General features: G+C 37.1%; 1 long non-coding RNA gene across 1 annotated transcript; it reads left to right on the top strand.

Annotated features, from left to right (window-relative positions):
• The first annotated feature begins 20,567 nt into the window (after positions 1-20,567).
• On the top strand, positions 20,568-51,232 carry LOC135968732 (uncharacterized). The gene is made up of 3 exons (XR_010583690.1): positions 20,568-20,697; positions 22,429-22,585; positions 50,969-51,232. It is a non-coding gene; the product is annotated as an uncharacterized lncRNA (long non-coding RNA).
• Positions 51,233-60,948: the final 9,716 nt, after the last annotated feature.

Genomic DNA, 60,948 nt, shown 5'->3' on the forward strand with positions numbered 1-60,948 from the left:
TAAAGATTGATAATTTATTATTTCCTATCACTATTATTTAGCCTAATTTTCCAGGAAACTTAGGGACAAGTGACAGAGGAAGCAGAGTTCAGAGTGGATGATAATGTCACTGTGAATGAACTGTAGCGAGATTATAGTAAAAGAAAGGTCTAGCCTACCCTTGATAGAGAAGAGTAGTATTATCTCTAAAGATAATTATCATTCTGGGCCTAAAGCAGTTCTAGAGATCTTTTTGGTGCTTAGTTCTGGGTTTATGGAAAAGGATTAAGAGAGGTTTTAGTTTTGGCCCAGCTGTTCCAGCTGTGTGATCATGGATAAACATATTACTAACACTCTCTGGATTTGATTTTCTCACTCATAAAATTTAGATTGGAATCTCTATGGCCCTTTCCAACTTTAAAATTCTAGGATTCTAGAAGAGAATAAAGAGGGGGAAAGTACTTGGGAAAATAATCAAATTTTTAGCAACATTCCCCCCCCCCCCCCCGACCCCCAACCCGTCCACCTGTTCCTAAAATAACCTTTTGGAAATAGTGTTCTTTAGACTTTCAAGGTCCTGTCTATACATATGTGTGGGAGGAGGAGGGAACATCTACTAAGCACTTATGTTAGATGTCACTTTCTCCAATAAGTTTTCTCTTATTGCCTACCTGCTGCATACCTTTTAAAATAGTTATTTATGGGAAGGCCAGTAGTACCTATGTAAAGTCAGAATTTGGTTCTTGGCTGGTATTTATGGAGGAAAATTCGGCCAAATTGAATGATATTGAACAATGTACATATTTTATTTCTTTAGCCATGGCTGATAGACCTATTTTCCTTAGGAAAACAAAGTAGGTTTGGATGTTTATTTTGCATATTTAATGTTTGATTACTATTGATCTTTGCTCTTTCTTTTCCTAACTTTTATTTTAGTTTCTTTTCCCAACTTTTATTTTAGTTTCAGGGTTATATGTGCAGGATGTGCAGATTTGTTACACGGGTAAACATGTGCCATGGTGGTTTGCTGCACAGATCATCCCATCATCTAGGTATTAAGCCTAGCATCAGTTAGTTATTCTTCCTGATATTCTCCCTCCTCCCATCCCAGACCTGTCAGAGGACAGGTCCCAGTGTGTTTAGTTCCCCCTCATGTGTCCATGTGTTTTCATCATTCAGCTCCCACTTAGAATGTGTGGTGCTTAGTTTTCTGTTCCTGTGTTTGCTGTGGATAATGGCTTCTAACTCTATCTATGTCCCAGCAAAGAACATTATCTCATTCCTTTTTATGGCTGCATAGTATTCCATGGTATATATGTATCACATTTTCTTTATCCAGTCTATCATTGATGGACATTTACATTGGTCCCATGCCTTTGCTATTGTGAATAGTACTGCAGTGAACATATGTGTGCATGTATCTTTATAATAGAGTGATTTATATACCTTTGGGTATATATGCAGTAATGAAATTGCTGGTTCAAATGGTATTTCTGCCTGTAGGTCTTTGAGTAATCACCACACTGTCTTCCACACTGGTTGAACTACTTTACACTCTCACTAACAGTGTAAAAGCATTCTTTTTTCTCTGCAACTTCTCCAGCATCTGTTGTTTTTTGATGTTTAATAATAGCCATTCTGACTGGTATGAGATGGTATCTCATTGTGGTTTTGATTTGCATTTCTCTAATGATCAATGATGTCGAGCTTTTTTCATATGTTTGTTGGCTGCATAAATGTCTTCTTTTGAGAGATGTCTTTTCATGTCCTTTGCCCACTTTTTAATGGAGTTGTTCATTTCTTTTCTTGTAAATTTGTTTTTTAAGTTCCTTGTAGATGCTAAATGTCAGACTTTTATCAGATGGATAGATTGCAAATATTTTCTCCCATTATCCAGGTTGTCTGTTCACTCTTATGATAGTTTCTTTTGCTGTGCAGAAGTTCTTTAGTTTAATTCAATCCCATTTGTCAATTTTTTCTTTTGTTACAATTGCTTTTAGCATCTTCATCATGAAATCTTTTCCTGTGCCTATGTCCTAAATAGTATTGCCTAGATTTTCTTCTAGGGTTTTTATAGTTTGGGGTTTTACATTTAAGTTTTTAATCTATCTGGAGTTGATTTTTGTATATATATGGTATAGGGAAGGGGTCCAGTTTCAGTTCTCTGTATATGGCTAGCCAGTTTCCCCCAACATCATTTATTAAATAGGGAATCCATTCCTCATTGCTTGTTTTTGTCAGGTTTGTCAAAGATCAGATGGTTGCAGATGTGTGGTCTTATTTCTGGTTCTCTGTTCTGTTCCATTGTTCTATGTGTTTGTTTTTGTGCCAGTACCATGCTGTTTTGGCTACTGAATTCTTGTAGTATAGTTTGAAGTCAGGTAGCATGATGCCTCCAGCTTTGTTCTTTTTGCTCAGGATTGTATTTTTTGGTTCCATATGAATTTAAAAATATATTTTTTTCTAATTCTATGAAGAATATAAATGGTAGCTTAATGAGAATAGCATTAACTCTATAAATTGATTTGGGTAGTATGGCCATTTTTATGATATTGATTCTTCATATCCATGAACATGGAATGTTTTTCTAATTGTTTGTGTTATCTCTGATTTCTTTGATCAGTGGTCTGTAGCTCTCCTTGAAGAGATCCTTCACTTCCTTTGTTAGCTGTATTCCTAGGTAGTTTATTCTTTTTTTGGCAATTGTAAATGGTAGTTCATTCATGATTTGACTCTTGGCCTGCCTATTGTTGGCATATAGGAATGTTTGTGATTTTTGCACATTGATTTTGTATCCTGAGACTTTGCTGAAGTTGCTTATCAGCTTCAGAAGCTTTCTCAGTCAATACAAAAGAACTGAAATCATAACAAATGGCCTCTCAAACCACAGCACAATCAAATTAGAACTCAAGAACAAGAAATTCAATCAAAATCACACAACTATTAATACATGGAAATTGAACAACCTGCTCTTGAATTATTCTTGAGTAAATAATGAAATTAAGGGAGAAAACAAGAAGTTCTTTGAAACTAAAGAGAACAAAAATACAATGTAACAGAGTCTCTGGGACACAGCTAACACAGTGTTCAGAGGGAAATTTATAGCACTGAAAGAGGGAAATTTATAGCACTAAATGTCCACATCAAAAAGCTAGAAAGATCTCAGGTTAACAATCTAACATCACAACTAAAAGAACTAGAAAACTAAAAGCAAACAAACTTCAAACCTAGCAGAAGACAAGAAATAGCCAACATCAGAGACCAACTGAAAGAGATAGAGACACAAAAAACCCTTCAGAAAATCAATGAATCCAGGAGTTGTTGTGTTTTGTGTTTTTGGGTTTTTTTGGGAAAAAATTAATAAAATATATAGACCACTAGCTAAACTAATAAAGAAAAGAGAGAAGAATCAAATAAACACAATCAGAAATGATAAGGGGTATATCACTACTGACCACACAGAAATAATAATAATAAAAAATATCAGAGAATACTTTGTAAACACCTATATGCACAGAAACTAGAAAACCCAGAAAAGATGGATAAATTGCTGGACATGTACACCCTCCAAAAACTGAATCAGGAAGAAATTGAATCCCTGAAGAGACCAATAATGAGTTCTGAAATTGAGGCAGTAATAAATAACCTACCTACCAATCAAAGAAAGCTCAGGACCAGACAGATTCATAGCTGAATTCTACCGGAGGTACAAAGAGGAGCTGGTACCATTCCTTCTGAAACTATTCTAAAAAATTGAAAAGGAGGGACTCCTCCCTAACTCATTCTATGAGGCCAGCGTCATCCTGATACCAAAACCTAGCAGAGATACAACAAAATAAGAAACTTCAGGCTAATATCCTTGATAAACATTGATGCAAAAATCCTCAATAAAATACTGGCAAACAGAATTCAGCAACACATCAAAAGCTTATCTACCACAATCAAGTAGGCTTCGTCCTGGGGATGCAAGTTTAGTTCAACAGATGCAAAGCAACAAATATGATTCATCAGAATAAACAGAACTAAAGACAAAATGTGATTCAGCAGAATAAACAGAACTAAAGACAAAAACCAAATGATTTTCTCTACAGATGCAGAAAAGGCTTTTGGTAAAACTCAACATCCTTCATGTTAAAAACTCTCAATAAACTAGTTATTGAAGGAACATATTTAAAAATAAAAATAATAAAAGCCATATATGACAAACCCATAGCCAATATACTGAATGGGCAAAATCTGGAAGCATGCCCCATGAAAACTGGTGCAAGACAAGAATGCCCTCTCTGCATTCAATACTATTCAACATAGTATTGGAAGTTCTGGCCAGGGCAATCAGGCAAGAGAAAGAAATAAAGGGTATTTGCATAGGAATAGAGAAAGTCAAACTATCTTTGTTTGCAGATGACATAATCCTATATCTATATCTTTGCTTTTTTAAAACAATCAATTCAGCAACACTAAGGATTACCAGAGACAATGGGAAAAGCAGAATCCACTTGCCCCTCTTCTCAGTCTGGACTCCATGACGGATTCAACAACTCTGTATTTTCTTTTTCCCTTGACTACTTGTTTTCACTTCCTGTTTTTCTTACGTTCATAGGCTATCGGTATTTCTGGAGAAAGTCACTATTCCTCTCTCTCCCTTCACCACAAATCCTTGCTTTAATGTCAGCTGGACTTCATTACTGCTTTGGAGCAGCATTCCCCACATAGTTTTGTGCTTTTCTCAAGGGTTCTGTTTTACTCTCATCTTCCGTCATTCTCTTCATCTTCCTCTTCAATTTGTATATAAATTTGAGATATTATACAATGGAAATTTGAACTTTGCTATTCTTTATGTCAGTATTTCTTTCATTCTTCTATTTTCTCCTGCTTTTCAAGGTTGTGTCTTCCACTGTCGTCTCTTGATTTGCTCTCTGCAATCTTGTATTTCCCATGACTTAACATATCACCTCTGTGGATATGACTTCCAAATTCACATCTAGCTGTGACTTCTTTTACCAATTCCATTCTTACTTTTAAAATTACTATTTGGAAATCTCCACTTTGCTGTATTTTACTCACTTAAAATGTAGCATCTCGTTATCCTGATCTTAAATCATCTTTTCCTCACTTCCTTGTTTCTGATAATAAATGAGAGTTCTTGCTACATGGTTACTAGACACGTCTCCTGGACCACAATTCTAATGATGTTATACTCTTACCGATTTTGTATTTAATCTTCCTAAGCCTCAGTTTCCTCATTTTAGAGTGTTGTAGGTATTTGGATTGTGGGAATTAAAGTATAAACTCATATGTAACAGGACAATCTTCGTGCCTTATATATGGTAGGCATTCATTAGACTTGTGCCTATTTAAGCACTTCCAGTGGCTCTGTATTGTTTATAAAATAAGAGTTAGTTGCTTCCCAGCCTGACATGTAAGCGCTCATCAAATTTTCCCCTAGAAATGCTTCACTTCTTCTTACTTTTGCTTTTTTTCTCTTTATCTCAAAGTCAGTCCTTTATCATTTCCACCAGTTGCAATCCTACCAGTTGAAATCCTAACTACCTTTCATAGCCCAGTTTAAGCATGGTTCTCTCCTGTGAAAGGCTCCCTAAAGATCACAATTAGATGCGAATTCTCCCTTTCACTTCTCAATGCTTTCTCCACAATTTACCAGATTCTGTCTTGAATTACAGGTGACATATTTCTGTTAGACCTTTACATTCATTTTGAGGGCTAGCCTTATTCTTAATTATTTTTTATAAATGTCACAGTGCTAATAATGTGCTTCTCCATAATAGACTCTTAAAAATATATGTTGAATAACTTAATAGATAATCAGTGACTTTTTATACATTCAGATCTTCACACACTTCAGAGGGAAAAACTGATTGTGAAATATGATAGAGTTATGGGTCATGACATTGTACAAGTATGTTAAAACTACATTGATTAAATAATATAATTGTCTGCTAGAGAAAGCATATATGGTTTGTTCACTTTATGTGGCCTCAGAAGAATGGGAGCGGGCCTAGACTAAACATTTTATAATCTTTCATTGACCTTCCTGGAGATAAACTGCTGAGTCTTTGCCATCTCTAATTATTGTAATTTTGTACTTAGAACACATGTGTTATATGGAAATCTCCCTTGCCTGCATTACTTCCTCATGCCCTGCCGGCAAGCACTGTAGGTAGTTGTTGAGGTTCCATTTTGTAAGGCTGTAGTTAAACTCAAAGCCATTTTGAAAAGAATTCTTGGGTTTCTAGGTTATGGATGGGCTTATCCAATTAAAATGGAGGGGCAATTAAAGCAATTAAAATATCTTATTCATGAAAACAAATTTTAAAAATAGCCAGTATAATCCATAACACCATCATTACAATGGACAAAAAGAGGAGAGTATAGGAGTATGGAGATGAAGCATATGAAGAAGTGAAAAGGTGAGCTGTCCAGAAGACCTCAGTACCCTGATTATAATTTCTCAACTCTTAATCTCACTTTCCCTGTAAAGATATGGCCATAAGATTCCTTGTGATATAAGGTTTAATTTAATGACATAATATTTTCCTTATGAAATTCTCATGATAACATAAGACTCCTATAGCCCTTTATGAAACATTGGAATGTTCTTGGTTAGGCGGAAAATTTGGTATAATTAAAAGAATGTTGGCTTTAGTATCAGGGGAACTAGATGCAAGTTCTGGCTCTTGTGTTACTGTGTGATCTTAGACTAGTCACTTAAGATCTCTGATGCCTTTGTTCCTATCTGTAAAATGAAGGTATTAATACCCCCTCATGTGGCTGTTATAATTGAGAATAATCCTGTAAAATACTTTCCAAATTGTAAAGTGTTTTGTCAGTAATTATTCAGTGAAGGGGCTATGATGACTCCTGAAACCTTTAATTCTCACCTCAAGGGCTCTGCTCTTGCTTTTCTCTCTGCCTGGATCTCTCTTCTACTCTTTTTATTCTGTAAGTCCTACCATTAAATGTCCTCACTTTAGAGAGAGGCCTCCTTTGACTCTTGTGTTAGTTTGCTAGGACTGCTATGACAAAGTACCTCAGACTGGGTGACTTAAACAACAGAAATTTATTTTCTTACAGCTGTAGGGCCTAGAAGTCTGAGATCAAGGTGTTGGTAGGCTTGGTTTCTTTTGAAGTCCTCTCTCCTTGGCCTGTAGATAGTCATCTTCTTCAGGTACTTAATATGGTTCTTCCTATGTCTGTATTCTATTCTCCTCTTCTTATAAGGATGTCAGTTTTTAGATAAGGACCCTACTAATATGACCTCAGTTTAGATAGCTCTTTAAAGGCCCTTTTGGCAATACAGTCACATTCTGAGGTACTGGGGATACAATGTAAGGATTTTGGGGGGACACTGTTTAGCTCATAACAACTACCTTACTAAAAGTAGTTTCTCCAGAATTCTTCATCTCATTTTATATGCCTTTTATAGAACTTATTTGAAATTACTTTATTAGTTTACTCTTTTCGCCTGACTTTTCACTTGAGTTTAATCTTCCTGAAGGTGAAGACTAGATCTTGCTGTTTTTATATCCTCACTCTCTGGCAAAGTGCCTTGTACATGGAAAGTACCTGGTTTTGTCATGTAGTAGGCATGTGATTTTGGGTAAATTATTTAATCTGTCTGCATCTCAGTTTACTTAGTGAACTAGAGACATTAAGAGCATTCTCTTCCTGTGAGTTATTTTTTAGTGCTTAGAATTATGTCTGACACATAGAAAATTTCAATAAACATTAGCCATTCTTCTTACTTCTCCACACACTTGCAGAAAAAAATGAATTAGTGAATCAAGTACTTTTATTTTTAGGACTTAAATATTTCTGCATTGCTCTCATACACCAATCTATCACAAAGTGGTTATTTTATTTTTATTTTATTTTATTTTATTTTTTTGCTTTCAGAATGCCGTATTCTTCAGTGTACATGTGAACAACCAGAAACCCTTTTGGTGCTCAAACTTTTGTGATTCTAACTGCATCTTCACAGTAGCTTCTTTCCAACTTCATTGACTGCATGCATCAGATCTTTTGGGTGGGTGTATCTTCTGTGTACTTGCATTAATGATGGTTTTTGTATGTGCATATCTTTAATTTTTTATTCAGAGTTAACTGGATGTAGGAACGCCAACACTGACTACAAGATAGAATAACTGAATTCCAGGAGAATTAAAGGTCAAAAATCTAGCTGTAGCAGAAGGAGACATGAAAGTTGGGATTCAGAGAGGTGTTGAACAAGGAGTCAGAGAAACTGGTTCAGGAGGTTGGACTAGATGGGGCAGAGCCCAAAGAGGGCAAGACAAGAGCTCCCTATACTTTGCATGTTGAGCCTGTTCCAGGGGCATATATAACTCAGAGAGCATACAGGTTTCTCAACAGGATCTGAATCAAGTGCCTGAATATATCTATGCTAGAACTGAGGTATCCAGACTGAAAGATTTTTAAATGATCTAATCAGTTCAGAGATATCTACTTTAGGACTTCTCTATAATAAATTGTCTATAATAAATTCTTATTTATAGCAGGTCCAATGCCAATCTACATTTTTATGGAAAATAAACTTATTTCATAGATAATTTTCTGAAATATGCTGAAATATGTTATTTTTAAAGCATTCAAGAAGTAATAAATTAGAAATAATGGCCAAATGTATAGAACGTTTACAATGTGTCAGGCACTGTAGTAAGCAGTTTAGATGCTTATCACATTTAATTATCACACGTCTATGTTGGTAATTGTATTAGTCCCTCCTTGAATCACTATAAAGAAATACCTGAGATTGGGTATTTTATAAAGAAAGGAGGTTTCATTGGCTCACAGTTCTGCAGGCCTCAGGAAAATTATTATTATGGTGGAGTTGAAGGGAAAGCAGTGCCTTCACATGGCCAGAGCAGGAGGTGCTATACACTTTTAAACACCCAGATCTCATGATAACTCATTCACTCACTATCAGGAGAACAGCACTGAATGGATGAGGCTAAACCATTCATGGGAAACTGCTCCCATGATCTAATCACCTCCCACCAGTCCCCACTTCCAACATTGGGGATTACAATTGAACATGAGATTTGGGTGGGGACACAGCTGCAAACCATATCAGTAATATATCTTTTCAATTTAAAGAGAAGGAAACTGAAAAATTAAGTGGCCAAAGTCGCACAGTTTATAAGGGGAAGAGCAGCATAGAAACTAACACTCTACTCCCATTCCACCTAGCACTTACAGGGTGTTTATTTTGCCTTTGCTGTATGTGCTAAATGGTATATGAGGGTTATAGCTTTAAATCCTGACAACATTTTTTGGTGGTTGATCTAATTCTTAATTTTCCAATGTGGATGCTGAGGCTTAGAGAGGTTTGCCTAGGGGCTTAACTTTATGAGATAGAATCATAAACAAGAGTTCCAGGCCTTTGAGTGAAAGCAGTAAAGGCAAGGATTTTTGTCTCATTGTTACAACCCTCCTTATAACTAATGTATTTTTATATTTGGAGTCCAGATGTAGTTTAAAAAACACATTTAAGTTACCATAAATAGAAAGAGGAGGGTTTCTGGGTGAAGTAGTTGTAAATATAATACAATTTTATTCAGTGTGAAACACAAAGGCTTCCAAACAGGAATGTTTCCAACACTAATGTAGCATCTGTGCCTCTGAAACTAGTTCTTTCTAACAATGAACAGATTCTTATTTGGTCAGTGCTGGCACTAAACACCATGACAGGAATGATTCTTGGCAACACACCTTTTTGAAAGGAATAATATGGTTAAAAAAAAGTACATATGTATAACAGAGATTTGGCAAATATACCATCCAATTCTTGACATCCCTGCAAATTACCCTTATTAAAAATTAAAGTTGGGACATATAGCTTTTGCCTTCATTTTTCCTAGGATAGGATAATCCCTGAATTCCCATGTTGAACAGAAAATGCTAAAATATCAACATCCCTATGAATCACTCCCTTACCCAATAAATCTTGAAATTCAACCTCAAAATTCTGTAGTTACAAGCCCACCGCAAGTATGTTTCTTTTAACACATGACAATATCCATGCACACTAATGCTGCATATTGGTTCTCTCCAGAGGTTGTAAATAATCTTACACAATGTATGTGGCTTTGTTTTTTATAACTGCAGAAGTAGACGGAAAGCTTTGGAAAAGTGTCTGCTTTTTCCTGCTTCATGAACTCTAGTCTGATTATTGGACCCTAGATAAGTAAAACCCAAGTGTGTTTGCTCTTAATTAAAGCTCTTTTCATGGTGTACCCAGAGGCACCACTTAAGAGTGTGCAAACCACATGAGATGAATAGTAAGAACTATGGTTTACTCCACCAAGATTATCTATGCATTTTTGTTTTGAAAAATTGAAGCTAGAAATGTAAGCAGAAATGCTTAACACACAGGAGAAAAGTAAATGTATGTTGGTCATTCTCACGTATTTGTGTTCCCATAGCAGGGACTTTACAAAGAAACTGCCCTATGAGGTAGGATTGGGGAAAGGAATAAGAGAATGTTCTCACCTACACAGAAATAAATGTATGACATTCTTGTCTGAATTTCTTTAGCACTCTCTCAGTTCTTCTTTCTTGCCACCAAAGCTCATGGCTTAGTTCCTAAGTAAATTATAAGTTCCTAGTCATATGTTTGCTGTGTGCATAAATGAAAATAGAAAAGTAAAATAGTACCCATTCCAGAAAACAGGACACCTACACAGGCAGTCATAAAACTTGGAAACAAAGGATGCACTCTGCTTTTTAGGTACAGAAACAAATGATGGGAAAAAAAGCTGCTTGTCTTGATGTATCTTTGAGAATAATCAAACACAAGTTTTCCAGATTTTGAACTCTATATTTCTTATCAAGCTTGATCTCCTGTTTTTATAACCCCTGTCTGACTTTGGGTTGTTTAACCTTTCTGATTCTTAATTTTCTTATCTATATTCATACTCAGATACTTTTAGGTATTATTCAAAGTTTTTCATGCATTAACCCTTTTAATCTTCAAAGTAATGCCATAAAATATATATTATTTCCTGTTATACAGGTGAGGAAATGGGTTTAGAGAGTGTAAGTAACTTGCCTAACTCACAACCAGTAAAAGTGTTAGCATCAGACTCATGTTATTCTGACACTAATGTCCAAGCACTTAACCTTGGTGGTTGTAAGGATTGACTAAGATAATGATTGTATAGTAGGAGCTTAAGAAATGATTTATTAATTCAATAAATACTTTAGATGCTTATGCTGTGTGCCATCTACTGCTCTATGCATTTAGGCTACAGCAGTGGATAATAAAAAAAGACAAAATCCACATATTCATGAAATTTATAGTTTAATGAGGAACACAGATAACTTTAAAAATCAATATTCTAGTTAGTGATGACTGTTTGAAGAAAAATGAGGTAGCATAGGGAATAGATACTGATGAAGATGAGATGACTATTTCAAGGTTTCCCTGACAAAGTGACATTTGAACAAACACCTGAATAAAGTAAGGAAGCAAGTTACATAGAAATAAGTAGAAAGAATGCTCCAAGCAGAGAGGGTAAATAAGTGCAAAACCCTGAAGTATTCAAGGAACTTGAAGGATATCTGTCTAGTTAGAGTGGCGTGACCTAGAGGGAAGTTCTAGGATTTTATTCTGAATCAGATGGGAAGCTATTATAGGATTTTTAAGCAGAGGCATGACACTATCTGATGTGAATTTTAAAATAAGCAGTACTCTGACTGCTTAATAGATTGTAGGATAAATTCCTAGACTAAAGCCAGATTGAAGTAGAATTAATAGGACTTGCTTGTGGACTCGATGTAGCTGGAATTGGTAGGGGAGACTGTCAAAGAAATTTTTGACCTGAGCAACTGAAAATGGAGTTGCCATTTATAGAGTTAAGGAAGAGTGAAGGTGGGGGTGGAAGTAGAAACAGAAAAACGGATGTTCAGGTTGTTACAGCCATGTTATATTTGAGATGCTTAGTAGGCATCCAAAAGGAGACATCTAATTGGATAAACAAATCTGGGATTTAAGGGAAAAGTTGGGGTTAGAGATATATAAAGATCTGTTAGTCTGTATATGCTATGTAAAGTACGGAACTGGATGAGTTCAGCTAGAGAGTGAGTTCAGCTAAAGGACAAAGGGATCTGGGCTTGGAGCATTCAAGTAAAAGAGCTCCGGAAGATGAGTAGGAACCAATAGAGAAGACTGAAAAGGACTAAGAGATTGCTGTCATGTTCACAGGAAATTGTTTTCACTCACAGCATTTCTGATACCAAATATGTGGGTGTTTTCTCTCACTAACCAGCTCTCTAATACCAACAGGGTGTTCAACAATTCAGTTTAATTCTGCCACCCCAAAGGTTAAATACTCAGTGCCACAAGACCACCATCCCCACTTCAGATGCTAGTCACAAGTCCCAGGCCTCCTGTACTTCTGACAAACCAGCTATAAATCAGGAGGTCAAAGACCCTCTCCTCAGGTTCACTAATTTGCTAGAATAGCTCACGGAACTCAAGAACACTCTTTATGTATGCTTATTGGTTTATTATAAAGATACAGCTCAGAGACAGCCAAGCAGAGGAGATGGATAGGGCAATGAATGGGGAAATTGCCTGGGACTTCCATACTCTCTCCTGGCTCATCATCCTCCCAGCATTCTGAGTCTGTGTTTACAGACCCAGAAGCTTTGTGACTCCCAGCATTTAAGAGTTCTATGGAGGCTTCATTACATAGGCATGAGTGATTTAATCATTGACTATTAGTGACTGACTCAATCTTCAGCCCTTCTTCCTTTCCCTGAGGTTGAAGGGGAGGAAGCAGAAAGGTCCGGCCCTTTAATCATGTCTTGGTCTTTCTGGTGGCTAGCACTCATTCGAAAACTACCTAAGGGCCTATCAAGAGTCACCAGATTGCAGCAAAAGTTGCTTCTATCACTTAGAAAATTCCAGGGAATACAGGAGCTTTGTGTCAGGAACTGGAACAAAGACCAAATATTAGAAAAGAGACTCCTATTACCCTGTCACTCAGAATATCACAAGGGTTTTAGGAACTTTGTTTCAGGAACCAGGGACAAAGAACAAGCATTTATTTCTTATTATGGCACAGTAAAGGGAAAAGGCTCGGAGAGGTGGTATGTGACTATAGTCCCAGCCACTTGGGAGGCTGAGGCAGGAAGATTGCTTGAGCACAGGAGTTAGAGGCCAGCCTGAAAAAATTTGAAAAAAAGAAAAAAAAAAAGGAAAAAATAAAAAGGAAAGGGGTGATCAACCATGTCAAATGTTGCTGATAGGACACGTAAGATGAGGACTGGATTTGGCAATGAGGGAGTCACTGGTGATCTTGGCAAAAGCAGTTTTCAAAGAGGTATTGGAAGGAAAATCTCATCAGTGTGTTTCAAGAAAGAATGGAGGAGAGGAAGTGGAAATGATAAGTATAAACAAGATAAACAGAATTTTAAAGATTTTTGTTTTAATGGAAATGATAAATATTGGATGATAGCTAGGGGAAAACATGCACAAGAGGGTTGCTTTTTAAGATGAAGCATATTATAGCTGACTTCATGTTGAAGGGAGCATTCCAGTAGAGAGAACAAGATGATCAGAAAAGAGAGGGAGAACTTTTGTTATTTTATTAATTTATTATTATTGCTACTAATTATAATCGCTAATGTGCAGTGAGAATTGATATTTAAGATTCATATCCAAAAGTCTTACAAATCAATCAATTATACTAATAGCCAATATTTATTGAGCATTTACTATGTGACTGGGACTACTTCAAAAACCTCCAATTGTCATACTATTGTTTTATTCTCTTAATGTTTATTATCACCCCAATTTTACATATGAGACCATATGAACTTAGCAGAATTAAGAATTACCAAGGTCACATAGCCATGATTCAAACCAAAACCCAAGTTTGGCTGCCTTAGAGTAGACTATTAACGTCTGCTAAGTTGCCTCTGGTAAATTGCTTACTATATTTCAGTTATGCAGGGTACTAAACTTTTTGTGGGGATTTCAACAAATACTTCCCCAGTTATTCCAAAATCAACCAAATGTTTTATGCCTTAGTAAAGATGTGGTCTTTACTCAGATGCCTTATTCCATATCACTTACTCTCACATAAACATAATTACAAATCTGGAATATCTGTAAGTGCCACTGGACATGATATAAGTGAAAGGATCATTTTAGGATAGCAAGACAGATGGTTCATTTTATTTAAATGAAATAATTTAAACAGAAAAACACTTTTGTGAAGTTTAGCATTTTGGAGTCCATAAAATATACCATATTGTCCGCCTCAGCCTCATCACTTGGCCCATATCAGACCTTCTCCTATACAGGCCTATATGTTGGGCCTTGGATCAGATTTATCACTAGTGGAAAGGATAGCCAGCTTTGGAGGGGTGTGGGTAGAAAGACTCAGGCTTGAGACTGAAACTAGATCTTGTAAGTCAGTAAGACAACTGAGTCCCAGAAAAGATGTGTTCCCAAAGAGTTGATATCTAGTACTACCAACCAAAGACATGTGTCCTCAAAGAACATGGAATCAAGCAGGTCTGAGGTATAAATAAAAAGCTGAATTTTGCTTAGTATCTATCCTCTAGCAGACTTTTGTAGCTTTTGTTTTTTTCATGTATAGTATAGAGGTCTGGCAGTCTCCACTGTAAGCACAAATTCTCATTGTCAGCAGCTGAGTAGGTTCATTTAATAGTTCAGACTCAAAGTCATGATGATTAGAGGGCAGAATGGTATATTCTCAGACTGATGAGAGCCTGTGGGATTTCTGAAATATATAATTCAGAAGTTGGATCTTCTAGGGTTACTTGAGAGCTATGACAGTATCTGAGTCTTAACCCTTTCAAACAGGACCTATACTACCCATATGGTACCCTTTTGTCGATTAGAAAAAGATGCCCTGTCCACTGGGTGATGCAAGCCCTATGACACAGCCTGAAGCTTACCGAGCATACAGCAGGCTGGCTCTAGCCTCCTGTCATCATTCTGGCTAAGCAACTTTATGTAGTGAGACACCTGCACAATCATACAGAACAGCAGCCCAGCCTTCACATGGTACATGAGGATTGACCATGATTAGCATATTTTGGCAAATCTCAATACATGAGAGTGTCAAATACATCTACGTAAAGTGTTTGTTTGACTAATTAATGCAAGTAGAATTAAGAAGTTTTACTTTTTGACTAATCCTAAATGCAACATTACTATGTACTGAGATCCTCATTTTTTTCTCACATTATCATGTAAAATCACTCATTTTAACTTGTTTTATTTCAACTTGTTCAGCTCTCTATATTAAAAGGAGTGTGCAAAAAGGTTTACTTACATTCTAGCAAACTAACATTTTACTATTTGTTATCAAGGTTAGGTCTTGGTTTTACTTGTGCCTGATAACCTTGATTTATAGTGGGTAGAGTTTATGTATAGGGGTGGGAAGGCAGGGAGAATTTATGATCAGCTTGGAACAAATATTGGTATAGACTCAGTGTTAGAATAGGTGACTGGATGATTTTTCTGAAAATAGGACTCTCCAAAAGAAGCGTCTGAATAGATTATAACATAGAATAAAAGTTTCAGATATCATTAATGTCTTCTGCCACCCCTACCATTAAAAGAGCTCCATATTGATAAGGATGTATGGTTTCTGTTTTTTTGCGAGGGGGGAGGGATTTTTGCTTTTTATTTTTATACTTTAAGTTCTAGGGTATGTGTGCACAACATGCAGGTTTGTTACATAGGTATACATGTTTTGTTAGCTCTGCATGGTGTTTTGTTTTATTTTTGTATTGTTTTATTTTGTTTTTCTCTTTTGCTTTATTCAGTTATTCACTGCTTGATCACTGAAACACCAATCTTTGTCCTCTACCACTCCTTAAGCCAAACTTGCTAGAAGCTTAGTTTCTTCATTGGATATCTTCAGGCTGCTATAGCAAAATATCATAAACTGGATATCATATAAACAACAGAAATCTATTTCTCACACATCTAGAAGCTGGGAAATCCAAGATCAAGCTGTTGACAAGTTTGGTGACTGATGAAGGCTCTACCTTCTAATAGCATCACATTGGTGATTAGAATTTTAACACAAAAATTTTGGGGAGATACAAATATTCAGACCATAGCATTGAGTATATTCACATTGTTCAGAGTCAGAATCTGGAGGAACAGTCACAACTCCTGGGATCCAGTATGTTCCCTAACTCTTTTTTTTTTTTTTTAATATTATTTAGATTCAAAATTTGATATGTCAGGAGTATATCTTCCAAGTCACAAATATTAATTAAATATCATTGAACCTGCTGTGGTCCAGGCAGTACAGTAAGACCTGGAAGTAAAATGTTGATAAAAAAGATCAAGGCAAGAGAAGAGGGAGGCACAACATGATATTTATAGCCCTTATGATAGGGTACTTGATAGCACAGGGTTGGAGCCCCAGGTCTACTTTTGGAAATTTGGAAAGTGCTCTTTGAGGAAGTGGAGGAGTGAGACTTAGCCAACTGAAGATATGCAAACCCTACAAGCAAGAGGGAGCATAGCACATTTAGGGAACTACAAGGAATTAGGTAGGTCTAGAGCATAGAGTATAAGGAGTGTAGTAGTAAAAAATGGAGACAGAAAGAACAGTTAGGAGGCCACTATAGTAATCCAACTGATAGATGATGGTGTCTTGAACTAAGGTAACAACAGTGAGGATGGAAAGAAATGAGAAATTTAAAAGACATTAAAGGGTATAGAAGAAAAGATTAGTGTTTGATTTGGATATGAAGGGTATGGGAGAGGGAAACAATATGTATAGTGCCTATGTTTCTGACTTTGGCAAATTTGAGTGGGTTGTTGTGGCTATAGATAAGAGGGAGAAATGTTTGAAAAAGAGGAGTCTTGGGAAGTCTTTACTTCCCACCTGATAGCCTGCCTATTTACTCTTCCTCGTATCCTAGTCAGGTATCTCAGATGAATAACTTTCCTCCGGAAATCGGCCTACTGCAAGTTTCTGATATCTCATCTGTCTCTTTGCGGGCTAAAACTGTACCCTAGAAACAAGTCCACTGTCACCACCTCCATTGGCTGAAGATATTTTAGACATGGACAGACTTCCTTGGTCACAGTTACAACATACTAGGACATTGTGTATAAATTCCTACCTAGATCCTGCTCTGCAATGCTCAGTATGAGAAACACACCCTGGGTTTTGACAATTGTATTATGCTTTGAGGTCTCTCTGATTTTTGGCACCACTTTGAGCTATGTCTTCACTCAGTCATCTTCTATTATTAGGTCAGCAGCTCCAATAATGATTTTTCTCCTCTGTGGTGACCCAACAATCCTGCAGCCTTGTTCTATACTGGCCTGAATAATAAGACTGTGGGTAATGGGGTATGAAAGTTTAAGCAGCACTCAGAATTCTTCCACTTTGCCAACCTTAACCCTGCCTTTGACAGATGAAGCAAAATTGAATATTACTGGAGCTGCAGGAAGGGCATAGTGTCTCATTATTTCTCTTCCTCCCTCTCCAAGAGAGCACGTGGTTGAAGGGTGGGCTCTCTGTTAAGTACCAGCCACTTTCACCTTCTAAAGCTTTGATTTAAAGCTAGTTTCTAGTCCTGCGAACTTAAAACAAAGAGCAAACCAACCAAAGAACAACCTGATGATAATTAGATGGCTCTCAAACCATTAAGTTGCCTCTTAAAATTCTTACCTGTGGTGAATACACAACATTCAACACATTCACTCCACATGCAGCCTCTCACTAGGCATTTATAACCAATTACCTTAGGTACAGATTTATTAGAGTGGTTGGGTTAATGTGCCTCATTAAAACCTCATGGAGATAAGTAACTCACAGTTCCCTGCTGGCTAAAACATCTCTTCTGGTCAGGTTTTCACCGCCGACAGGCAATGGAAAGTTGATTTACCAGCAAATTTGACAAGGTTAGATATAACTCAAAAGTTTAAAAACTTCACAGGAACTATGAGATTCATGGGCTGCCTGCCATTCTGGGAAATCAGACCTTTTCCCAAAAAAAAGCACATACGGGAAAGTGTTTGCCAGAGGAGGGAGTAGTCAAGGAAAAATGTCCTGTGGTATTTTTTCTGTAAGTAACAGTACGGTTTTGCAAACTCTTCCCAGGCACTCTATTTCCACGTCCCGCTGAGCAATAGTCGGAGGTCATGGGGAGATAGAGGAATGACCCCCAGATAAGAAAGCATGAGTAGTTAGTAGGGAGAGTGATGTCACTGTTTTATTGTATTTTTTCAGAGATAATGAATCTGAACTTTGGAGCTACCCTGAATATACCTGCACTTTGGGCTGCACTAATTCTCAGCTATGCAGAGTGGATGAGCAGAATGAAGAAGCTAAGAGGTATCCAGGAAAAGATCACTTCTTAGAATGCAGTAAACTCCCTGAACTGGTGGTAGAGGAGACAAGCTAGATTTTAATGGGAAAAGGAGGCTCTCTTTATATGTCACTTAGTAGGAGATGGGTCATGGCAAGCCACACTGGTTGACACAGGAAGTTTCTGGACTGATACGTGCTGAAGTAGCCTCCACCTTCAAGTTGCCAGCATGGTGTCCTGCAGGATACAGTCCATAAGGTGGATGGTTGTAACTTGTGATGGAAGTGGTTCCAAGCAAGCAATCTTTTCAGGATATGTGGAAACCATTAATTATCTACTCAGTGCCTGGTGAAGAGTTAGGCCTAGGGAGTCTGGAGAGAGAAGAGACGTGCCCATAATAGGAAGAGTTAGAGGAAGTGACACAGTCTGACTCTGAGACGTTGTTGGAAGAAATAATTATTGAGCACATGAATATACACATATTTCTTAAGCAATAGTTGTCTTTCATTGAGCAGTTACTCTCAGCTTATTACATACAACTTCCCATTTTATATTCATGGCGATCTTATGGGACAAGTATTTTCCAATTATACAAAGGAGATGGATACAAAAAGACTAAACAACTTGCTACCCAAAAACATGTTCTCTTAACTACTTTTTATGCAGTCTCCAAGTACTGTGTAGTTCTACTACTAGCAGCTAAAGACTTCAATTCTTAATGTTAGTTTACTTTGATGAGGAAATTATAATATTTTTGTTAGTTGATTCAGGTTTTTAACTGTAAACACCTCAAGGTGAAAAGAGTAAGATCGAGTAAACAACAAATATCTTGTCTCCTCTGTGTATAACAGGGACCTAAAGCTATTTTTCGGTGAGATTAAATGAAGAAATAATGAATGGAACAGTGCTAAGCACAGTGACTAGAACATAATATACATTTAAAAAGTTGGTTTATTATTCATCCTAGAATCATGTGAATTCAATCTTTAATTAGATACTCAAAAATAAATTGTATAAGGAGTCTAAATAATATTTCAGATTTTCTTTAACATAAAGACTTTCTCTTTAAATACAGGTTTCAAAAAGATTTTAACAATTTCTTCTTCTCCCTTTCTTTTAAAATCTCATTTAAATTTAGGTCTAGACATTTTACCTCTAAGCTATTTGTGTGCTTACACTCTTCCTTATATTAAGACCAGAAGCATAGGACAGGGATGAATTAGGGAAGGATGAATCCAGCTGTACTTTTGAGTTCACTGATCATCTCAGATGATTTTTCAAATGTTTTGGGCTCACAGAAATCCAAAACAGGTTTCACCCATGCTTTTACTCTTAAGTTTGGTGCATGTGCAATTTAAGGGAAATTTAATCCATATGTTTCTGATTCGTTTACACTTAAATAGTCAAAATATTGTTTTTAATAGTTATTTGATGCCCAAGTAGCCTTTTGAACCTTTTAAGTAAGCTTTTAGAAGCCTACATTTCTCTTCAAAACAGGAAACCATGTCTTTCCAAGGAGGTAAACTAATTTATACATCTGAAAATTCAGGTTCAGTTGAAAACACCCAAAACCACAGGTTTTTAATGGCCTGTCTGCTTGGCAAATGAGCACTCGGCTTTAGACTTAAATGCTATTTGAATGCATCTACTTTCTGGTGTATCTTTGGACTGGACATCCATTTCAGATGATATTGGGCTGTTCTGAGTGGTAGCTCTGGGGTCCTGAAGTTTTAAATTTACCTGGTTTTAACTTTTAGTATAATTATTTTTATTTTTAATTTATCCTAGATCTCCTAATTGGTAGACTAACATGACTATACTTATTTTTCCATATATCTCATCCACGATGAACTTTCTGTGGGTTTTCTCTTTTCTCCATCAATGACCATGTATTTTCTTTAAATAAATGAAAAGTAACAGATCTCCAGTAAAACTATGCAACACTTCAATTGAGATGTGAACATTATATCTCTCCTACATACCCAGGGAATGAACAAAATCTTAGTAGACCTAAAGAAAATTAAGCAACATGTTTTGTTTTCTTAAAAAAATTGAGAGTTACAGCAAAAAAAAGCGTTTAATTAGTTTTGCTTAGAGATTTGCTTTAAAGGGCAGAGACATTTGCTTAGAAAAACTCAGAGTACAGTTGAATGATGCCTTTCTCCTCTTTGCTTACACCATTGCATCTATGTTGTTCCCCCAAACACATCCAGCTTGGTTCCCTGCTGAGAGCCTTTAATATGTTGTGTCTTCTGCCTGGAACATTCTTCTTCCAGGTGTTTACAAGACTCTTCATTTCATTCATTTCTGTGCTCAAAAGATACTTCATCAGAAAGGCCTTCTGTTACCACTCCGGAGGTAAGAAACAGACCTCCTTCACTTATCCATCTCCAGTTCTTTATATTCTTTACCCTACCTTATTTTTCCTCATAGTACTTAATGAATCTCTCTCTTTCTCTCTCTCTGTCATTTCTATATGCCTGTTTATTGTCTGCCTCTACAAACTGGAATGTAATCTTTATGAGATCAGGTACTGTTTTAGCTAATTGTTGTATTCCAAGCACCTAGAAAAGTATCTTAACACTTAATATATCCTCAGTAAATATTTTTAATGAATGAATAAGTATAGTTTTTGGCTTACTGATATGTATTCTTATATGGCCATTTCTACTTAAAAACATTTATAAATGTTTATTATTGTTAAACTTGATATTGATTATTGACACATGCTTAGTCACTTACTAGCTGTGTGAACTTGGATATACCACTAAACCTCTATGTGCCTCACTTTCATCATTTATAAAATAGAGATTAATAATAGTACCTAATTCATAGAGTCTTTGTGAGTATTGAAAAAAATACATATAAAACCCTTAGTATAGAACCTGGATAATAGTAAGTCCTTAGTAACTGGTGAAAAAATTCATTAAATAAGCTTTGGAGAAGGAATACATACTGTATGTGAGGAACAGAGGAATACAGAATTGTACTTTATTCCTCCAAGGTGTTCACAGCTTCACAGATATTACTATATAGCTTTTTTTCCTCTGACCAGTGCATTGGAATACTAGCTTTAGAAATGCTTTGACAGAAGTTTACCTAGGGTAATATTTCAATCCAGTTGAAGGGCATTTAGACTTTATAGGTCAAGAGAGGCTTTGAACTGCATCTCTAGGAAAAATAGAACTTACCAGTAAAGAAGAAAAGGTAGAACAAAATGGTATGCCAGTCAGGGGGCAACAGCACATAAAAAGGCATGGAAGCATGAGGTAGTGTGACTGGGGTAGTGTAGTTGTTTTAGTCTTTTCTGGCTGCTGTAACAAAATGTCATAGACCAGGTGGCTTATAAATAATGGAACTTTATTTCTCACAGTTCTGGAGACTAGGAAGTTCAAGACCAAAGTACCAGTAGATTTGGTGTCTAGTGAGGGCCCACTTCCTGGTTCAGAGAATAGTGTCTTCTCACTGTGTCCTCTCATTGTGGAAGGGGACAACTAGCTCTCTGGGATCTCTTTTATGAGGGCACAAATCTCATTCATGAATGCTCTGTCCTCATGACCTAATCACCTCCCAGAGATCCTACCTCCAAATACTATGACATTGGGATTAAGTCTCAACATGTGAATTCTGGGGGGACACAAACATTCAAACCATAGTGGTGGTCTAGGCTTGCAGGGTGGTTTGCTGCAGCTGAGTCACAGGGTTAGTCTAAGACATTAAACATGTTTCCTGATGGTGACAGAAAATCACTGAACAATTCTAAGTAGACAAATGAAACCAGATTTGGGTTGTAGCTCAGCTATCAGAGAGGTAGGAAGACATCTGAAATTTGAATGAAATTTGCTTGAGGTTCAAACCACAGTAATTGTAGTCCTGTGTCCTTTCCCATCTCTCTAGGAATTTGGTGGAAATGTAGGGAAGAGAAGGGCTGTTGGATTTCCTAGGCCTTTCTGGCTCAAAGTTTCTGCTTCTACTGTATTAATGCAGTTCATGGATCCCCATCTTTTCTTGTACATATCCTTAAACTGCATCTGTGGAACAAGATGTTGAATTTAGTTCTTTTCTTTCTCTTTCTTGTTTCTCTTTCAGGAAATAACCACTTCAAATTTATCCAATTTTACCAGGCAGAATACTTGTTGGAAAAAAAAAGAATACTTTTTGTCTCCTGCCAAACTAAAGTCCATCTGATGGAAGTGTGGGTAAGGAATGAATTGGAGAAGATAAAGATAACAGGCAAGCAGACCAGGTAGGAGGTTGTTATCAAAGAGCAAAATACTGAGGGCTTGGAGTAGGGCAGAGGCAGTGGCAGTAGGAATGGTGAGGAAAGAATATATTTGAGGTATATATTTATGAGATTGAATCCATGGGACTGGACCTAGTGCCTAAATACATCTGGGGCATTGATAGAGAGGAATGTGATATGGAGAGGTGTGGAAGGAATTGCTAAGAAGTGATATAGGGTTTTGTTTGTAATTTGGAATTTTGTTTGGTACGATTGAACAGGTGGGTTGGCATTCACTGTTGTTTGAGATACAGAAAGTGCATATTTAGAGAGAAAATAAGTTCAGTTTTGGGCAAGATGGGTTTGAAGTACTAAATGGAGATGTTACTAAAGTACTTAGATTTGTGTATCCGGAATTTAGAAGAATGCTCTGGGCTTGAGAAGATAGCTTTGGGATGTTGGGGATATGCTCTCATGTAAGTCCAGGAAACCCAGCTACATGTTCTTAACCAAATAGGAAGGTATTTTTCTGACATAACAGGAAGCCCAGAGTTAGGTACTCCAGTTATTTGTGTAGTGGTTTCAGGATTTCAGCAGTGTTTCAGCTCTATCAGCTTTAGTGTCTTTTTTAAATCTTTCTGCTTTATCAGCTTTAGTGTCTTTGATTAGCTTTTCTATAAGCAGACTACAAGATAGGAATTTAGGTTATGAAATTCATTAAGAGAGTGTTCTTTGGGAAAAACATATAAAGGAAAGTGTAAGGCAGGAGAGTGGGGGAAGAGAGCAGGCAGTCTCTAACCAACTAACTAAATATTTAAAAGAGGGCCATAGATGAACCAATGAGTGTGCCATGAACCAAGGGTTATGAGCAATCCAATTCTGTGAACAAGAAAAATCAAAAGACTAGATGAAAAGATGAAGGAGCCCAAGAAATATAAGGATCTTCTTTTAAGCAACTAGACTTTTTTTTTTTTTAAATTATACTTTAAGTTCTAGGGTACATGTGCATAACGTGCAGGTTTGTTACGTATGTATACTTGTGCCATGTTGGTGTGCTGCACCCATCAACTCGTCAGCACCCATCAACTCGTCATTTACATCCGGTATAACTCCAAATGCAATCCCTCCCCCCTCTCCACTCCCCCTGATAGGCCCCGGTGTGTGATGTTCCCCTTCCCGAGTCCAAGTGATCTCCTTGTTCAGTTCCCACCTATGAGTGAGAACATGCGGTGTTTGGTTTTCTGTTCTTGCGATAGTTTGCTGAGAATGATGGTTTCCAGCTGCATCCATGTCCCTACAAAGGACACAAACTCATCCTTTTTTATGGCTACATAGTATTCCATGGTGTATATGCGCCACATTTTCTTAATCCAGTCTGTCACTGATGGATATTTGGCTTGATTCCAAGTCTTTGCTATTGTGAATAGTGCTGCAATAAACATACGTGTGCATGTGTCTTTATAGCAGCATGATTTATAATCTTTTGGGTATATACCCAGTAATGGGATGGCTGGGTCATATGGTACTTCTAGTTCTAGATCCTTGAGGAATTGTCATACTGTTTTCCATAATGGTTGAACTAGTTTACAATCCCACCAACAGTGTAAAAGTGTTCCTATTTCTCCACATCCTCTCCAGCACCTGTTGTTTCCTGACTTTGAATGATCGCCATTCTAACTGGTGTGAAATGGTATCTCATTGTGCTTTTGATTTGCATTTCTCTGATGGCCAGTGATGATGAGCATTTTTTCATGTGTTTGTTGGCTGTATGAATGTCCTCTTTTGAGAAATGTCTATTCATATCCTTTGCCCACTTTTTGATGGGGTTGTTTGTTTTTTTCTTGTAAATTTGTTTGAGTTCTTTGTAGGTTCTGGATATTAGCCCTTTGTGTGATGAGTAGACTGCAAAAATTTTCTCCCATTCTGTAGGTTGCCTGTTCACTCTGATGGTAGTTTCTTTTGCTGTGCAGAAGCTCTTCGGTTTAATCAGATCCCATTTGTCAATTTTGGCTTTTATTGTCATTGCTTTTGGTGTTTTAGACATGAAGTCCTTGCCCATGCCTATGTCCTGAATGGTATTACCTAGGTTTTCTTCTAGGGTTTTTATGGTATTAGGTCTAACATTTAAGTCTCTAATCCATCTTGAATTAATTTTCGTATACGGAGTAAGGAAAGGATCCAGTTTCAGCTTTCTACTTATGGTTAGCCATTTATCCCAGCACCATTTATTAAATAAGGAATCCTTTCCCCATTTCTTGTTTTTCTCAGGTTTATCAAAGATCAGATGGCTGTAGACATGTGGTATTATTTCTGAGGACTGTTCTGTTCCATTGGCCTATATCTCTGTTTTGGTACCAGTACCATGCTGTTTTGGTTACTGTAGCGTTGTAGTATAGTTTGAAGTCAGGTAGTGGGATGCCTCCAGCTTTGTTCTTTTGACTTAGGATTGTCTTGGAGATGCGGGCTCTTTTTTGGTTCCATATGAACTTTAAAGCAGTTTTTTCCAATTCTGTGAAGAAACTCATTGGTAGCTTGATGGGGATGGCATTGAATCTATAAATAACCTTGGGCAGTATGGCCATTTTCACAATATTGATTCTTCCTATCCATGAGCATGGTATGTTCTTCCATTTGTTTATGTCCTCTTTTATTTCACTGAGCAGTGGTTTGTAGTTCTCCTTGAAGAGGTCCTTTACATCCCTTGTAAGTTGGATTCCTAGGTATTTTATTCTCTTTGAAGCAATTGTGAATGGAAGTTCATTCATAATTTGGTTCTCTGTTTGTCTGTTACTGGTGTATAAGAATGCTTGTGATTTTTACACATTAATTTTGTATCCTGAGACTTTGCTGAAGTTGCTTATCAGCTTAAGGAGATTTTGGGCTGAGACGATGGGGTTTTCTAAATATACAATCATGTCATCTGCAAACAGGGACAATTTGACTTCTTCTTTTCCTAATTGAATACCCTTGATTTCTTTCTCTTGCCTGATTGCCCTAGCCAGAACTTCCAACACTATGTTGAATAGGAGTGGTGAGAGAGGGCATCCCTGTCTTGTGCCAGTTTTCAAAGGGAATTTTTCCAGTTTTTGCCCATTCAGTATGATATTGGCTGTGGGTTTGTCATAAATAGCTTTTATGATTTTGAGATACATTCAATCAATACAGAATTTATTGAGAGTTTTTAGTATGAAGGGCTGTTGAATTTTGTCAAAGGCCTTTTCTGCATCTGTTGAGATAATCATGTGGTTTTTGTCTTTGGTTCTGTTTATATGCTGGATTACGTTTATTGATTTGCGTATGTTGAACCAGCCTTGCATCCCAGGGATGAAGCCCACTTGATCATGGTGGATAAGCTTTTTGATGTGCTGCTGGATCCGGTTTGTCAGTATTTTATTGAGGATTTTTGCATTGATGTTCATCAGGGATATTGGTCTAAAATTCTCTTTTTTTGTTGTGTCTCTGCCAGGCTTTGGTATCAGGATAATGTTGGCCTCATAAAATGAGTTAGGGAGGATTCCCTCTTTTTCTATTGATTGGAATAGTTTCAGAAGGAATGGTACCATCTTCTCCTTGTACCTCTGGTAGAATTCAGCTGTGAATCCATTTGGTCCTGGACTTTTTTTTTGGTTGGTAGACTATTAATTATTGCCTCAATTTCAGAGCCTGCTATTGGTCTATTCAGGGATTCAGCTTCTTCCTGGTTTAGTCTTGGGAGAGTGTAAGTGTCCAGGAAATTATCCATTTCTTCTAGATTTTCAAGTTTATTTGCGTAGAGGTGTTTATAGTATTCTCTGATGGTAGTTTGTATTTCTGTGAGGTCCGTGGTGATATCCCCTTTATCATTTTTTATTGCGTCTATTTGATTCTTCTCTCTTTTCTTCTTTATTAGTCTTGCTAGCAGTCTATCAATTTTGTTGATCTTTTCAAAAAACCAACTCCTGGATTCATTGATTTTTTGGAGAGTTTTTTTTGTCTCTATCTCCTTCAGTTCTGCTCCGATCTTAGTTCTCTCTTGCCTTCTGCTAGTTTTTGAATGTGTTTGCTCTTGCTTCTCTAGTTCTTCTAATTGTGATGTTAGAGTGTCAATTTTAGATCTTTCCAGCTTTCTCTTGTGGGCATTTAGTGCTATAAATTTCCCTCTACACACTGCTTTAAATGTGTCCCAGAGATTCTGGTATGTTGTATCTTTGTTCTCATTGGTTTCAAAGAACATCTTTATTTCTGCCTTCATTTCGTTGTGTACCCAGTAGTCATTCAGGAGCAGGTTATTCAGTTTCCATGTAGTTGAGTGGTTTTGATTGAGTTTCTTAGTCCTGAATTCTAGTTTGATTGCATTGTGGTCTGAGAGACTGTTTGTTATAATTCTGTTCTTGTACATTTGTTGAGGAGTGCTTTACTTCCAATTATGTGGTCAATTTTGGAATAAGTGTGATGTGGTGCTGAGAAGAATGTATATTCTGTTGATTTGGGGTGGAGAGTTCTGTAGATGTCTATTAGGTCTGCTTGGTGCAGAGATGAGTTCAATTCCTGGATATCGTTGTTTACTTTCTGTCTCGTTGATCTGTCTAATGTTGACAGTGGGGTGTTGAAGTCTCCCATTATTATTGTATGGGAGTCTAAGTCTCTTTGTAAGTCTCTAAGGACTTTCTTTATGAATCTGGGTGCTCCTGTATTGGGTGCATATATATTTAGGATAGTTAGCTCTTCCTGTTGAATTGATCCCTTTACCATTATGTAATGGCCTTGTCTCTTTTGATCTTTGATGGTGTAAAGTCTGTTTTATCAGAGACTAGTATTGCAACCCCTGCTTTTTTTTGTTCTCCATTTGCTTGGTAGATCTTCCTCCATCCCTTTATTTTGAGCCTATGTATGTCTCTGCATGTGAGATGGGTCTCCTGAATACAGCAGACTAATGGGTCTTGACTCTTTATCCAGTTTGCCAGTCTGTGTTTTTTAATTGCAGCATTTAGTCCCTTTACATTTAAGGTTAATATTGTTATGTGTGAACTTGATCCTGCCATTATGATATTAACTGGTTATTTTGCTCGTTAGTTGATGCAGTTTCTTCCTAGCCTCGATGGTCTTTACATTTTGGCATGTTTTTGCAATGGCTGGTACTGGTTGTTCCTTTCCATGTTTAGTGCTTCCTTCAGGGTCTCTTGTAAGGCCGGCCTGGTGGTGACAAAATCTCTAAGCATTTGCTTATCTGTAAAGGATTTTATTTCTCCTTCACTTATGAAACTTAGTTTGGCTGGATATGAAATTCTGGGTTTAAAATTCTTTTCTTTAAGAATGTTGAATATTGGCCCCCACTCTCTTCTGGCTTGTAGAGTTTCTGCCGAGAGATCCGCTGTTAGTCTGATGGGTTTCCCTTTGTGAGTAACCCGACCTTTCTCTTTGGCTGCCCTTAAGATTTTTTCCTTCATTTCAACTTTGGTGAATCTGGCAATTATGTGTCTTGGAGTTGCTCTTCTCGAGGAGTATCTTTGTGGCGTTCTCTGTATTTCCTGAATTTGAATGTTGGCCTGCCCTACTAGGTTGGGGAAGTTCTCCTGGATGATATCCTGAAGAGTGTTTTCCAACTTGGTTCCATTTTCCCCCTCACTTTCAGGCACCCCAATCAGATGTAGATTTGGTATTTTTACATAATCCCATACTTCTTGCAGGCTTTGTTCATTTCTTTTTCTTCTTTTTTTCTTTAGATTTCTCTTCTTGCTTCATTTCATTCATTTGATCCTCAATCACAGATACTCTTTCTTCCAGTTGATCGAGTCGGTTACTGAAGCTTGTGCATTTGTCACTTATTTCTTGTGTCATGGTTTTCATCTCTGTCCGTTTGTTTATGGCCTTCTCTGCATTAATTATTCTGGTTATCAATTCTTCCACTCTTTTTTCAAGATTTTTAGTTTCTTTGCGCTGGGTATGTAATTCCTCCTTTAGCTCTGAGAAGTTTGATGGACTGAAGCCTTATTCTCTCATCTCGTCAAAGTCATTCTCCATCCAGCTTTGATCCGTTGCTGGCGATGAGCTGCGTTCCTTTGGAGGGGGAGATGCGCTCTTATTTTTTGAATTTCCAGCTTTTCTACCCTGCTTTCTCCCCATCTTTGTGGTTTTATCTGCCTCTGGTCTTTGATGATGGTATCATACTGATGGGGTTTTGGTGTGGGTGTTCTTCCTGTTTGTTAGTTTTCCTTCTAACAGTCAGGACTCTCAGCTGTAGGTCTGTTGGAGATTTCTTGAGGTCCACTCCAGACCCTGTTTGCCTGGGTGTCAGCAGCAGAGGCTGCAGAAGATAGAATACTGCTGAACAGCGGGTGTGCCTGTCTGATTCTTGCTTTGGAAGCTTCCTCTCAGGGGTGTACTCCACCATGTGAGGTGTGGGGTGTCGGTCTGCCCCTAGTGGAGGATGTCTCCCAGTTAGGCTACTCAGGGGTCAGGGACCCACTTGAGCAGGCAGTCTGTCCGTTCTCAGATCTCAACCTCCGTGTTGGGAGATCCACCGCTCTCTTCAAAGCTGTCAGACAGAGTTGCTTGCGTCTGCAGAGGTTTCTGCTGCCTTTTTGTTGTTGTTGTTGTTGTTGTTTAGCTGTGCCCTGTCCCCAGAGGTGGAGTCTACAGAGACTGGCAGGCCTCCTTGAGCTGCTGTGAGCTCCACCCAGTTCGATCTTCCCAGGGCTTTGTTTACCTACTTAAGCCTCAGCAATGGCGGGCACCCCTCCCCCAGCCTCGCTGCTGCCTTGCGGTTAGATCGCAGACTGCTGTGCTAGCAATGAGGAAAGCTCCGTGGGCATGGGACCCTCCCGACCAGGTGTGGGATATAATCTCCTGGTGTGCCCGTTTGCTTAAAGCACAGTATTGGGGTGGGAGTTACCCGATTTTCCAGGTGTTGTATGTCTCTGTTCCCCTGGTTAGGAAAAGGGATCCCCTTCCGCCTTGTGCTTCCCAGGTGAGGCGATGCCTCGCCCTGCTTCAGCTCTCGCTGGTCAGGCTGCAACAGCTGACCAGCACCGATTGTCTGGCACTCCCCAGTGAGATGAACCCAGTACCTTAGTTGAAAATGCAGAAATCACCTGTCTTCTGTGTCCCTTGTGCTGGGAGCTGGAGACTGGAGCTGTTCCTATTCGGCCATCTTGCTCCGCCCTCCTGCAACTAGACTTTGAAAGGAAAGAACCAGAGAGATGGAGAAGGATGTCAGGGGAGATGGATCAAAAGAGGCCTTTAAGTAGTAGAACTCTTTAAGAAAATTTGCTAAAAGGAAAGAGGCAGTGGAGAGGGAAGATGGAAAATTTTAAATTGAGAAGAATTAATTAGTTGAGTCATATCATAGACTTGGGAGGGAATCCAGAATACAGATGAAAAGATTAGCTTTCCACATAGGGAAGGACATCTTTTTACTGCTCCAAGAGGAAAAGGCATAAAAATAAGTGGGTTTACATATAAATTTATGATGGTGGCAAGTGAGGAGCTTAGAAATTTCTATTTCTTTGCATTTAAATTTATTTTCCTAGTAAAACACAAAAAAGGTCATCTGTTTAGCATGTGTATGTGGAGTAAGAGGTATCAGTGATGGTGGGATGAGGAAGAGATATAGAAGGCTTAAGAGTGGTGAAAATTTGACATAGCTGCTGAAAGAGAAGGAAAGATATCTGATCAGAGCTGCCAAGAAACACTGCCTGGCAGCATCTGAGTCCCAGCTGAGGTTGAAGATCATAAGCTTGTAGAAGTAGCAACCCTGGTTGAATGGCTTTCTCCAGCAATGCTTTACAGTTGGGGATGGCATCTGGTGGATGAGTAGGGCTATTAAATGCAGAGAAATTACATACATTGATTCATATTCTAGTTCAGGTTGCTAAATACCTTTCAGTTGTAGACCACAAAGGAAATAAAGATATACATAAATTTCTGTACCCATATTTATGCAGCTAAAGAGTACATGATGGTTTGGTTTGGGTGGGTTTAGGAATCAGCCAATAGATGTCTTAACATTTCCTTTGGTTATTTGGTGTTGAAGCTATTATTAATTATAGTTATTTGGTATTGAAACTATTATACATTATGACTTAGGGACTAAATGGGTTCACAGAGACGGATGAATCTTTAAGAGTAAGTTCAAAGAACAACAATAGCAACAACAACGAAGCCCTACATTCTTCAAATTCCTTTTAGATATGCTGGTGTGTCCTTGATATTGCTATGGCCCAGAGCTTTCTAATTCATTCAGAATTCTGTGACTAGACAAATCTTTCCAAAACACATCACTGTCCAGAAACCTTTAGTGGCTTTCTATTGCTTGTAGTATAAGATCTAAACGTCTTAGCCTGATGATTTCAAGGCTTTCAATAATTTGGCCTCAACCTACTTTATTTGTTTTCCCACTGCTTCCTATACTCAGAAAGTATAGGTTAGTGGTTAGAAGCACAGTCTGCATTTGTATTTGAACCCAGCTTTTCAAATTACCAGCTGAGTGATCTTAAGGAATTTGTCTCTCGTAGTTCTAATTTTCTCATTAGTAACACAGGGAAAATAGTACATACCTGATAGGATTATGAAGATTAAATGAAAAAATAAATTGTGCTTAGTACAATACCTGGAGTAGAGTATATTTACAATATTTTCAGAACTTTTAATTAACTTGTGTTTGATTATTTTCACATTGCTGTAAAGACGCTACCTGAAACCAGGTAATTTATAAAGAAAGGAGATTTAATTGACTCCATTCTGTGTGACTGGAGAGGCCTCGGGGAACTTACAATCATAGCAAAAGCTGAAGCAAGGCATGTTTTACATGGCTGCAGGAGAGAAGGAGCGAGGAAATGCCACACTTTAAAACCATCAGCTCTTGTGAGAACTCCCTCACTATCATGAAAACAGTGGGGGAAAGTGACCCCATGATCCAATTACCTCCCACCAGGTTCCTCCCTTGAGATGAGATTTGGGTGGGGACACAGAGTCAAACGATATCGTAACTCAACTTACATAGTGTTTGCACACTGTTCTACATACTTTGTAAGCTCATTTAATCCTTATAACAACCCCCTGAAATAGGTAATATTATTCCAGCTTTACAGATGAGAAAACTGAGAAATAAGAAAGTTAGTTTACTATCTTAAAAGATAGTAGGGGACAGAAACATGTTTTAATCCCAAGGAGTCTGTTTTCAGAGGCAATGCTTTTAATCACTAAGCTATTTCCTTTCAATAAACAGCAATTATTATTATTTTTACTCTACTTATTGTCCCTTAAACATGTCATGTGTGTTTATTTCTACCTTTTTGTTACTATTCATATCATCCACTATGCCGTTAAAGCACTAAAGACCTTCCTCACTTTCTACTTAATCTTCTTAATTTCTTTCTTTTCTTTTCTTTCTTTCTTTTTTTTTTTTTTTTTTTTTTGAGACAGTCTTGCTCTGTCTCCCAGACTGTAGGAGTGCAATGATGCAATCTTGGCTCACTGAAGCCTTCACCTCCTGGATTCAAGTGATTCTCCTGCCTCAGCCTCCAGAGTAGCTGGGATTACAGGCATGCACCACCATGCCTGGCTAATTTTTTTTTTTTTTTTGTATTTTTAGAAGAGACAGTGTTTCACCATGTTGGCCAGGTTGGTATCGAACTCCTGGCCTCAGGTGATCCACCCGCCTCGGCCTCCCAACATGCTGGGATTACAGGCGTGAGTCACTGCACCCAGCCACGATCTTCTTAATTTCTAAAGACCATCTCAATGTCTGACCCTTTCATACAACTTGCCGTGATTCCTCAGTTACCAGCGATCCTTTTCCTCTCTGAATCCTTGACATTTATCGTCTACCTAATTTAACTGACACTGTGTTTTAATAGTATCTATATTGCTTTAGATAGTTATTAATATTTAATCTGTCCTTGGTTTTTAACTAGATGATATTTTTGAAGGTGGGAACAATACGTTATCTTCTTTGCACCTTTAGTACTATTTAATGTGCAATTCTTCCAAATTTATCATGAGAGGACCCAGATTCAAGTCCTAGCTCTGACAGTTAATAAACCTAGTAACTTAAGACTAATTACTTAACCTCTTTGAAACTTAAAGACTATATCTGTAAAATGATGTTAGAAACCTATCTGTCTTAGAGAGTTATTATGGGGATTAAAAGAAAAGTCTAATTGAAAAAGTCATGAGGTTCCATGCAAAAGTTAGATGTTTTATGCATAGCATGCTCTTTGTAAATACATGTTAAGAAAATGAATAAATGAATTAGTGGATGTGTGAAGGAAGAAAAGAAGTGAAATGAGCTCTACCACTTTTAATCTGTATTATCTTGAGCTAATCCAAACTTAAACACCTTGAGCATCCTTTTTCACCTGTAAAGGAGAGATAAGAAGTTAAGCATATAGGACACTCTGAAGAAATACAGTCCTTTATAGCTTCAGCTTTGGACTGAAGCATGAGTGTCTCCAGGATAGAGAAGAAAGGGAGCCAGGATATAGATACACAAGGAAATTTGGTAGGTTATAAAGTGCAAACTCTTCAACTTACTTTTTTGCTTAAGCTAAGCTCTGTCTATGCCTTTAGCATATGAAGAATGGGCTAAAATTCCATGGATTCATATTTTTGACAAATACCTCAGTGACTAGTGAATCTGAAGTTCCTTTCTTGGCTCCAGGGTAAAGAATTCCAGCCAGTTTTTTCTCTTGAAAGTTCAGCTTGAACGTAAATTTCCTACCCACAATAAAAGTCTATCCAAGATTTCACATGACTGACATGTAGCATTTTGAGATTTGTCTGACCACATAACCATGGATTTCTAAATAGTATGTGAAAGTTATTGATTCTTAGACTTACTGAAGTAAGTCCAGCCACATTTCACATTGTTTTCTCTTCCTGCTAATTCTTCCAAAATAAACCATGAGTTGCTAAATTCTTAGAGCCTATGACATGTGCTTATATCTCAGGTGTCTGTCACCTTCTTGTAGCCCAGGTTTTCATGATCTAATCATCCTGTGGCTACTTGCTATTTTCCTTTCTATCCTTTTCTGATGGCTAATTCCTGTTTTACTCTAGGCTCTCTATTCTTCTGCTTAGAGTCTGGCCAGGATTTTTTCTTCCTTTCTCAGCTTTAATACAAATTCTGTAATCTATGTGGAGTGGGAATGATGTGCTTAAATAATGTGGAAAGAGAAAAGACTTCAGCTACCAGTGGAAAAGTCGGGGATGATATGGTTAAAAACACTTTTGAAAATAAGGGACATGAAGCCACCTTGGAAGAAAATAATTTTGAGTAGTGGGAGAGAGTCCTCCACATTGAACTTAGCTCAAAAGAAATGCTTCTTTTATCAGGACCTGCCTTCCCTATTCACATCCATGATCTATAATTATTTGCAGGTTCATCACAGTCCATCACAGTCTTGTACTATTTAGAGTCTCTCTCTCCTTCATTATGAATAAGACGTGAAGAGAGACTATTTCAGCCTTTCTGTAGTTGTCTAAAGACCTGGAGAGTGATTAGTGTGTTAGGGGCAACTGTTTTTGCTTCGGTTCCCTACTTAACCTCCACCAGATGTGGCCAGTTAGCTGAATTGACCCTTGTTATGGATCTGGTACTGGGATAGTCCATCCACTTTCCCCTTGCTGCTTCTATGCAAGATGAAGTCTAAACTTGAATCCTAGACAGGAGACTAGAGATCCTGATCTCCTCATTGGGTCTCAGCTAGCAACTTTCTCTAGAACTGAGTTTGATTTCTCCTTAAATAATTCAATTCCCAATTTTAAATCTTAATCACCTACTTGGTATCAGAACCACTACTGCTTAGAACTCTTTACATTAATGGAATGTGGGTAGAAGTAATGTACACTGCTTCTGGGCCTGGCCCATAAAACCTTCTGTGCAGGTCTCTGTTCTCTCTCATGTATGAATTTCTCTATTTCTGTGTATTTTTTTGGTCCATTTTGCTATATATATTTTGAGGCTATGTTGTTAGGTGCATACAAATTTAGAATTTTAACATTCTAAAGGGTAGATTAGCCCTTTTATCATTATGAAATATCATTTTTCCTGAGTTTGTTTTGCTGTAACATCTAATCTTTCTAATTTTAGTATAGGGAAACCAGCTTTATTTTGATTAGTGTTTGATGGTATATTTCTCCCATTTTTACTTTCAATCTTTCCATATGTGTATATTTAAATTATATTTCTTGTAAGCAGCATTATGTCTCTTCTAAACATTGCATAGTTGTTAGATTTTTTTTTTTCATGTCCAATAATCTTTGTTTTTCTGATTGGGGTATTCATTTATATTTAATGTAATTAATGATATATTTGGATTGAAAAGTATCTATAATCTTATTTTTTCTATTTATTTAACCTCTCCTATGTTCATTTTCCTCTCTTCTCTTGCCTTCTTTTGGATTAATTGGATTGATTCATTCTTATGATTTCATTTTCCACTTTTGTTATATTGTTATTACGTTTCTTTCCTTTTTTTTTTTTAGTGATGTTTCCCCCTCAACACTTTGAAGATATTATTCCATACGTTTCTAGCTGCCATTATTTCTATCAAAAGTTACATTGTGTGCCTTATTGTTGCTCTGTTTTAAAATAATGAAGTTTTCTCCTGTCTACCTTTAAGATTTTTTTCTTGCCCAGGCCAGGTGGCTCATGCCTATAATCCCAGCACTATGTAATGCTTAGAAGAGACATAATGCTTGTTAGTGAATTGCTTGACTGTATTAATAAAAAATTAACAACTTGCGTCTAAAACTCTAGTATTTAGACACCCTATAAGTGTGTTTCTATTTTTTGCTAATTTGTTCTTCTCATTTGTAGTCAAATCTTGTTTGTTTTATTTTTTTTTGTATGCTTGGTTATTTTTATTTTTTTAAGTGCTGAGCATTTATGCTTCAAGTTTAAATGATGTTTTCTTCCTCTAGAGAGGATTTACTTTTACTTTTGGCAAGCAATCAAATTAGGAGATCACCTCATTCCAGTAAAGGTTGAGATGATTCAAAGCTGGGCTTCAGTTCTTTTGAGAGTTCTTCTATTTCTTATGCTTTAGCAAGTAACCCTTCAGATTCCTAATTAAATGCTAGAAGTTTTTAATGGCTCCACTTTCTTGGAACTCCTTGAACTCTTACATTTTGTGCCTCTGAATTATGACTGTTGAAAGCTTTGATTAGCTTCTCTTTTCTTTTGTTTTTTTTCTGTTTGCTTGGTTTTTTTTTTTTTTTTTTTTTTGAGACAGAGTCTCGCTCTGTTGCCCAGGCTGGAGTACAGTGGTTCGATCTTGGCTCACTACAACCTCTGCCTCCTGGGTTCACGCCATTCTCCTGCCTCAGCCTCCTGAGAGGCTGGGACTACAGGCGCCCGCCACCACGCCTGGCTAATTTTTTGTAGAGATGGCATTTCACCGTGTTAGCCAGGATGGTCTCGATTTCCTGACCTCGTGATCTGCCTGCCTTGGCCTCCCAAAGTGCTGGGATTACAGGTATGAGCCACTGCACCCAGCCAATTAGCTTCTCAGATTCTTAACCTCTCAGATACTGTGTTCTCATTTGGTACTAGTATTTACCTCAAGGTAAAAGTGGCTTCAAATTCTAAATTCTAGGCTCCTTTTTCTTGGCGTCTCCCTCTTAATTTTGGTCCCACAAATTCTCACTGCCTTGGTCTCTAATACTGTCTAATTCATATTTATTTATTTATTTATTTATTTAAGTAAATAAGTCAGGGGTCCAAGGTTGTTGTTTTTTTGTTTTTTTGTTTTTATTGAGATAGAGTCTCACTCTGTTGCCCAGGCTGGAGTGCAGTGGCGCAATCTCGGCTCACTGCAAGCTCTACCTCCCAGATTCACACTGTTCTCCTGCCTCAGCCTCCCAAATAGCTGGGACTACAGGCTCCCACCACCAAGTCTGGCTAATTTTGTTTTGTATTTTTAGTAGAGATGGGGGTTCAGTGTTAGCCGGGATGGTCTCGATTTCCTGACCTTGTGATCTGCTCACCTTGGCCTCTCAAAGTGCTGGGATTACAGGGGTGAGCTACCACACCCCACCATAAGTCAGGGTCTTGCTCTGTCACCCAGGCTGGAATACAGTGGCGCCATCATGGCTTGCTGCAGCCTTATCTCCTGAGGCAATCCTCCCACTTCAGCCTCCAGGGTAGTTGGGACTACAGGAGTGTGCCACTATGCCTGGCCATTTTTTATTTTTTTCCTTCTCTAACAGTGCCTAATTCTTTCCTTTCTTTAGCAACTAGGTTTTTCTCTTACTCATCTTTCACATGGCACAACATGGCTATCCTCACTCTGATCTGATTCAAGTGCTGTTACCAATTACTACAGTCTGTATTTCTTTTTGAGTCAAATTATTCATTCATTTATGGCTAACCAAAGACTTGATCTTGGACCTGGTGTCCATCCTTGTTTAATAAGCTGTGGCCGTGATGGTAGGGTCATAGGGCATATAGGAATGCTTTCTTCAGGGTCTCTCAGAGAGAAATTAAATCCAGGAAAAGGAATTAGGTATGTGGGACAAATTATGTTCAACACATCTAGGCTGAACATTTTTTGGGATTCAGACATATATGGACAGAGTGGAATGTTAAAAAGGATTAAATGAATGACAGATAAATAGCCAGATTCAACAAAGAAAAGAACAAGAACAGTACCATAGTTTCTCCTGACTACTCAACATCACTTATAAATTGCTACATATCTCCATATAATTAAATAGTTATTAAACAGTTAAATCTAAATATAATTAAATAATATTTAAGAGGAGGAAAATATTAAGAAGTCTTCTTTGCATATTTATTGATAAAAGGATATTATATGCATATAGAAATACTTTGATAAATGTATTGATAGTAAATGCCTAGTTTTAAAAATAAATCATTCCATATAGTCTTATTTGAATTTAACAGAAGAAAAACTGAAGTGAAACTCCAGGGTCACCACATTTAGTTGTTGAGATTATAACATGAATGGTGCTCCTGGAGTTGGGCCATGAAAAAGCTGCATATTTCAAATTTCAACCATGTGTTGCAGTCCCTTCAACTTCAAATACATATTTCTGCTTGATAAGAAGCATTATTTCGGGAGGTTACAAGATGGCCGAATAGGAACAGCTCCAGTCTGCAGTTCCCAGCGTGAGTGATGCAGAAGATGGGTGATTTCTGCATTTTCAACTGAGGTACTGGGTTCATCTCACTGCGGCTTGTCAGACAGTGGGTGCAGCCCATGGAGGAGGGCAGGGCATCGCCTCACCTGGGAAGCACAAGGGGTTGGGGAATTCCCTTTCCTAGCAAGGGGAAGCCATGACAGATGGTACCTGGAAAATTGGGACACTCCCACCCTAATACTGCCCTTTTCCAATGGCCTTAGCAAATGGCACACCAGGAGATTATCTCCCATGCCTGGCTCAAGTGTTCCAAGCCCACGGAGCCTTGCTCACTGCTAGCACAGCAGTCTGAGATCAAACTGCAAGGTGGCAGCGAGGCTGGGGGAGGGGGCTCTGCCATTGCTGAGGCTTAAGTAGGTAAACAGCAGCCTGGAAGCTCGAACTGGGTGGAGCCCACCACAGCTCAAGGAGACCTGCCTGCCTCTATAGACTCCACCTCTGGGGGCAGGGCATAGCTGAACAAAAGGCAGCAGAAACTTCTGCAGACTAAAGCATCCCTGTCTGACAGCTTTGAAGAGAGTAGTGGTTCCCCTAGCATGGAGTTGGAGATCTGAGAACGGACAGACAGCCTCCTCAAGTGGGCCACTGACCCCCAAGTAACTTAACCGGGAGACACCTCCCAGTAGGTGCCAACTGACACCTCATACAGCTAGGTTCCCCCCGGAGACGAAGCTTCCAGAAGAAGGATTAGGCAGCAACATCTGCCATTCTGCAATATTTGCTGTTCTGCAGCCTCCACTGGTGATAGATACCCAGGCAAACAGGGTCTGGAGTGGACCTCCAGCAAAATCCAAAAGACTTGCAGCTGAGGGTCCTGACTGTGAAGAGGGAAAACTAACAGAAAGGACATCCACACCAAAACCCCATCTGTACATCACCATCATTGAAGACCAAGGTAGATAAAACCACAAAGATGGGGAGAAACCAGAGCAAAAAAGCTGAAAATTCTAAAAATCAGAGTGCTGCTTCTCCTCCAAAGGAACGCAGCTCCTCACCAGCAACAGAACAAAGCTGGACCGAGAATGACTTTGACGAGTTGAGAGAAGAAGGCTTCAGATGATCAGTAATAACAAACTTCTCCAAGCTAAAGGAGGATGTTCGAACCCATCGCAAAGAAGCTAAAAACCTTGAAAAAAGATTAGACGAATGGCTAACTAGAATAAACAGTGTAGAGAAGTCCTTAAATGACCTAATGGAGCTGAAAACAATGGTACAAGAACTATGTGATGCATGCACAAGCTTCAGTACCTGATTTAAGCAAGTGGAAGAAAGGGTATCAATGATTAAAGATCAAATGAATGAAATGAAGTGAGAAGAGAAGTTTAGAGAAAAAAGAGTAAACAGAAATGAACAAAGCCTCCAAGAAATATGGGGCTATGTGGAAAGACCAAATCTATGTCTGATTGGTGTACCTAAAGTGACGGGGAAGATAGAACAAAGCTGGAAAACACTCTTCAGGATATTATCCAGGAGAACTTTGCCAACCTAGTGAGGTGGGCCAACTTTCAAATTCAGGAAATACAGACAACGCCACAAAGATATTCCTTGAGAAGAGTAACTCAAAGACACACAATTGTCAGATTCACCAAAGTTGAAATTAAGGAAAAAATGTTAAGGGCAGCCAGAGAGAAAGGTCGGGTTACCCACAAAGGGAAGTCCATCAGACTAACAGCGGATCTCTCAGCAGAAACTCTACAAGCCAGAAGAGAGTGGGGGCCAATATTCAACATTCTCAAAGAAAAGAATTTTAAACCCAAAATTTCATATCCAGCCAAACTAAGCTTCATAAGTGAAGGAGAAATAAAATGCTTTACAAACAAATGCTTAGAGATTTTGTCACCACCAGGCCTGCCTTACAAGAACTCCTGAAGGAAGCACTAAACATGGAAAGGAACAACCGGTACCAGCCACTGCAAAAATAGGCCAAATTGTAAAGACCATCGAAGCTAGGAAGAAACTGCATCAACTAATGAGTAAAATAACCAGCTAACATCATAATGGCAGGATCAAATTCAGCACCACATCGCACTTATTCCAAAATTGACCACATAATTGGAAGTAAAGCACTCCTCAACAAATGTAAAAGAACAGAAAAGATAACAAAATGCCTCTCAGACCACAGGGCAATCAAACTAGAAGTCAGGATTAAGAAACTCACTCAAAACCGCTCAACTACATGGAAACTGAACAACCTGCTCCTGAATGACTACTGAGTACATAACGAAATGAAGGCAGAAATAAAGATGTTCTTTGAAACCAATGAGAAGAAAGACACAACATACCAGAATCTCTGGGACACATTTAAAGCAGTGTGTAGATGGAAATTTATAGCACTAAATGTCCACAAGAGAAAGCAAAAAAGATCTAAAATTGACACCCTAACATCACAATTAAAAGAATTAGAGAGCCAGGTGTGGTGGCTCATGCCTGTAATCCCAGCACTTTGGGAGGCTGAGGTGGGCATATCATCTGAAGTTGGGAGTTCAAGACCAGCCTGACCAACGTGGTGAAACCCTGTCTCTACTAAAAATGCAAAATTAGCTAGGCATGGTGGTGCATGCCTGTAATCCCAGCTACTCAGGAGGCTGAGGCAGGAGAATTGCTTGAACCTGGGAGGCGGAGGTTGCAGTGAGCCGAGATGATGCTATTGCACTCCAGCCTGGGCAACAAGAGTGAAACTCCATCTCAAAAACAAAAAAAAAAAAACAAAAACAAACAAAAGAACAAGAGAAGCAAGACCAAACACATTCAAAAGCTAGCAGAAGGCAAGAAATCACTAAGATCAGAGCAGAACTGAAGGAGATAGAGACACAAAAAACTTCAAAAAAATCAATGAATCCAGGAGCTGGTTTTTTGAAAAAATCAACAAAATTGATAGACCACTATCAAGACTAAAAAAGAAGAAAAGAGAGAAGAATCAAATAGATGCAATGAAAAATGATTAAGGGGATATCACCACCAATCCCACAGAAATACAAACTACCATCAGAGAATACTATAAACACCTCTATGCAAATAAACTAGAAAATCTAGAAAAAAATGGATAAATTCCTGGACCCATACACCCTTCCAAGACTAAATCAGGAAGAAGTTGAATCCCTAAATAGACCAATAACAGGTTCTGAAATTGAGGCAATAATTAATAGCCTACTAACCAAACAAGTCCAGGACCAGACAGATTCACAGCCGAATTCTACCAGAGGTATAAAGAGGAGCTGCTACCATTCCTTCTGAAACTATTCCAATCACTAGAAAAGAGGGAATCCCCCCTAATTCATTTTTTGAGGCCAACATCATCCTGATACCAAAGCCTGGCAGAGACACAACAAAAAGAATTTTAGACAAATATCCCTGATGAACATCAATGCAAAAATCCTCAATAAAATACTGACAGACTGAATCCAGCAGCACATCAAAAAACTTATCTGTCAAGATCAAGTTGGCTTCATCCCGGGGATGCAAGGCTGGTTCGACATATGCAAATCAATAAACATAATCCATCATATAAACAAAACCAAAGACAAAAACCACATGATTATCTCAATAGATGCAGGAAAGGCCTTGCACAAAATTCAATAGCCTTTCATGCTAAAAACTCTCAATAAACTATGTATTGATGGGACGTATCTAAAAATAATAAGAGCTATTTATGACAAACCTACAGCCAATATCATACTGAACGGGCAAAAACTGCAAGCATTCCCTTTGAAAACTGGTACAAGACAGGGATGCCCTCTCTCACCACTCCTATTCAACATAGTGTTGGAAGTTCTGGCTAGGGCAATCAGGCAAGAGTAATAAATAAAGGGTATTCAATTAGGAAAAGAGGAAGTCAAATTGTCCCTGTTTGCAGATGACATGATTGTATATTTAGAAAACCCCATCGTCTCAGCCCAAAATCTCCTTAAGCTGATAAGCAACTTTAGCAAAGTCTCAGGATACAAAATCAATGTGCAAAAATCACAAGCATTCCTATACACCAATAACAGACAAACAGGGAGCCAAATCATGAGTGAACTCCCATTCACAATTGCTTCAAAGAGAATAAAATATCTGGGAATCCAACTTACAAGAGATATGAAGAACCTCTTCAAGGAGAACTAGAAACCACTGCTCAATGAAATCAAAGAGGACACAAACAAATGGAAGAACATTCCATGCTCACGGATAGGAAGAATCAATATTGTGAAAATGGCCATACTGCACAAGGTCATTTATAGATTTAATGCCATCCCATCATCAAGCTATCAATGACTTTCTTCACAGAATTGGAAAAAACGACTTTAAAGTTCGTATGGAACCAAAAAAGAGCCTTCATTGCCAAGACAATCCTAAGCCAAAAGAACAAAGCTGGATGCATCATGCTACCTGACTTCAAACTATACTACAAGGCTACAGTAACCAAAACAGCATGGTACTGGTACCAAAACAGAGATATAGACCAATGGAACAGAGTAGAGCTCTTGGAAATATTACCACACATCTACAACCATCTGATATTTGACAAACCTGACAAAAACAAGAAATCAGGAAAGGATTCCTTATTTAATAAACGGTGCTGGGAAAACTGGTTAGCCATATGGAGACAGCTGAAACTGGATCCCTTCCTTACACCTTATACAAAAATTAATTCAAGATTGATTAAAGACTTAAATGTTAGACCTGAAACCATGAAAACCCTAGAACAAAACCTAGGCAATACCATTCAGGACATAGGCACGTGCAAGGACTTCATGACTAAAACACCAAAAGCAAAGGCAACAAAAGCCAAAATTGACAAATGGGGTCTAATTAAACTAAAGAGCTTCTGCATAGCAAAAGAAACTACCATCAGAGTGAACAGGCAATCTACAGAATGGGAGAAAATTTTTACACTCTACCCATCTGACAAAGGGCTAATATCCAGAATCTACAAAGAACTTAAACAAATTTACAAGAAAAAAATCAAACAACTCCATCAAAAAGTGGGCAAAGGATATGAACAGACACTTCTCAAAAGAAGACATTTATGTAGCCAACAGACATGTGACAAAATGCTCATCATCACTGGCCATTGGAGAAATGCAAATCAAAACCACAATGAGATACCATCTCACACCAGTTTGAATGGCTATCAGGAAACAAGAGGTGCTGGAGAGAATGTGGAGAAACAGGAACACTTTTACACTGTTAGTGGGACTGTAAACTAGTTCAACCATTTTGGAGGACAGTTTGGCAATTTCTCAAGGATCTAGAACTAGAAATACCATTTGACCCAGCCATCCCATTACTGGGCATATATGCAAAGGATTATAAGTCATGCTGCTGTAAAGACACATGCACACGTATGTTTACTGTGGCACTTTTCACAATAGCAAAGACTTGGAACCAACCCAAATGTCCATCAATGATAGACTGGATTAAGAAAATGTGGCACATATACACCATGGAATACTATGTAGCCATAAAAAAGGATGAGTTAATGTCCTTTATAGAGACATAGATGAAGTTAGAAGCCATCATTCTGAGCAAACTATCACAAGGATAGAAAACCAAACACTGCAGGTTCTCACTCATAGCTAGGAATTGATCAATGAGAACACTTGTACACAGGGTGGGGAACATCACACACCATGGCCTGTTTTGGGGTGGGGGGAGGGGGGGAAAAGCATAAGGAGATATACCTAATGTAAATGTTGAGTTAACATGTGCAGTACACCAACATGGTGCATGTATACATATGTAAGAAACCTGCACGGTGTGCACATGTACCCTAGAATGTAAAGTATAATAATAATAAAAGACTCATGCCTGTAATCCCAGCACTTTGTGAGGCCGAGACGGGTGGATCATGAGGTCAGGAGATTGAGACCATCCTGGCTAACATATTGAAACCCTGTCTCTACTAAAAATACAAAAAAAAAAAAAATTAGCCAGGCCTGGTGGCAGGTGCCTGTAGTCCCAGCTACTTGGGAGGCTGAGGCAGGAGAATGGTGTGAACCCAGGAGGCGGAGCTTGCAGTGAGCCGAGATCGCGCCACTGCACTGCAGCCTGGGCAATGAGCGAGACTCTGTCTAAAAAAAAAAAAAAAAAAAAAGGAAAAAAAAAAAAGAAAGATGTCAACATGCTAGAAAACTAATTTTGAAAACTAAGTTTATTCCAGCACTAAAAGCATACAACAGCATGACAACAGTAATATATTATTCTCCAAGACTTTACCTACGTGAGTGTTCAAACCTCTGTAGCATTAAACAACATGTATGTAAATTGCTATAGACACATTTCAGAATCTAAGAAATCTGACAAGTGCTTAAAAGGACAACGGTCCAAGGGGTGACATCTGCAGTTTAAAAAGTAAATATATATTCTATCATATTCATAAACAATATCTATCGAATGGGTTACCTCCAAATATAAAAATCTGTAACAACCCATGGTTGAAGGAATGCTCAGTTTCATTTGCCAATAAATTGGTTTCTCATAAAAAAAAGGAAGTATTAGTTCACAAAAATTCCTCCAACATTACAAATAAAGTTTATGGAAAATGTTTTAAATGAAATGTTTTCATATTCTATATTATGCTTGCTCACACTTTCTCTCTCAACTTTTGTATGATATATTACTGTTTTTCATTGTCAAGCTTAATAGTCATTAAATTAGCCTTCTGTCTTTTACCATGGCTTCTTCATTCCGGAATTCTTGATTGACTTGCCTACTAATAATTTATATACTGACTTGGTCTTTTACAGTAGCTCAAAGCTGCTACATTCCGTGTTTTTTTATTTTTAAATATATGCATCTATTTTAATTCTTGAAAGATATCTTACCTGGATATAGTATTTTTAGGTAATACTTTCTGTCTCTCAAAGCTTTATAGATATTGCTCTAACATATTTTGGCAACCAATGCTATGGAGATGTCTGAAGCTAATGTGACTTTTTTTTTTTTTTTTTCCTGCGGGGAATTCCTGAAGAGTTTTTCTTATTTTTGAAATTCAATAACAACTAAAGTATATTTTTTGTTGATCATTGTATTTTTCACCTGAAATAGTATCTTTTAGATACACAGATTTAAGTTTTCCTTAATTTCCCATATGTTGTCTTGTATTATATCTTTGGATATATTTTGGTTTTTGTTTTGGAGATTATGTAGTTCAGAATGATTTACTATATCTTCATTGTTGTCTTTGCCTGTCCTTCATATCTATAATCTTTTCTTTAACTGCTTTAATGTTTTGGCTTTTTCCTTTGCATTTGCTTGATTACTTCAAGCTTTCCCTCTATTTTAGTAATTCTATTTTTTCTTCCTGTCTCCAATTTATTTCATAGTTCTCTAAAAAGACTGTTTTTTTCTTATTCTGCAATCTCCCCATTTTACTTCATCTTTTAAGTTGATGAAGAACTTATTTTATTCTTATTTTATTATGTTCTTCTATAGCACTCAATGAATTTTTTCCTACCTTCTGAGTTACATTTGTTCCTGAAAAGGCTATTAACCTCCATTTTGCTATTATTACTTCTTTATCCTTATTGTTTTTACTGTTTTACTTCTACAGTACAATATCTATAATTGTTATATCATTTACCATAAGCATAAAATATTGCTTATGCTTAACAAAGCTATCATTTTTCTAGATATTCTATTTGCTTTTATATGCTGTTAATGAATTTTTCTTGATTTTAGTTCATTTTCCCCTCCGAGCTCAATTTTTGAGCTGGGTAGTTTGTATTCCATCCACTTTTCTGCAGTTAGAGTGCATCAGAAGATTGCTGGAATTGATTAGAGTTCAGTCAATGTTGTATGAAGTTTTGCTCTTCTGAGATTTTGTAAAATATACTGTATCAAAATTCACTTTACCTTATCACAAATATATCATATTCTTAAGATGAGGAGATAACCCAGGGCTTTAGTAACACCCCCAATTTAGTAAGAATCCCCACAGCCTTTGTTCCTATTTAGTAGCCCTAAGCATTTCTCCAAATTTCCCAGTCTCTAATCCATCCCTCTCTACCTGTACCTCCTACCCTCTCTTCCCAGCCAATCATGAGATATAAAAAGAGAGAAAATGATATAAATTCAGTTTACTCATCTCCAGATTTGGGAAGGTTAGTGAGAGATCACAGAATTCTTCAAATCATCAGTACTGATTTTGCAGCATTAGGAGCCACCTGGTGCTGGAAAATCACAGTGTGTATAAAAGTTCTATGAAGACCTCCACTAAATAAATCAGTTTGATTTTGCTAAATTCAGCATTTTCCATATTTATTAATTCTTTTATTTAGGAGAATGCCCAATATTAGTTTGGAAAACTTGATTTATGAAGTCTCCTGAGTCCATATACTCTCTTGATACAGGAAAGGGCAGCCTCAGGGTGTGGTATAGAAGACTAGATATATAAAATATATTGATCCTGGAAGTACACCAGGATGTTAGGCTTCTACTTGTTGAGGGGGTACATCAAAATATTGCTAGTTTGATCTTAACACAGGGACTTTTGGAGCACTGGTCTATAAACTTGTTTAGTCAAGGTGAGGGGTTCCTAATTTCCTCCTCCAGTCCTTCTAGAGTAGGGAGACTAGAAGGCTTGGAAATAAATCATGAAAATATTGAAGATTTTGAACCTGAGTGCTTAGTCTATTTTTTTCCTGACCTGAAGCTGTGTGGGTTGGGGATAAGGGAGAAGCTTACATGGGGTACAGACTAGTGGGATATCATGGATAGTGCCCCATGTCTAGACATCAACTGGCATCATTTTCTGGATATTGACTGAGAGTAAAACAAAGTCAGGGAATCAGTCTAAGCTGTATTCTAGAGAGGATGAGGGTTGAAACTAGAGAAGCCACATTCCAAAGGCTAAACATTGTTGGGAACAGAAGTTTAAGACAGGATTTAGGAGTTCAACAGATGCTGGAACACAGTAAGGAGTAACAGCAAATGTGGGAGGTAAATGTAACTAAGAGTAAAAAAGACAGTTGTTTGGCATTCGGCTGGGGTGCCTGAGACTCATGTCCCTGGGTAGGTCACTCCTGTGCTACGGGGTGTAGGAATACTGGCTGTTAATAAACTATGTTTTAAGTAGTTTCATTATATAAACTCTGCCTGTGTCTGATGGGGATAACTATTTCAGTTAATACTTGGGTAGTCAAACAATAGAAGATTTTGCAGTTACTAGTTTACCCTAGATGTAACTGTCAATTGCATTATTTTTTTTTTCAATGGCTTGGCATTAATAGAATGAATATATATATGTGTGTGTGTGTGTATATATATATGTGTGTGTGTGTGTATATATATATGAAGCAACTGGCACAGTACTTTGCCAAAAGTAGATTTCTCAGTAAGGTTTTGATGAATACATGGTATTTCTGGAAACTGTTGCATATTCAGTTACCACTCAAATTCACATAACAATAGGTTGGGGTGCTAATTCAGTAAATCAATTACTCGTTTATTTCTTATGCCACTCATTGTACCAGGATGTGGATATACGGAGTTGAACAAGATATAGGTTCTGCCCTCATAGAGCTATTTTAGAATCCTAAGAAAGAACATAGTATTGGTTTATCAGTCATTGCCAAATACTCCTTAAGAATACTTGAAAAGTTTTGTTTAACATGACATCTTAGCGCAACAGTTCTGAAGCTTGGTTTCACAATAGAAACACCTGAAGAATTGATACTGGGGCCCCATTTCAGGACAGATAAATCAGAATTCTTGGGTTTGGGCTTATGCATCAGTCAGTATTCTTCAAAAATCTTCCTAGGTTCAGTTCATGTTGAGAACCCATGTATTAGAGGGAAAGTACAAAGGATCACTGAGAAACACTAAAACAGCAAAATGAGTGAACTTGTGTGCTGGATTTTATAATAAAATATTTAAGCATGTCTCTACATATGAATACAACAAACTACAAATATAATGCATAGTCATCAATCACCAATATTTCTTGAGTAGGATATTATTGGTAGAAATTCATAGCTAGTTTTGATGGAGACAGTATCTCTGTCCTGATTTTTTTAATCCACTTTGTTTCAATACTTTTCTGTCTTCTATTTGTTTTCTATTTCATCTTACCCTTTATCATTTACCTTTGTATGAAATTCTTACTGCAAAGTATTTTCCCTTATTCTGCAACTGCGAAAATTCAGTCACTGAAATATAAACCTAGATTCTTAATTCTGGCTTAATTTTCATCACCTGGAGAGTTTTTAACATGTGTTGATAACTGAGCTTCACCCCAGACAATTTAAATCAGTCTAGAGACCATTATTAGTATTTTGTTTCAAAATAGATGATTCTGTGTACTGGTGGTGTTAAAAACCCTAGTGTGGTAGACTGTTAAAACATGGCCTCTCAAGAATTATGCTTCTTGTGTCCACGAACTTAGGCAATGTGACTTCTGCCATCAACAGGTGAAGTATATTTTCGCACCTTGAATATAGACCCCATAGCTGACCCTCCAGGCGAACGCTGCATGTTAAGTGCAAAGTGCAGGTGAGGTCAGCAGAGGAGCCACCCAGCCAAACCCTCAGAATAGTGGAAAGCAATAGCTTTTTTTTTTTTTTTTTTTTCTTAAAGCCAGTAGGCTTGGGGGTGGTTTGTTACCCAGTGAAGTCTGACTAAAGCTATTTTTGATTTTTTTACCTCTATTTTCATTGTTATTGCAAGAACCCATCTAACAATTACCTCTGAAGTTCCTTCTATCTTCAGAATTCTCCTTCAGACTCTCTTACTCCTGGAAGGATGGGATTTAGGCAGAAAAAGAAGAGTTTCATGTCATTGTACAAATGCCTTCCTGTTTTCCTCCAGGGTACTTTTTAAGTCTAATTACCAAATGTTTCCTTTACAACTATAAAGATCAAAGGAGCCACCTGCCCCTGGGGCTATGGCCTAGGCAGAGTTTCATGCACACTACATGTGGATTGCATCAACACATCCTAAAATTTGCTGAAACTCAGTTTCACAAGTTCAGGTCCAGAAGTCAAAAAAAAAAAAAAAAAAAAAAAAAAAGAAAAAGAAAAAAGGAAAAAAAAAATGGCCATACTTAGGCAGATCCAGAGACAACCTGAAATCTCTAATCAATTTGCTTAGTGTGCCTCATGTAAAAGAGTTGTAGTTTGCACCTTCACTGTGCTATCAGTGATGAAAATTACTATAATTTGCCTTAATACTAAAATCAAGTATTTTAACAATTCTGACTAGAATGTCTTCCTTGTGAAATCAGCAGGTTGTCCATATCATTACCTGGTAGACAAATCTAGGTTGGTAGGGGACAATGTCATGGACGTGGAGTCCAAAGACATGGGTTTGACACTTAGTTCTGCTACTTTCCTGTATGTAATCTTGAGCAAATCACTAAATTTCTTTTTATCTTGATTGCCTCATCTACATTAAGATAAAAATACCTTCAGAATACATATAAAGATCAAAAAAGGTAACATGTATGTTCTTTTGTAGTCTTTAAAGCTTAACTTAAATGTAAGGTGTTATTGCTTTTGTTGGTAGAGATAGCACCAGAAAAGAAGAAATATGGAAAAAATTGACAACAGCTGAGAAAGTTTCTCATATTCTCACAGCATTAGGGAATGTGAATGCTTTATGTGGCTCCACAGTTGCTTTTAATCTTTGAATCTCAAAGCACCTTGCAGAATACTTTTATTAATTTATAAAGCTCTATGAAATACATTTGTTACCCCTTAAATTTCCTTTTACACAGTAAACCTTTTCCTAGACATACAGTAAATTTAAGCCTAACTCATTTAAGAGCCCTCAGAATTGTGAATGAATAAAGAGAGGTTCTGATCCTTTTTTATGTTGTAATTTTCACATCTTATTTAAAATGTGCAAGTCTCTTGATCTTGTCTGTCTTCTCTCAAAGTCTGTCCCTTGATGCTTTGATGTAGTAAACATGCCTATGAAACTCAAATCCTAGACAGGTGGCAGTCTTTTCATTCCTTGCATGTTAGGAGTAGGGATTGGAGACAATTTATTAATCTTTTTCTCTTTAAAATGTCTGAAAGATGCCCATTAAAAATATGTGAATCAGATTCTTACACTACCCAAGTTGAATCCTGGTTGGAATGAGATCCCTTGCAGGTTGCATTTAACTCTTTGGCTCCTTGACTAGCATGTGAGAGTTTTTACTTTTGGTTTACTAAAATGGTTGTCTGGTGATCTGAATGAATTAATGGGACTTTTAACCAGGATTTGTTTAGGCACTAGGAGATGTAGCTATAATTATGAACTCTATTTCTGTGGCTTTTTTCCCAAGGATTTCAGAGAGCTTTGCATACATTAATCTTCTTAAGTAAGGTGAGCTAGATGAATTATGTTATTATTTTAGAAAAATTTACCTTTACTCTAACTTTCTATTGTCATGAATTCTGGAATCTTTACTTATTTAGTTGGTATTTAGTCATCTGATTTTTTCTATGGATATTAAAATTTTTTCTCTTTTCCATATTAAAATAGACTCAATTTCCCTCAAACTACGCTCTTAAAGGAAATAATATATATTTATATGGACAGTTAACATACATCTTAGACCAAAGAAGCACCATTACTGGTGAGTTTCTTAGTTTTAGAGCAGTATGTGTGTAAGAAAGGGTGATATTTGGGACACATGGACTCTATCCCTCAAAAGAAACCACATAGGTAAATTGCCTATTTATAGAACAAATATGATTTAAAATATCTTCTTTTAGAAAGGAATTGCTTACAAACTCTATTTTAGAGTGAGAAAGACTGAGGTACAGTACAGATTGGTAACATAGACCACTTTTTGGTAGGTCATAATTCTGATTATTTATGCTCATGGCCTAATATCTGCTTTTGGCAGAGTTTTACTTATAGAGATTTCCAGCACCAATGCTCAGACTTTGATCAGATCATTGAAGTAATTTGAGGCTGCCAAAAGTTTATCAAAATGATTTTTCTTTATAAATTTTACTGAATAATTTCTTCTTTAACTCAACATGTGTTTATTAAGGGAGTTTTACATAGACCAGTTTAAAATAAGCCATTTCTTTTTCCGGGGATTTTTTTCTTTCCAAGAAAGGCATACACAGACATGCTAGCACTCCTGTGTCACACTAAAGGCTTCTGTCTTTAGTTTTCAATGCTGGTAATTATTCATTCAAGGGTGTGTGCAATATCTATGTGCAGGTGATACGAGTGGTGAAAATACTGATAATCTTTGCTTCACTTACCAGCATAAGACCTTTTCCCTTAAGACTTAAATTCATAATCAATCTAATTACTACAGGATTGTTCAATTTCATATAGGATTACACTTTCATGGACGTCTTCCAGAGCTTATTCACAGGAGACTTAAGCGAAGGTCATGCTGGCTTTTCGAAGTAACTTTCTGGACAAAAAGAACATAATTGCCCACTTCCAGGAAACTGGTATTCATCAAGAAAGGTTTGTTTTTTATGTCTTCCTTGGTGGACATCAGTGGATTTACCAAGATGCTGCTCAGGATCTCTCCAATTCTCTTTTCTTTGTATTTTTTTTTTCTGCCTGTGATTTTCTTTAAATTGTGTTTTTCCTTCTGATTGATCTAACTAAAGATAAGTCAAGCTAAAACACAAGGAAATAAACATTTGTAATAAAATGACCCCTTTGAACAAAGAGCAATTTCTTAGCATATGATTGTAAAATAAAATATTTAAATAAAAGATATTTTGGTGTTTGGACTCAATTGGCATTTTTCTCCTTTGCTGGAATTATCATAATGAAAACACAAACATGCTAGCTCAGACATATCCCAAGCTTGAGGAGAAGTTTTTCAATCTGACAGATGGATGCTTGGTTTTGTAGCTTGAATATGTTTCCCTCTGCCAATTTGATATAATAGAAAGAGTATGAACATTGCAATCAGAAGGGTCTGGGTTTGAATTTGAACTGTGCCACTTACTGGTTACATAACCTTAGGCAAATTAGTTAATCTCTGTAAGCTTATATCTCTTTCTTTGTAAAAAGGGGATTAATAATGTTTACTTTATCAGAGTGTCCTGAAAAATAAATGAGACAGTGCATATGCAGGCACGTGGCACATGCCAGTCCTAGTGAGTCAATAAATATTAGTTACTTTCCTTCCACTTATATGTTGACCAGAGAGTAACATAGTATTTTTGCTTAAAAGGAAAAAGTTCTATATAAAAGTCAGTAATGAGGCCTACAATACAATGAATTTAAGAGTCATTTTGCCTTTGTAGGGTACCCAATGAACTCAAGGAAATGTGTAATTATATCTAAATGATACTATACTCCTGTGAGGTAGAAAAATAATATTAATAAATTTATTAATTTGAACTTTTCTGGTCAAATATTTATTAAGTGCTATTATTTGTTAGGCACTATTCTAGGATGTAGAGTGACAGCAGTGAGGAATATAGACGTAGTTTCTGGAGTTGACCTGCTAGGCTATTTCCAGTTTATAAATAGAAAAGATGGAGAAGGAGCCCACTTAAGGAGCATTGACTTTGACCTCAGTTAATATGTAATTCCTATATATATCACAAATGAGATTTATCATCATCTTGTAGCCAGTTTTTTTTCCCCTTATTCCCAGTCGGTAATAAGATTTTTTTTCTCCTTCAGCTGTACCCGCAAGTTCCAGTGATACAAAACTATTTTGAGTTTTCAACCATCATAAGGAACTGTGAATGACGTTTGAGCCAATTATAACTCTGGGACCACTTAAAATAATATTAAAAGATAGATTCCATTTTTTCCTCTCTTGAGGAAGCAATATTGTTGAAATACAGTTAGTACTACAGGGAGAGAAAAGTTCACCATTTTTGTACTAAAATGATCTACCTTATCCTTGTCCCTAGGAGAAGGCTTGGCAGGAGGGTGGAATTATGTTTTCCGTGTTTCTGCACTTTTTGGTCCCACCAGTGTGAGCTTGTTCCATCTCCTGGAATGGTGGGAATAAGGTACACATCCAAATTGCTGCTAAATCACTTTGTTTAGTGCCTGTGGGTGATTGTCTGAAGCCAAAAGGTGATGGAGAATAACCACCAAAGAGATTTTCCTCTATATGTTGTCAATACCTTTCCTTCCCTCTCTTTTCTTTCATTTTCTGTGTTACTTTCATCCTTTTTCTCTTTTTCACATTTACTTTCCCTTCACTTCTGATGTCAAGCCACTTAGTTTGTTGGAGTTTTGCTGTTGTATGAGGTTTAATCATGTCCTCGGGAAGAGGGATAAGTATTAAACTACTGGAAATTTAATGATGGGTATTTATTCCCCAACTTTAGTCATTTTGGTGTCTGAGGTTTGGCATGCCAGTCAGTGGAAAACCAAAGTAGATAAATGTCATCAAAGTGCACGTGATTTTCCAGTGATTTACGTGTGCTTGTTGTAGTCCAGATGGGCAATTACTGATGCCCTGCTTTGCCCTTTATTTGCAAGCTCCTCTTGGTCAAAATGGCAAGTCTAGCTCCCCACGGTGGTGAAAAACAGGTGTCTGTTTACCTCAATATGAAGTCACCTCTTGTTTACAGTGTATGTTCTTTTCTAACAGTTATTCTTTGGGGTGCTTTGTTAAGTCACAGGTCCCTGGGATATTTTTTTTAAATTATAAAAGTTAAAGTAAAAAGTTTTCTTTCTCTCTAACTTAAGAACTCCAGTTATTAGAAAAAAGTTGGACTTATTTTTCCCAATGAATTAATGTTATCCTTCTAACATAATACGTATTTGCTTACCTGTTATGTTTATTTTTACTGTCTGTCTGCTACAAGTAGGGTTTATGCTGCACAAGGCAGGACCTTGTCCTCTTTGATTCATGAATATATTGTGTTTAAAACAGTGCCTGACACATGTTAGGCACTTTTAATATTTGCTGAATAAATGGTACTAAGTCCTCAGTAGAAGATTTGCCTGGAATGACCATTCTTATAAACGAGAAAGACCTGCGTTAAATCTTCCCTTTACCTCTCTAACCTTAGCAAATATTTTAATATTATTTGAAAATATCCATTTCTTTATCAGTATAATGGGGATTTTTTGAAGAATAAGATTAAATGGGATTAATTAAACAAAATAATGCATAGAAAACTATTTGACACAGTACTTGGCATATATGGGCAATGCTCAAGAACTGTAACTGTTAAGAACTTGTCTTCCTTCAGTTAATGTTGTTCATTTGTGAGAAACACAGGACTATGTTCATAGAGACAATTTTTCTGGTGATCTTTGTTTTGAAATATAAATTCAATGAGGATACAAACTTTTTGTGTTTTTTCTTCCCTGATGTATCTCAACAACTAGAATGATGGTAGGCACATAATAGATACTGAATAAATGCTTGTTGAGTGAATTATTAAATGTTTGAAAGGATGATTAGCTCCAGTAGCCTAGCCTTCAGAGCCCCAGTGGTAATCAGCCAAATTGGCAGAGATTTAATAATCCCATCCTAAAAGTGCCTCAGATGCTTCATTGTGTGGAATGAAAGAATACAGAGAAAGGTTTTGAGAACTAAAAGTTAAGGGGGAAGGGAGTAGAAATTATCTAGAAGTTCAGGCCATGCAGAATTATTTTCAAAAATTCAGAGTCAAATGAACTTTTTATTTTCTTCCTATCTCAATTGTCTAAAATACTTGGATCCATGATAAATAATTTCACTTTATATTCTACAGCTTTTGTTCAAAAACTATATAATTTAATCTCGGCTTTTTCTGGGTAAATGTCTTAGTGGTAGGCATGTAGGTTTTAGGAGAAAAGGTATTATAGCCTCACAGATAAACATACTATTCTGGTCACTGCTGCAAGCCTGGATGCTGAAAATACCACAGTCTAAAAGGGATGTTGAAATGTAGGTCTTCTAAGAATGTAAAACAAAACAAATAAAATCCTTGATCTGTTTCCCACCCTACTAGCTCAAGTTATTCTTCTAAGAATAACTTCACTGCTCTGACTAATCCTCTATTGCATTTTTTAAATACACTTTAAGGGAGCCTTCAATATTCTGTTTGTAAGCACACATTTACTAGAGATCCTCTATAGCTACTTAAAAAAATGTCTCTTGTTAAAACAACATTTGATAGAGTCACCAACAAAATTTCTCAAAAGAATCTGCATAAAACAATTCACGGCCATATAATTTTGACATTTTCATATATTTTTAAAGTTCAGTTTTTTAAATTCTAGATAAATACGATTCCTTTTCATTAAATTTTAGCAATCAGAAGTGTAGCTATTGCTATTCTTAATGATGAGCATATTGAATGCAGACTACTATTTGTTTTTATTTTCTGTATATATTATTTTAGAGGGTAAAAAATTTTACATGGTTTTTGAAACTGCTGAGATTAAGGCCTGAAACTTTTTCAAAAATAAAGATTCTGAATAGTTTAGATTAGAAAATATGTTCACAACTGCAATGCAAGACAGTGAAAATGCTTGCAGATAACTTTGGGAGTACTGTGTCCATATCATGTGGGTAAATTTGTAATAAGGTTTCTGTTACCTTAAGATTACCAATATTTCAAGTAAATTTATGAAAATTCATTTTTTATATGTGCAGAAAGAACAATTTCATCAAAATCTGTTAATTCAGTTTAAACCAGCTCTCAAAAAAGAAAAAAATCAAGCCTCCAACTGTTTTCTTACATTCATATTTTGAGGGTTTTTTTGAGCCAAATATATTGGCTTTTAATAAGAAAGTAGAGAGTATCTTCCAGAAATTATTAAGATACAGAACAGGAACTGACACAAAGTGTAGAAATGACAAAATTACACTATGAACATATGACGGTGTATGTAGTTTTGAGGAATATTAATCCTGGGGGAGTTAGAGGCAATATGAGGGTAGCCTGTGACTCAACCAAATCCCATCATCATTTAATTAGGAAGGGCAGTTGTCTTGAAGTCAGCTTCCTTATCTTCTACATTGACAGAAAAAGTGGACACAGTCTAGTGACAAGGAAAACAGATTTGTACTTACAAAGTTTGAAAGTTGTTTTTCAAGAAGGAGAACATATCAGCTTTTCTCCCCCCTTGATCTATAAATAGCTCCTGGCAGGCAGAAACAACCCTGATTGCAGGAGATGAAGGAGAACAAGCAGCAGGCTGTAGTGCAGAATCAATGGCACGGTGCCAAGAGCTTCATCAAATGAATAATAGCTTCCACTTGACAATCAGTAAAGTGCCTCTTCTCCTACGGATTTAGTTTTTAATGATGATTAGAGAGGATGGGCCCCTAAAATTTCTCTGGTAGAAATGACCTCCTATTAATTTCTATTCCTTGAAATGCTGAATTTCAAAGCTATTTTACAGCTGCAAAACCAAAGGCACTGACATAAAGGAACTATTATCTTTGTAATTGTAGCAACAAGTACTAAATTTGTCATTGATTAACAGAGACTTTTTAACTTCATGATCCTTTGTTGGTCGAGTCCCTATTTGGAGCTCTGCTGATTTACTTGCTTTGAAAGTCAAATGTTATATTTTAGATCCAACAGCTATCAGAATAGTGTCCTTTGTTTTGATATAATAAATACTTCCTTATAATATCTTACATTGATTACTATGCAATGAAGGGTGAGGGTCAGGTTTGAGTTTCTCATTAATTATATATAGTGTTTTATTTTCTGCATAGGAAACAACAAATTTCTAGATAGACATGCTTAAAATACATATAGGAATACCACATTTATTAAGCAAAGAGCCTCATCAGAATTTTTTAAAATTCCCAATGCTTTTTATCTTCATGTATATATGTATGTGTCTGTGTGGTGTGTGTTTGTGTATATATGTATGTATGTATATATGTGAAGAATACTTTCCAGATAAATTATATATGTAAGATAGCCCTGTAAAGAGAAGAAGACATTCATCTTGATATCGAGTGATGAGACTAGAGGCTTACTTTGTCAAATTAGGCCATTAGTTACAAAGTAATGTCATAGGTATTAAAAATAATACATAGTATGTCTCAAACATGTAATATATGGCATTATTATTTTTTTTAATAATAAAAGTTTTGGATGCAAAGAGCACAAGACAGAAAAAAACTTCAGGGTGAATTCAAGAGAAGACAGTGGCACTTTACAGTGCTTTCTGTTTACTGTTCTTAATAGTGACAAAAAAATGTATAATGAAATGTTTACTTCAAAGGTTTTTAAATTTAGAATGGCTTTGAAAAAATCAAAAGAGTCCATATTGTTGAATCTCATGTATTGTCATATCTAAGAGTTCATAAAAATTCCAGAAATACTTAAAGTAGTTGAAAAGTTTGGAGGGAAATATTTATTAAGAATTCGACTGTTTTGCCAACCTCTAATTCAGGAGGTTGCCCCGTGTTAAGTTTAGCCAAAAACTGCCTCCTTACATAGCTTAAGTTCAGCCTAAAGGTTTCTTTGTACATGGTGAATTATAACCTACCTGGATGTGTACAGAGATTGGAAGTGCTCTTGTAACAAGTAGCGGAGTTTTCAGCCAATCACAGCTGCTATACTTCAACCACTCACAGGCCGCCAACTGTTCAAATGAACTGTAACCAATTCAGCTATTTCTGTACCTCACTTCCCACAGTTTTCTTTAATGTCACTTTTCTTTTTCTGTCTAGTTGCTCTGGACCTATTCTGCTTAGGGGGGTGCCTGATTCACAAATTATTCTTCGCTCAATTAAACTGTTAAATTTAGATTGTCTAAAGTTTTTCTTTTAATACCAGTGATGATCTTTGATGTTCATCTTCAGTATTCCCATGAAATGAGAATGGACTGAGTTCATAGCTTCATTTCTTCAGTTAAAGTTCCTTCTTTAGTATTCAAATATCCTTTCTTTTATGAAATAATATCATCGTGTCTTACTTTCCACTGTTTTTTACTTGATAAAATAAAACATTGACAATCATTTATCAGTTTCACCTTCACTTTAAAAATATTTGCCAGTGGCTGGGAATGGTGGCTCACATCTGTAATCCCAGCACTTTGGGAGGCTGAGGTGGAATGATCGCTTGAGCCCAGGAATTTAAGATCAGCCTGGACAATATAGGGAGATCTTGTCATTACAAAAAATTTAAAAATTAGCCAGACATGGTGATGTGCACCTGTATTCCCAACTACTTGGGAGGCTGAAGTAAGAGAATCACTTGAGCCTGGGAGGTCAAGACTGCAGTGAACTGTGATAGCACCACTGCACTCCAGCCTGGATGATAGAGCGAGACCCTGTCTCAAGAAAAAACAGAAAAAAATTACTATCCCATTAAATCCAAAAGTTATGGATCTACTAGTCTAAGATAATTTATTTATTAGTTGGCAGGGCTTTGCCTTTTATTATACAAGCTGGCACAAAAAGTCTATCATAGCTAACATCAACCAATTGTATGAGGAAGAAATATGAAAACAAATTAGCAAGCTATAACATCCAAAAGAAAAATAAAACCATCAAATACTGCTAGAATTAGGTCATACTTATTAGAAAACTCAATCAAGAATTAAAGTAATACAATACAACTTTTAGGAACACAGTTCAATGTCAGAGCTTTAAAGAGAAACTTGAACATGTTTCTTTCTATGGCCACTAAAATCTATGTTACTTTTTCAGTGGATCCTGTGACTACATTATTGTTTAACTGTAGAGAATTTGAGATGAAAACAAAAATATTCTAGCATTCTACTACTAGGGAATGATATATCCTTGTTGCTATATCCCGTATTTCCTTATATATGAATGAAATAGTTTTGTGTTTTATTATAATATGGCTATGCTATATGATAGGTCTATAAAGCTACAACTACTTTTTTTTTTTTTTTTTTGAAGGCGGGATTTCCTTTGAAATATAACTTAATTCCTAGTGTAAGTCACCCTGGTAATAGGTTACTCTGAGAGGAAACTAGAACTCCTTGAAAGAATTAAAAAATATGTAAAGGGAAAGTTCGTGGGGAGGTAAGAGGAGAAGAATGGGCTATTACATGGAATGGTTGAGTCACAGGCTTTTTAAGAACAAGTCTGCTATCCTAGGACCACAACTTTTACTTTGTTAGATAGAACATTTCTATACCTTTTGCATTCTGTGTTTATTATTGTTTTTGTTCTCTTCAACATATAACAAACACTTCTGAAATTTCCGGCTTGGTTCAACTGCATGAAAGATGATAAAGAGGATTTCTGAAATCCACATGGTAGGAGGGAGGAGTGCACTCCAGGGGCCAGTGTGATGTGGGCATTGGGACCCAGAGTAAGAACTTCAAGAAGATCAAACATAAACAGTCATAGATTCACAATGCTTGATAAGCTTCTCCCCAACACCTCAAAAATGTCCCTTCAGTACTGATTCTAATCCTGGAAGAATTTAGGCCAAGTTGGCTATGTAATTTGCAGGCCCAGGGCAAAATGAAACTTTGGAGCCACAGCTAGGGGCAGAGAAGTTAGTTTCCCCTACCCATAGGCATGTTGCCCAATTTACTGCAGATGGGTGTCCAGCGTCAGGCCTTACTTGATACTTGAGTGGGAATGGGTGAGAGACCCCATGGAGTCACACGCTGAATGCACTGCTGCTTTGACACCCAGAGGCACAGTGAGATGAACACCTTAACTGGACCTTTCCTGTACCCAGATCCCTGTGCAGAGGCAGGGAGAAAGGTTGGGGGAGGGAACTATGTATGACCTCTTCCAGTCAATTAGAACTGGTAGCTACCTCAGGAAGAGGGTGGGAGCACTGGCAAAGCTGGGAGAGTTTCAAGATGTTCATCCCAGAGCATTAAACCCCAGGTGGGGTCCTTCTGAATATGGAAATCTGTACTGGTTGCACATCCATGAAGCTGGTTGTGGTTATAGAATATATTTTATTAAAAAAGATACTGGGCACTTATAGCCACACTGTAGCCATGATCCTTTTTTCCCTGCTGTGGCCCTAATCCTCTTTGCCCTAGACATTTTTTTTGTTGCTATAGTTGTTTGCTTTTTTATCCATTTGCTCTAGTAGAGTGAATACATTAGTGCTTCTTCACCTAAAGCGAGGATTAATTTTAGATTTCCTTTTTTTCAAGATGAATGATGAACACTTGGCCATTTTCACTGCAGGGAACACATATCCTGGGGAGCTTCTCTATTTTGCAAGGTCTAGAAGGTGTCCTGTTAGCAAGTCAAAGCACAGTTTTTTGTTTTTTTTTTTTTAATAGTAAGGAATTGTCAAAGTGAGATGCAAATAACTAGGCCAAATCTACTTTTGAAACTACATATATGAATTAATTCCCAATAGGAAATAAGTACAGGCATCCATAGGGCTATTGGACATGGAGGAAGTCAAGCCAAAAGGCTTACAGCATTAAGAACCTTTCAGAGAGTGGAAGAGTTGGCTGACCAAGAAAGAGACAGATCATGAAAGGATTCTGGTAAATGGTTGGTGTTTCACTGATTCAAAGCTGAGTTCCACACTCAATTCTTTTTATTCTTTTAACCCTAAAGACATAGAGTCTACATGGAATAAAAAAGCAAGGCACTTTATTTTACTAGCCATCTTTCTTTTTCATTTTTTTCTGGTTCTTCCCCTGTATTGGTCTGTTCTTGCATTGCTATAAAGAAATACTTCACTGGGTAATTTATAAAGAAAAGAGGTTTTTATTGGCTTACAGTTTTTTGGACTGTACAGGAAGCATGATGGCATCTTCTTGGCTTCTGGGGAGACCTCAAGAAACTTACAACATGGCAGAAGGTGAAGGAGAAGCAGGCATGTCACCTGGCCAGAGTAGGAGCAAAAGAAAGAGGGAGGAGGTGCCACACCTTTTAAACAATCAGATCTTGTGAGCTCATCCACTACCTCCAACATTGGGGATTACAATTCAACATGAGATTTGAGTGGAGACACAGATCCAAACCATATCACTTCCCCACTTCCTTTCCATTTCTTTTTTAGGCTTGCTAATTATTAACAGAGAAAGATTCACTAGGAGCATAGATTTGTACTTCTGAGCCTAGAGTGGCGAAGGAAGATAATACTAGTATCTAGTATTAAAATAAATCACATATTCAGAGAGGATATAGATACAGTTTCAAGAAGATAAAATAACATTTAAAGTTCTTCCTTCATATCCTTCATAATCCTACCACCTCTACTCTCTGGTTAACTCCCTAGATTACAGACCTGTGAACATTAATTTGAAAATTAATGTGAAATTAATTCTTACAGAATTCACAGGATTGATCGTTATATAAGAAAAATACCTCAGAGTATACAAAGAAAACAATAGTAATACACTAAAGAAGGGCAGAGTTAATTTTGTAGCATTTTATTTCTATAAATTTTACTTTG

Source organism: Macaca fascicularis, chromosome 1, assembly GCF_037993035.2.
Source record: "Macaca fascicularis isolate 582-1 chromosome 1, T2T-MFA8v1.1".
Taxonomy (NCBI): Eukaryota; Metazoa; Chordata; class Mammalia; order Primates; family Cercopithecidae; genus Macaca; species Macaca fascicularis.